This window comes from Canis lupus, chromosome 24 (assembly GCF_003254725.2).
Source record: "Canis lupus dingo isolate Sandy chromosome 24, ASM325472v2, whole genome shotgun sequence".
Classification (NCBI taxonomy): Eukaryota; Metazoa; Chordata; class Mammalia; order Carnivora; family Canidae; genus Canis; species Canis lupus.
In genome coordinates, this window is record NC_064266.1 from 47,312,837 (window position 1) to 47,375,635 (window position 62,799).

At 64.2% G+C, this 62,799-nt stretch overlaps 7 protein-coding genes across 24 annotated transcripts; 4 read left to right on the plus strand and 3 right to left on the minus strand.

Annotated features, from left to right (window-relative positions):
- Positions 1–220: 220 nt before the first annotated feature.
- Positions 221–9,001, minus strand: STMN3 (stathmin 3). 2 transcript variants are annotated; one of them, XM_025470724.3, is made up of 5 exons: positions 8,804–9,001; positions 2,643–2,738; positions 2,222–2,397; positions 1,125–1,316; positions 221–606 (listed from the first exon to the last, which is right to left on the minus strand). In XM_025470724.3, the coding sequence occupies exons 1-5, from the start codon at positions 8,904–8,906 to the stop codon at positions 547–549; spliced, it is 627 nt and encodes a 208-aa protein (XP_025326509.1). In that variant the 5' UTR covers positions 8,907–9,001; the 3' UTR covers positions 221–546. The 2 variants fall into 2 exon arrangements, with proteins under 2 accessions (XP_025326509.1, XP_025326510.1); XM_025470725.3 differs by lacking the exon at positions 8,804–9,001 and adding an exon at positions 8,032–8,183.
- Positions 8,977–10,601, minus strand: LOC112673340 (basic proline-rich protein-like). The gene is made up of 2 exons (XM_025469020.1): positions 9,778–10,601; positions 8,977–9,001 (listed from the first exon to the last, which is right to left on the minus strand). Exons 1-2 carry the CDS (start codon positions 10,599–10,601, stop codon positions 8,977–8,979), a joined length of 849 nt encoding a protein of 282 aa, XP_025324805.1.
- RTEL1 (regulator of telomere elongation helicase 1) lies at positions 10,307–39,101 on the plus strand. Of its 11 annotated transcripts, none has more exons than XM_049100644.1 (37): positions 10,307–10,583; positions 11,131–11,272; positions 12,208–12,400; positions 12,676–12,769; positions 13,249–13,450; positions 13,655–13,715; positions 16,935–17,010; positions 17,635–17,719; positions 19,351–19,416; positions 20,217–20,370; positions 27,369–27,407; positions 27,474–27,552; positions 28,260–28,357; positions 28,920–28,975; positions 30,429–30,503; positions 30,643–30,724; positions 31,173–31,256; positions 32,287–32,419; positions 32,517–32,630; positions 32,745–32,785; positions 32,896–32,981; positions 33,079–33,156; positions 33,375–33,452; positions 33,767–33,913; positions 34,078–34,193; positions 34,337–34,460; positions 34,553–34,700; positions 34,823–34,983; positions 35,411–35,509; positions 36,527–36,725; positions 36,847–36,981; positions 37,482–37,598; positions 37,776–38,009; positions 38,096–38,260; positions 38,334–38,468; positions 38,548–38,651; positions 38,732–39,101. In XM_049100644.1, exons 2-37 carry the CDS (start codon positions 11,171–11,173, stop codon positions 38,810–38,812), a joined length of 4,041 nt encoding a protein of 1,346 aa, XP_048956601.1. In that variant the 5' UTR covers positions 10,307–10,583; positions 11,131–11,170; the 3' UTR covers positions 38,813–39,101. The 11 variants fall into 11 exon arrangements, with proteins under 11 accessions (XP_048956601.1, XP_048956603.1, XP_048956604.1 ...); XM_049100646.1 differs by having other exon boundaries at positions 10,307–10,481; positions 32,745–32,773; XM_049100647.1 differs by having other exon boundaries at positions 10,307–10,481; positions 11,131–11,251.
- A 142-nt stretch (positions 39,102–39,243) lies between these two features.
- TNFRSF6B (TNF receptor superfamily member 6b) lies at positions 39,244–40,793 on the plus strand. The gene is made up of 3 exons (XM_049100652.1): positions 39,244–39,961; positions 40,052–40,255; positions 40,402–40,793. Exons 1-3 carry the CDS (start codon positions 39,532–39,534, stop codon positions 40,683–40,685), a joined length of 918 nt encoding a protein of 305 aa, XP_048956609.1. The 5' UTR covers positions 39,244–39,531; the 3' UTR covers positions 40,686–40,793.
- Positions 40,794–42,182: 1,389 nt separating this feature from the next.
- Positions 42,183–47,311, minus strand: ARFRP1 (ADP ribosylation factor related protein 1). Of its 6 annotated transcripts, none has more exons than XM_025470721.3 (8): positions 47,189–47,311; positions 46,780–46,873; positions 46,544–46,631; positions 46,318–46,400; positions 43,207–43,288; positions 42,946–43,016; positions 42,498–42,611; positions 42,183–42,430 (listed from the first exon to the last, which is right to left on the minus strand). In XM_025470721.3, the coding sequence occupies exons 2-8, from the start codon at positions 46,870–46,872 to the stop codon at positions 42,305–42,307; spliced, it is 657 nt and encodes a 218-aa protein (XP_025326506.1). In that variant the 5' UTR covers position 46,873; positions 47,189–47,311; the 3' UTR covers positions 42,183–42,304. The 6 variants fall into 6 exon arrangements, with proteins under 6 accessions (XP_025326506.1, XP_025326507.1, XP_025326505.1 ...); XM_025470722.3 differs by having other exon boundaries at positions 42,498–42,598; positions 46,780–46,877; XM_025470720.3 differs by having other exon boundaries at positions 46,780–46,877.
- Positions 47,312–47,338: 27 nt separating this feature from the next.
- On the plus strand, positions 47,339–60,013 carry ZGPAT (zinc finger CCCH-type and G-patch domain containing). Its single transcript, XM_025470715.3, has 7 exons — positions 47,339–47,430; positions 47,625–48,250; positions 57,157–57,290; positions 57,465–57,620; positions 58,753–58,872; positions 58,961–59,360; positions 59,613–60,013. Exons 2-7 carry the CDS (start codon positions 47,649–47,651, stop codon positions 59,749–59,751), a joined length of 1,551 nt encoding a protein of 516 aa, XP_025326500.1. The 5' UTR covers positions 47,339–47,430; positions 47,625–47,648; the 3' UTR covers positions 59,752–60,013.
- A 138-nt stretch (positions 60,014–60,151) lies between these two features.
- LIME1 (Lck interacting transmembrane adaptor 1) lies at positions 60,152–62,624 on the plus strand. Of its 2 annotated transcripts, none has more exons than XM_025470716.3 (6): positions 60,152–60,364; positions 61,197–61,314; positions 61,441–61,492; positions 61,563–61,650; positions 61,747–62,108; positions 62,197–62,624. In XM_025470716.3, exons 1-6 carry the CDS (start codon positions 60,193–60,195, stop codon positions 62,506–62,508), a joined length of 1,104 nt encoding a protein of 367 aa, XP_025326501.1. In that variant the 5' UTR covers positions 60,152–60,192; the 3' UTR covers positions 62,509–62,624. The 2 variants fall into 2 exon arrangements, with proteins under 2 accessions (XP_025326501.1, XP_025326502.1); XM_025470717.2 differs by having other exon boundaries at positions 60,221–60,647.
- The last annotated feature ends 175 nt before the right edge of the window (positions 62,625–62,799 follow it).

Below are 62,799 nucleotides of genomic sequence, written 5' to 3' on the forward strand. Positions count from 1 at the left end.
TTCCACTGCACAGGTGGCTCCCATGGCTGGCCATAGTGACAGGCTGACCTGGCCACACACCGCCCAGTCACCCTTCTTTCTCCACCCCCACCCGTGTGCTCAGCCCCTCCCCCAGAAGGACTTGCAGGTGGTGTGGGGGCTGTGGGCAGGGGGCTGGCTCAGGGGATGTGCCCTAAGTGACAAGGTGTTCGCAGGACAAGCCAGCATAAGGACCCACGTGTTCCTGCTACCACCACTGGATTTATTGAGGCTGTCACCACATCTGCTAAGAGGGCCACCAAGAGGGGGCCTGGCCAGTGCCTGGCCTGTGCCTGAACTGAGGGACCGTGCCACGCCCTGGTGGCTCCTGGAGGGCGCGCCTGTGGAGAGCGACATGCCACGAGGACTGGGCAGCTCAGAGCGGAAAGAGAAGCAGGAGCTGGGAGTGCAGGGGAGGAGGGAGCAGGAACAAGAGTTGCATCTAGACAAAGTGGGACAAGACGAAACCAGAGCCCGCGTGTGTGGACGTCTCCTCTCAGGATCCAGGCGCCTGCGGCCCGCAGCCCCTTAGCCGGACATCTCCTCCCGCTGCCCCTTGTTCCTGCGCACTTCGGCGGCGTGCAGCTCCTGCGGGCACGGGGGGGGGGGAGCCCCCACAGCAGGCCTCAGGGACCCTCCGAGGTGCAGGAGAAGCCACCGAGGAGGACACCTTGCCCAAGACGAGGCCCGCAGCACCCCCGTCCCAAGTGTGCCCTGAGTGGCGCTGGCCCTCGCTGCCACACGGGTTGCTCCCCAACCAGAGAGAGCTGGGACTCGGGACGTCCTGGGGTTTGCAGGCTCCAGGGTACCCCCCCGGGGGGCAGAAGCAGGGGCCACTCCTAGGGGGCTCCCGCCTCACTCTGGGCTGTCTCCGGGCAGGGCGGGGAGCAGCGGGGCTGCGGAGCGCTGGGAAGGGGCCGCGGGGGAGGAGGGGGCTCCTGGGGCTTCCCTGGCCCCGGCCCTAAGGCGGCTCCTCCCTCCTGTGGCTCGGACCCCATGCGCGTCCTTGGGGGCCGGGGCTGTGGGCGCCGAGTCCCCTGCGCGCCGCCCCCCCGCCCCCGGCTGCTGGGCTTCCCGGGGTCCCCCGCCCGGCCCGGCCCGCGCACCTTCTCCCGCAGCCGCTCGCGCAGCGCCGCCAGGTGCGCCTCGCGGATCTCCTTGCTGAGCTCCATCTTGTGGTTGAGCTTCTCCTCCGCCAGGCGGCTGAAGTTGTTGTTGTCCTCCAGCGCTTTGTGCAGCACCTCGCGCTCGTGCTCGCGCCGCTCCGCCAGCTGCTTCAGCACCTGCGCCTCCTGCGTCTGGGGGCGGGGGCAGGTGAGCGCCGCCCCCCGCCCGGCCCGAGCTGGGGGGCCGAGGGCTTGGGCCCGCCGAGACCCGGCGCGGGGAGCTCAGCCCCAGACAGGCCCGGAGCCGCGGGGGGCCCCAGCAACGCGGACCTTGGCTCCCGCCGCCTCCGGGCAGCTGCGCTGATTCAAAACCTCCGGGCTGTCGTGGAGCCCGCACCGTGCCCTCCGACGGCTGCGCCCCGAGCGCCAAGTAGGTGCTTGGTAGGCCCGGGCTCTGGGCCCCTAAGGGGCGGCGCCGTGCAAAGGCCCCCAGGGCTGCGGACACCCGGGCTGCTGGTCCCCACCGTCCAGCCCTTCTGGGGCGGGGACTGCCTGGTGGCCCGCAGAGAGCTGAGGGGCGCGGGCCGCGGAGCCCACCCACGTGAGGTCGCTGCTGGCCACCCCCCGCAGGCCCAGGTCCCCAGGTGTCACGGGGACATGCTCTAAGGGACTTGGAGCCAGACTGCACTCGTGTGTGTGTGTGTGTGTGTGTGTGTGTGTGTGTGTTTCCGGCTCCGTGGGGCTGGTGTGAGGGGAAGAGGCACTTCTCCCAGGGCCCAGAGCTCCCAGCAGGCCTGGGCTTTCGGTCCCCAACACATGGGGGAGTCCCCTTCTTCCCCCTTCCCTCCCCTGGAGAGGGATGCCAGCCCAGGCTCGAGTCCCAGGGCCCCCTGCTGGCCATGCCCATGGACACCCCGTTCACCTCCCTGTCCCATTCTCATCTTCCAAGAGGAGAGCAGGGAACCACGAGACCCTCTCCATCCCCCCACAGCCCCCCACCCCAGCCAACAGCCAAGAGGCGGCTTGGAACACTCTGTGCTTCAGGGACCCATGTGTCCACCCTCATCGGGACCTGGGGGCAGAGGTGGGCTCCTCACCTTCCTTCGCTCCTCAGCAGCCTCCAGCCGCTTCTGCAGCTCCTCCAGGGAGGTGTCCTTCCTCTTGGGGGGAGAGGAGAGCACTGGGCTCTCGGGGGACAGGTCAGAAGGGGACTTGAGGATGACCTCGAAGCTCTGGCCAGAGGCCCTCTTGTCCAGCTGCTTCACCTCCATGTCTGCAAGACCACACGGGGGCTCAGGCTCTGAGGGGACACCTTCCCAGCTCCTGCCCAAATCCAGGGCCGCGGGAGGGGGCGCGGCTGCTCACGTGGGACTCCTTGAGCTCCCAGGGCCACCTCCCACCCGAGGCCGGCTCTCCGGACGCCAGCTGAGCCGAGGTGCGGGGAGGTGGGCCGGAGAGGCCGCGGGAGCAGGGAGCAAGGGGAGGAGAAGGAGGGCGCCCACCAAGTGGGGCACTCACCCCCATACTGGTAGATGGTGTTGGGGTGCGGCTGTGAGTAGAAGCAGGAGCAGATGAGCGACAGCACCGACAGCTCCTTCATCTTCTCCTTGTAGGCTGTGGGCGTGAGGCCAGCAGTGAGGGCGCCGGGCGCCGCCGTCCTTCCTCCCCGGCACCCCCCACGCTGCGTCTCTCTGGAAGCCTATTCTCTTGCCCCCTACACCTCTCCTCTTCCCGCCTGAAGCTGACCAGAAGGGGGCCTGGTCTGTCCCTGGGCGCACCCCCCGTGGGCTGTCCTGCGTTCTGCGTTCTTCACTTAGTATCTGCCTTCTTCCTCCTTTTCTTTCTAGGCATTTCTGCCTCTTTCCTCTCTGTGGCTGTGTTTTATCCGTCTCCGTTCATCCTCCTTCCTGACTCCTTCTGTCTCTCTCTTTCCGTCTCCATGAGTCTTTGTCACTGTGTATTTCCGAGTAGCCCTCCTTCCTCCCCTTCCCCTCTCACAGGTATTAACCACCATACTCCTGCCTGGGCCAGCACAGACGTGGAGCTTCTGCAGGCAGCACCTTCTTGGCTTGTACATGTGGGTGGAGCCCTCAGACTTCCTCCTGTGTGCGCCCCCCTCCCCCGTTTACCCCATGACCCAGCTGAGACCCCGAGATCACCAGGCCGGGGCTCCCCGTCGGGCTCCAGCCAGATGCGGGGAGTTGTCTGCTCAGTACCAGAGCCGGCCCTCTGGCCTTGCAGAGCCCGTGCCCACCCAGAAGAGGAGCTGAGCTCGTCCGCTGAGGCCCTGCGCCCTGGCAGGTGAAGGTGAGGAGCCCACTGCCAGATGGAAATAATTGAGTTCTTTGTGACCTATTCGTGACAAGCTAGGCCCCACGGTAGACATGCTGGCCCGGTGTCTCACTAGTGCTTAACAATCTTCGAGCCCAAGACTGTCCCCCTGCTCCACTGAGATGATAGTGGGCCCTGGTGGCTAGGGTGACTTGCCCAGAGCTCCTCAAGTGCAATCCCAGGTGGTCCGTGTCCTTTCCACCACTCTAGCAGGTCCCAAAGACTAGGAGGCTCAGAGACCCATCCTCCCCCCTCCCTAGCTGGAGAAGCTGGTGCAGGTCTCCAGAGAGGGGGTCTGGCTTCCATGAAGTGATATTCCAAGGAGCACAGATGAATTTGGACAAAGGGTTTAGATGAACAAGAAACTTCCTGATCAAATTTCACACCGGACAGTGTCTTAAAATTGAGTTAATGTGAGGTCGGGAAAAGTGTTGGTATAGAAACAGGACACGGGACAGAAATTATCAGGCTCTTGTCTGAGGGAACAGCCTGTGGTGAGCAGGGTTTTCCCACAACCACCGCAGAGAACTTTGTCATTTGATCTAAATGTCCTGATGACCCGGGTCCTCCTAGAGAGAGCCCCAGAGACTCTACAGGGAGCACGAAGGAATCCCGGGCAGGCAGCAAGGAGAGACTTTAAGGGGTGTGGAGGGGAAGCAGGGCTAGGATGTGCATGTTGGTCATTGGCTTCAGGAGGCTGGGAGGCAGGGGGGCCATGGACACAGGCCTCAAAGGGGATTTTGGCTTGACTTGTCAGTTTTATTTTTCACAGGCATAATCTATTTGTGCATTACTTGTGCTGTTAAAAGTTAACTTTAAAAAGTAGGCAGAGGAGTACGTCACACTACATGGCTGGGGAGTTAGAGCGTATAAGACAAGGCAAGGCCAGCTCTTCAGAAGCAGCGGCCCGGGAGACATTTGGGCATTGGGAAGGCTGGGGAAATAGCCGGGCCCCTGCTCAGAGGGAGGCTCAGGAGGGGAACGTACTTGGATCCTGGGAGAGGCCACGAAGGAAGGGGCTGGTCTAACCCTGCCACCACCCGCCTCCTGGCAACAGGCACTGCCTCTCCCACCCTCCAGGTAGTCTTTCCTCACCACATGCGGGAACCCCCAAATGAGTTTAGCACATAGGCGGGGAGCTTGGGGCCTCACAGCTGCTCAAGCTCCTCTCGGCCTTGAGAGGAAGTGTTCCCAGGAAGACGAGAATTTATTACAGAGGAAGAACACGTTTACAGACAAATATTGGGGCAGCTCCCTTCTGAATAACTGTCACCCCTCAGCAGGAAGGGAGGCTGGGCAGCTGAGAGCACCGCACTGCTAGGATAGAGGGGAGAAGGATGGGGGGTGTGCTGGAGACTGAAGTCAGAGCTCTCGGAGCCCTGGGGGGCCAGTGTCCAACCAGGAAAGGGGAGGACTGTGTCCCGCGGCTGGTAATAGGGATGCAGCTTAGTGCCTGACGGTCACAGAGATTCTCCAGCTTTGTTTCTCCCAGGCTGATGGCCCACGAGGAGCTTCCTTCCCAGAAGACTCATCTGAAGGAGCCTTGTGGGAAGGGGCACCCCTAGAAGGGGGCTTGGGAGGGAGGTTTGCTCTGTGGTCTGGCTGCGAGTCGGAAGGGACTGGGCAGCAGGTGGGGAAATTGGCCAATTTGTAGAGCTGGGGCTGGAGAGCAGGGCTGGGCCCAGCAGCTCAGAACAGCAGTGACACCTGTGTCCTCAGAGCTGCAGGGGCTTGAAGGCCATGTCTCCCTGCAGAGGGGAGAGGTCGAGGCCCAGACCCTTCTAGGCACCTCACCACAGACAGCTGGGATGTGTTTCTCCACATCACCAGCCAGGACTCGTCTCTTCCTTCCCATCACTCACTTCAGGGAGTCACTAAAAACAAGTCTCTGCCATGAGCTGCATTGCTTTCATCTCCTTCCTTTTCATAGTAAATGTGAAGTATGCAAAAAAAAAAAATGCACGATGGCCTTTGGATGTTTAGGTCCTAGATGAGCAAGAGTTAGAAGGCACCAGGTCAGCCTACAGCGGCACAGAAACCATAATGGCAGCACTCATGAGGTGAGTCCCAAGTAACCCTTAAGACCAGCCGACAGAAACCCTTGTCGGATTCATTTCTACCGAGGGAAGAGAGAGAGGGGGAGGGAGAGTGAGTCCCAGACAGCAAGGAGCCCACCCAGAGTCACAGCACGACAGCATGGGAGCCTGGTCAGGACTCCCAGCCTCCGACTGCACCTTCCTGGTGGGAGCCTCACGGCGGTGAGGAGGGGGCGCCTATCCAGACCTGGGAGGGCAGAGTGCCCACAGATGCCCACACCCCTAAAAGGGTCCCGAAGGCTGCTAATTGCTTCCTGACAGATGGAGCGGATTGCTACTCGGGCCGCCCTCTCACTAGTCAAAGTCAGAAGCAGGACTCTCCAGCAGATTCACCTTCCTCTGGGCAGGAAACTCTGGGAAATGAGGCTGCAAGAGTCATACGGCCCGGCATGGACTGGGCTCCCGCCTCTTGCCAGGCACTAGGCCAAGCACCTTTCCTGAAGTACCCTGTTCATCCCCCAAAACAAGCCCAGGAGAGGCGCTGTCACTATCACCCCCATCCGGATGAGGCCCTGAGGGTTTAGGTCGTGTGTGCGAGCCCTCTCAGCTCCACAGAGTTGCAGAAGGAGAGAAACATGAGCACGAGTCTACAAAAGTGTGTGAAGAGCCGAGTGGGAAGGCTACCAGACCCGGCCACCTCCCCAGGAGTCCCACCAGCACAGCCGTCAGCAGGCGCTCAAGGGAAAGGTGGAGCCACGGCTCTTCAGCCAGCAGAGGAAGAGAACGCTGAGGTCCACCTTGTGCCGACGACAAGGTCATCAGACAAGACTCTTCAAGACGAGATGAAGCCCGCCAGCGAGCTGGGGCAGACAGGCCACGAGGCAGGGAAGGTCAGTGGCTGCTCCAACCAGGGAGGCCTTTTAACAGACAAGCCCCTGGGATTCACTCCAACTGATTTTGGCCACAACTGACGTGCCCACGCAGCCAGTTCCGGGCCAGGCCCCCCGCCTGTCAAACCTCGATGGAGGTGAGCACAGCCGTGTACACGTGTGGGCTGCACTGATGACGACACGGGAGGCCCAGCCCTGTGACTCTGGCCAGGGGCACTTCTCCAGCTGGCACATCGCACATCTATGAGGCGGTGGCCGTGCTGGACAAAACTGATGGCGCTTTGCTTTCCCTCTTCACGCCAGCAGCAACGTGGACATCCAGAAAAACCCTGGGACGAAGCGTGGGTCGGCAGTGCCCAAAGCCTGGCGATGGAGACTGGGCTGGCGCCAGGGGGCCGGGAGGTCAGAGCCTGCGCTCCCACCCCCGGGGGCCATCGCCAGGGCAGCTTTGGCTCTGTCCCTTCGCCACCTACCCTGTCTGCCTGTCTGTCAGGCAGGAATAAAGCCTACTGAGAAGGGTTTTTACGGAAGAGGTGAAGTAAGAGAAAAGGCTGAGAGCATCTCCCACCCATGCTCGTTGTCTCCCACTGGGGCACGATCCTGAGCCAGGGCCCCAAGCCCTGCCTTGATGGGGGCACTGGGGTGGCACTCTGGCCGTGAGAAGGACAGACCACCCTCCGACCCTGCCCAAAGCTGAGCTGAATATCTCCGAGGAGATCAACCAGAGAGCAGGGGGCAGGTGAAGGCCCGGGTGCAGGAGGGGTGTGCTCAGTGACACACGTGGTCAGGTGCCACCTGGGGCCTGAGAGGCTGGACACGGCACACGTGAGAGTGGAGCTCGCCAAAGCGTGTGTTCCCCCTGGAGGGGACCAGGCTGGCTGGGGAGAGGGGACCCCCAAGAGGGAGGGGAGGGGAGGGGGTGTTGGGAGTGGAGCTTCGGGTCCAGGGGGAGAAGGGGCGTTGCTGGGGGGAGCTGCTGCCCGGACGTCCCCGGAGGCCGAGGGCGCAGAGATGAAGTGGGTCCTGGGGCGGCCAGACAGGGCAGGGTGCGCCCGGGGAGCGAGCCCTCCCGGCCAGGGTGGCGGCAGCCCCGCAGGCGCCAGGAACTGCTGGGCCCCGCGGTGGCGGTGGCGGTGGCGGTGGCGGTGGCGCAGGCCGGGAGGGAGGGGGTCGCGGCCTCGGGCGGCGGATCCGCAGCCGGGGAGGCGGGGCGGCGCGCGGAGGAGGGGCGGCCCGGGGGGAGGCTTGGAAGCGGCCGCGGCCCCTCCTCCCCCAGCCCCGCTGCGCCAAGGGCGGCGGCTGGCTGGACCCCGGGCCGGGCGGCGGCGGAGGGGCGGCGGAGGGGCGGCGGCTGGGCTGGGCTGGGCTCTCCTCCCCCGCCTTCCCGCAGCGCCCTCCAGCCCCCGGAGCCGCGGAGGCCGGCAGCTCCCGCCGGGCCCCCCTGCCGCCCCCTCCCTCGGCCAGGGCCGCCAGGGGCCGCGCCCCCCCCCCCCGCCCACCCAGCCGCGCGCCTCCAAACCCGCCCTCACCCCGGGGGCTCTAAGGCGCGGCCCCCGCCCTGGGGCGCCCGGTGCTCGCAGCCCCGGCAGAGCGCGGGCCGGGGGCGGGGGGGAGCCGCCCGGGGAGTCGCGCCCCGCGCCCCGCGCCTACCGGACAGGGTGCTGGCCATGGTGCTGGCGGCGCGGGCTGCGGAGGCCGGGAGGCGCGGGCGGCGGCTGGAGCTGCAGTCGGCGAATGCTGCAGTGCCGGGGAGGGGAGGGGAGGGGAGGGAGCAGGGAGGGCGGGAGGCGGGCGCAGAGCGAGGAGAGCCAGCGCCTGGCTGGCTGTGGCAGGGGCTCGCAGCCGTCAGAGGGAGGGGACGGTGGGAGGGGAGCGCCCAGCTGGGCCCGGGGGTGGGGTGCTGCGGCCGGGGCCCATCCACCCACTGCTTACCCCTTAGACCCCCCTGCTGCCCCAACTGGGCTTTGTGCGGGCTTGGAGGCAGGGTGGGCGGGGCGGGAGAGGAGGGGGTCCCCACATCAGGGTGGGGCTGGGGAGCCCGCCTGGCCGGGAGGCGCCTTCCGTGTGCCCAGGCCCGTGCTGAGAGCGCGTCACAGACAGTGGGGGTCGGGATGGGTCGGGAAGGCCTCCGAGGAGCATCCCGGAGGGCGAGTCGGTTCTGAGGCAGAAAAGAGGGTCAACGGCAGGGGTGGCGAGGCCTAGAACAAAGCCCTGGGAGCCAGCTGGAGAGGAGAACAACCCCAGCTGACACCCCACTTGCCGTGCGGCTGGGACCCAGTTTCTGACTTCTTCATACGTCTGTTTCTCAAGTGTAAGAGGTGACAACAATGCCGGTGTCCAGATGATGGAGAAGAGGGGTGCACTTGGTCACGTGTGGGGCCACGCCTCCCCTCCTCTCTGGGCATAGGGTTCTGGTTGATACCTGCAAAGGGAGAGCCTGGCAGAGGCGGTGGGCCCCTTGCTGCAAGGGCCATCTCGTCTCCCTTTGGGCCCGGGAAGCCGTATGGATGGAGTGTCATTCCCATTTGAGGGGTGAAGCCACGGAGGTCAAGAGAAGCACTTGCTCCACAACCGAGTAGGTCCTAAGGCCAGGAATCAGACCGTGGAAAGCCTCGGGAGCCTGTGGAGAGGTGAGGCAGGCTCAGAAAGGGGACGGGCCGGGACAGACCGAAGGGTGGGGGGCAGCCCGCAGGCCCGGCAGACGTGAATACAGGCACACCTCCAGGTGCACACATGGCAAGTGGGACGGGTTAACGTGTCCTGTGGTCCACAGTGTACCCCACAGGGCCCACAAGAGCAGGCTCTCCATTCAGCTTTGTTGACTTGGCCAAGATCTCTGCGCCTGCTGGGCGGGGCTGGTCACCGCCAGCCTTGGGCCCGTTTCCTCTCATCTTTTGCGATTAGGTTCAGATGTGGCATCGCCAGTTATCATTTCTAGCGGGCTGGGCAGTCCCACAGAGGACGTGCGACCGGACAGCTTGTGCGCTGGCTGTGGTTTGGGCCCAGGGGCCCCGAGCCTGTGGGTCCTGCCTTGCTTTGCCTGGGCCTCCGGGAGCACCAAGGCCTCTGCTCTTAGAAGACGCGGGGGTGGAAATGAAGAGCAGGACTCAGGGCTCTGAGCCCCGGGGCTGCTGGCTTTAGGCGGTCTGCTCCCCACCGGCCCTGGACCCCATAAGGAGAGAATTTTTTTTATTTTATTAATTAATTAATTAATTATAGTCACAGAGAGAGAGAGAGGCAGAGACACAGAAGGAGGCAGAAGCAGGCTCCATGCACCGGGAGCCCCACGTGGGACTCGATCCCAGGACCCAGGATCACGCCCTGGGCCGAAGGCAGGGATCCCATAAGGGATCCCATAAGGAGGGATTTATCTGAGAGGCCGTTGGGAGGACAAACCTGTCCACGCCTGAGCTGGACTGGAGCGGGTGGGACAGTCCTCTCCCCGCCAGCGGCCCCCAGGCCCCCCAAGCACGAGGCCTCCGGGCAGGGACGTCACGGGGCCCCCCCGCAGCTTCGGGGGCGGCGTTGCCAGGCGGCTGCGGGCTGCGGGCCGCGGGCTGGCAGCTCCCCAGAGGCGGCTTCCTCCCGGCGCCCTTCGGACCATGCTGGGGCGTCCGAACAGCTACGCCCAAGGGGTGGGCAGGCCCCGGGCCCACGTGACCCCCCGCGGACGCGGGTGCGGACACCGCCGGGCAGGCGGGGAAGAGCCCCGAGGCGCCCCAGGATGGGGCGGGGCAGTCCCACGAGCCCGGGCAACGCAGGGGCGCGGCCGCGGAGGGCGCTGGAAGGCGGGCGCCGGCGGACGGCGGGGCGGGGGAGGCCGGAAGCACACCACCCCCGTGGACGCGCGGGGCCCCAGGCTCAGGGCGGGGCCGGAACCCAGCGCGCGGACCCTCCACCGCGGGACGGTTTCCGCCCGGAGCCACGCCCTGCGGACCGGAACTGGGAGCGGAAGTGCAGGGCGTCCGGAGGCGGCCGAGCGCCTTAGCCCGCGGGGTCCGGACCGGCCGACGGCGGCCGCGACGCGGTGGCGGGGCCTCGGCTGACCTGGGGCAGATCCTGGGGGCCCCCCGGCCGCGGAAGGCTGTCCGCGGAGACGAGTGAGTGGCCGGCCGCAGAGACCCCGGCACGGGCGCCCCGAGCCGCACGCGCCTCCGGGAACTGCAGCTCCCAGCAGGCCCCGCGCCGCCCGGCCCGCGCGGGTCTGTGCCGCGCTGCATTCTGGGGCCGGTGGTTTTCCTGCGCTCGGGGGCGGGGCCTCCGGGGCGGGGCGGGGCCTCGGGGGCGGGGCCTCCGGGGCGGCTGCGCGAGGGGCCGGCGCGCAGTGTTGGCGCCAACTGGCTCCGGTGCACGGGCGCCCGGCCGGGAGCGGGCCTCCGAGCTCCGCGCAGCTGCGGGATTGCAGGCGCGGCGTGTGCCGCCCTGCTCGGCCCTGGCTCTTGCCCGTCCTGTGGGCCCGGCCGCCCCTCCCCGAGCTCGAGGGACCGGTTTGGGACCGGAGCGCAAGGCAGGCCCAGGGGCTGCGCCTCCCCTCCCCGGTGTCCCAGGCCGGCCGTCCCACCGCGCGGGGCGGCTGCGTCATTGCCCAAGTGGCCTGGCGCCCCAGGAAGGCTGGCTGCAGGCTCCTGGTGCCCCTCTGTGCCGTCGGGCCTCCCGTGGAGCACAGCGTGGGGTCCCAGCCGCGGGCTGGCATCGCTCATCTGCAGTGGCTGAGACCCCATGTTCAGAGGGGTCGTGTCTCTCCCACAGCCTGGGTGTCAGCCAGCCTGTGTCCTGAGAACGGGCCAGCATGCCCAAGATAACCCTGAACGGCGTGGCCGTGGATTTCCCATTCGAGCCCTACAAATGCCAGGAGGAGTACATGAGCAAGGTGCTGGAGTGTCTGCAGAAGGTACAGCCGCGGGTGGGTCAGCACGGGCGGAGCTTCAGCCAAGTCCTGACGCAGCGTAGCTCCACTCCCGGGTCACTCGTGCTGAGCCCTGCTGGGTACCAGGCCTCCTCCCCGGTGCAGGGCTCAGTCCTAAATGGGGCTGGTGTTCTAGGAGACACGGGAGACACGAGGACAGAAAGGACGTTGTTGCTCGGAGGGAAGGTCATGAGGTCACAGGCTTGGGAGCACCTTGAGGGCCCTTCTGAGGAGGTGGCATTTGAGCCAAGGCCACTTATGGAGGAGCAGCCAGCAGTTTGAGGATCTGGGGGAAGGAAGTATTCCCACGGGGCTGGATACTCAGCGTCTCGTCCTCGCTTGGGAAGGGGTTTGAGCTCGGGGGGTGCTGGAAGGCAGAGGGGTGCAGGTCGCTGGCTGACTCTTGGCATGCTCTCGTGCATCCGGCTCGGGCCCCCGGCCCTGCAGCCCCCAGCCTTCTGCAGCCCAGCTCCTGGCCGCTGTTGTGGGCACGGACTCCCGTGCCCGGGCACAAGGAGCACGGCGGTGCCCATTTGCCTCCGTGTCTCCCCAGCCTGCTGCTCGGGCTCCCGTCTGAGGTGTATGTGGGTCATCAGGTTCTGTTCAGCACGAACTACCTGCGGCTAAAGTCACGGAGCGATGTTCTGTGTTGAGATTTGGCACCTGATTAGTCACCTTACTATTTATATCAAGTTGAAAAATACCGTCGAGGTTTGAGTAATGCTCTGCAAATTGTTTGCTAACGAGGGCCGAATTAGCTCATAGCTTTTGGCTGGTGGCCTGAGCGAAGCTCTGTCAAGTTATCACTGTCCCCAGGCCTTGTGCTACCTGCGGGGTGGCCTCCGCCTCCGCCTCAGGTGGGCTGTGGTCTGCAGTGCCTCTCCCCTGCTTCCCGTGACCTTGCTCCTGGCCCCATTCAGAGAGTAAATGGCATCCTGGAGAGCCCCACCGGCACGGGGAAGACGTTGTGCCTCCTCTGCAGCACGCTGGCCTGGCGGGAGCACCTCCGTGACGCCATCTCTGCCCACAAGATTGCTGAGAGGGTGCAAGGGGAGCTTTTCCTTGATCGCACCTTGTCATCCTGGGGAGATGCCGCTGCAGATGCCGGCGCAGGTCAGGCTCCTTTCAGCTCCTCTGGGGCCTCTGCAAAGAGGTGGCCACGGGGTAGAGCGGGCTGGTGAGTTCCCGGTGCAGCTGCTACGTCCTCTCTCGCCATAGGCCTGAGGTCATGACCGTGTGGCCAAACGAGAAGGCCACACATGTCCCCCTAGGTCATTCCTCGGACTAGGGGCGCAGGGCTGAGGTAGCCAAGTGCCCCTGGGTTAACAGCACACCAGAACTTTGTGTCATGGAGGTGTGTCCTGTTCTGCTTCCTTGTCCCCGGGCAGCTTGCTACGCGGACATCCCAAAGATCATTTATGCCTCCAGGACCCACTCACAGCTCACTCAGGTCATCCGCGAGCTGCGGAACACCTCCTACCGGTAGGTCGCGCGCTCACCCTGCCTCTGAGGTATGGGGGGGTGGAGGTGGCCTTGGCAAGGTGGCTCACGGTGCACTGTGCCTGGACCCCACTCTGAGGCTTTGCTGCGCTCCAGCATGTGCCGTGCACTGGGCTGCAGCCAGGGCCACGCTGTCCCTGCCGCCCACTGCTGACGAGGCAGCAGCTCCCAGAGTACGTCCCGCCTTGGGGTTAGCACCCTGCGCTCCCGGGGGGCGCTGCCGCCAGCTGTGGTGGGGGGCTGCGTGCCGGTCGTGTGGAGGGAAGGAGGCCGCCTCCACTGCAGGGCGGGGGCCGTCCCAGGGTCTCACACCAGCCTCGTGGGGCCGGGGGCCTGGTCGGCGGGTGTCCTCCCGTGTGTCCCCTGCCCTGCCTCCTTGCTCACTCTGGGCCGTGCGGCGGAGGAAGCGCCTCCCGAGCCCAGGGCACGTTCTGGCCACGGCCGCTCCCTTGGCTTCCCAGGTGCACACGCGGGTCACGTGTTGAGGTGCTCCGCGGTGGCCCCACAGCTCACGCTTGTGCTGCTGGATGGCACCAGGGCTGGTGCTCTGGTTCCTGGGCCCACGCTCTCCCTCCCGCCAGGCCGAGGGTGTGTGTGCTGGGCTCTCGGGAGCAGCTGTGTATCCACCCCGAGGTGAAGAAGCAGGAGAGCAACCACATGCAGGTGGGTTTCTGGGGTGCGCGCTCGGCCTCTGTGGTTCCCTTGGAGCTCTCGGCTGCGCCCCCAGGGGACGGCCCAGGGAGGAGCCGGTGGGCCAGGGCTGGCACGGTGCCGGGCAGCACCGCCCGTAGCGAGTCCCCTGGCCGGCCGGCGCCCCGCCCTGTCTTCACCATCACGCTAGCCGGGCCTGCTGCCTTTTCCTCCCAGATCCACCTGTGCCGAAAGAAGGTAGCAAGTCGTTCGTGTCATTTCTACAACAACGTAGAAGGTAAGAGGATTCGTGGAAGCCACTCTTGCTGGTTGGCGGCACCCAGCCAGGTGGGCTTGGAGCATGTGCTGCTCAGGCCGCGTGGCCTGCTGGCTGTCCCGTTTGGGGCTCCAGAGCGGCCACGTCGGTGCTGCCGGATGAGGTGGTGCCGGGCACTGTGTCCCGACCATGCACCCATTGGATCGTGTGTAGAAGGGCTCGTACACCAGGGCAGGAAAGGCTGTCGTGTCAGAAGGGCGTCCTGGCAAGGCTGGCCTCTCGCGCCGGGGTCTGGGAGCTTGGATGTCCGGGGTCGCCACCCCCTGCGAGGAGGGGCTCTCGGGGCCTAGAGCGTCCTACGCAGAGCAGATGCTTCCTCCCGGGAGTCTGGGGCTGGGGCGCGCGGCAGCCGCGGCATCTACGTGAGCGGCCCCAGCAAGAGCCCCGGGCTTCTGGCCGGCTGCCCAGCCGACAGCGTTTCACACGTGGCCTCGGCTCGTTCGGGGCATTTGGCCTGCGGAGGGGGTTCTGGAAGCCGGGCCTGGTCCCCAGGACGCCTCTGCGGGCTTGTTTCCCGTCACTGATTCTGCTGTGTGTCCCTGGGCTGTGGTAGGGCCCCGTGTGGGTGTGGCTTCCCCGGGGCCCCCCGAGTGCTCGCGGCTCCCAGAGGTGGCTGAGGTGACGGCACAGGGGCATGACAATAGCTGGCCCCGCTGTGGCTTCACGTGTGTGACCTTAGGTGCCCACAGCCCTTGGTGCCTGCTGCTACTTTCCTTAGGCCCTGGGTGGACGGCTGGCCCTGGTCTTTGCTTTTCCCCGGGCGGGTGTCCCTCACATCTGTCCAGGAGCAATGGCAGAGGCGCTTCTCTGGGGGTGGCCTCTGTAGTTTCCTGTCTGCAGTCAGGGCTCGGTGGCTTGGGGGGGTTTCATTGGAGTGGGGTTGGGGTCCCCTGTTTCCTGCTTCAAGGTGGGGACTCAGACCCGGGTTCAGAGGTGACAGGCCCTCGGGCACGCACAGGTGATAGCGCTGGGGTTTGGCGTGCCCAGCATCCAGGGCAGTGCTTGCTCCCGGAGGCCTGAGCTGGGGGGGGGGGTCCCTCACCCCCCAGGGAGAGGCATCCCTGCACCCTGTCCCGGGAACTCACTCCTCGCCACCGTGTTTGCTGTGGTGTCTGCTCTGGCGGCACCGGGGACCCTCGGAACAGCAGGGGAGGGTGCATGGGAGGTTGAGCTGTAGCCTGGCCGCAGGGGGCCTGGACGGGGGTGGGGTGGGGTGGGTAGGGGCAGCTGGCAGCCCGTGTGGCCTGGGGGCCTGGGTGGCTTTTCTCCTTGGCTGGGTCCGCCTTCTACTCACAGCCCTCCTGCCTCAGTGCAGCTTTCCCATGGGCCTTGGGGCCCCCTATGGCGCTCATGGAGTCCTCTTGTGCCCCGTTGTGGCCGCCTCCCTCGCCCACGTTCCTGGCAAAGGCGGGGTTGCAGGTGTTCAGCTTACCATGTACCAGAGCCTTTGGGCGGAACCCGGTGGGACCTGCTGCAGCCACCTTTCCACAGCGGTTTGTGGTTCAGCTCTCCACTCTGCAGCCCTTGCCTGCACCACCCCCCCTGCACTGTCCTCACCTGCACAGCCCCTCACCTGCTCCGCCCCTCACCTACGTAGCTCCTCACCTGCACTGTCCTCACCTGCACAGCCCCTCACCTGCATGTCCTTACCTACATAGCCCTTCACCTGCACTGTCCTCACCTGCACTGTCTTCACCTGCACAGCCTCCCACCTGCTCCGCCCCTCACCTACACAGCCTCCCACCTGCTCCGCCCCTCCCCTATGTAGCCGCTCACCTGCAGTGCCCCTCACCCGCACTGTCCTCACCTATGTAGCCCCTCACCCGCTCCGGCCCTCACCAGCACTGTCCTCACTCGCACTGTCCTCTACCTGCACTGCCCCTCACCTACATAGCCCCTCACCTGCTCCGCCCCTCACCTACGTAGCTCCTCACCTGCACTGTCCTCACCTGCACAGCCCCTCACCTGCACTGTCCTCATCTGCACAGCCCCTCACCTGCACTGTCCTCACCTACACAGCCCCTCACCTGCTCCGGCCCTCACTAGCACTGTCCTCACCTGCACTGCCCGTCACCTGCACAGCCCACCAGCTGCAGTGCGCTCACCTGCAGCATCCTTTACCTTACCTGGTGGGTGCCAGAACAGGAAGTGGCTGGGAGGTGAGTGGAGGGGTGGGAGCCGATGGAAGTGGAAGTGACCCCCCTGCCCCCACTGTCCCTGGCCCTATATGGCGACGTGAGGGTGCCTCAGCTGTTCTGCTGGCTCCAGGCTTCGTCGGCCTTCCCCTGGCCCCCAGCCTTCCTGCTTTGCCCTGGTTCTTGCCGCGTGTCCTGTCGGATGTTCACGGCGCATCCTTGCTGTGCCTCAGCCTCCGCTGCCCTCCTGGCACGGGGTGTGCGGGGGCGTCGCTGGCAGCCACCCAGCCCTTGGGGAGAGTGAGCGGAGCCTCCGGGAGGAGTCCAAGAGGAGGAGAGGCATGTGTGGGAGGAAGGCGAGAGGTGCTAGGGCCAGAGTCCTGCCTGCCTCTGTCTGGGGGAGCAGGCCCTGCTGACCACCTGCAGCATCCACACGCAGGCGGCCGCCGTGGGGCCCCTTCTTGAGCACCTCCCTGCCCTGGGCCACCTGGGCAGCTAGCAGGGAATGGTGCTTATCCTGGGCTGCCATCCTGGGCAGGGGCCCTGAGTGTCAGGCGTCAGATGGGTTCTGCCTCGGGGCGCCCCATCTGCCCTGCCTCAGATCCATACTCCTGCCCTGTTGACGTCGGGGGCGGGGCAGGGAGCAGAGAGAGGAAGTGACTTGCTGCCAGACTGAAGCCTGGTTGTCTGACGGATGCTTCCAGGGCACGGCCTGAGGGCCTCTGGGATGGCGGAGTTAGGCAGGGGGCTGTGCTCCCCCTCCGGTCCCCACGGGTCCCCTGCCCTGTTTACGCTCAATCTCAGGCCAGCAGCTAGCGTCTGAGGTATAGAGTAGGGCTTCCTGAGGATTATGCAGGTTTGGGGTCCCTCCAAGGTCGCTCTGAGACTCACAGTGGCCTCTCGTGAGTCCCCAGGTGGTTGGGTGCCTGGGCTGCCCTGAGGGAGAGTCCTAGGGTGGCCGCTGCCGCTGCCTGGGCGTCCCTCTGGGGTCTGTGGTGACTCACGGGGCCTAAGGACGTGTCTTCACTGTTGCCTGTGTCTCCAGAGAAGAGCCTGGAGCAGGAGCTGGCTACCCCCATCCTGGACATCGAGGACCTGGTCAAAAGCGGGAACAAGCACAAGTAAGAGCCCCGGCCAGGCAGCGGCGGCTGCGTCCCTTTAGGACAGGCTCTGCCGTGGTGAACGCGGGCACGCCACTTCCTGCCCTCTGCTGTCTTGACTGAGTGTAAAACTAACCGTTGTCAGGTGGGAAAAACATAAATGGTTTTGAGCATGATGGGGTCAGCAGGGAAGCTCCCCCTGCCTCCGGTGGCCCCTGTGCTGATGGGCAGCCCCGGCTCCCAGCCCGTGGGTTGAGCATTTACGCTTCTCTCCTTGGCTGGTTCCGCTGAACATGCTTGCCTTTCTGACGTTTGCTTTAGGGCTTCGAGTGGTGCTGAGACAGGACAGCATCTGCTTTCCGATTGCCTCGTTCCTCTACCCAGGGACGGGACTGGGGTTTCTTGTTTACGTAGATTTTTAGACGGCTGATCCGCTCACGTTAACAGCTGATGGTGTGAAGCGCGGTGCGGTGAGCCCTCCCAGGGTCCGCAGGCCCGGCTCCGGTCTGGGCCCCCCATGCAGCACGAGGCTCCTTCCTCCTGCTTGCCCATCAGAGGGCACCTCGGCCGGCGGGAGTGCTCCTTGGTCTGGGCCTCCCTCCCGGCTCCGGTGCGTGGTGCTCACAGCGTCTCCTCTTTCTCCAGGCTGTGCCCCTACTACCTTTCTCGGAACCTGAAGCAGCAGGCTGACATTATCTTTATGCCTTACAACTACTTGTTGGACACCAAGGTGAGGTCTCCGCCCACGTGGCGGGTGATTCCTGATGTCGGGGTGTCCCTGGGCTCGTGAGGGGCCCTCAGAGTCTTTGTTGGTTCCGTTTCTGAGATGAGACCGTCAGAGCGGCGGGCGTGTGGGAGGACGTGGCCCGCTGCCTGGTCTGGGCCCAGTGGTGCCCGGCAGGGGCTGTGGGTCTGTCGTTCTGGGCTCTCTGGGCGTGGGCAGGCTGGTGGACTGGGGAGAGCCATGGCTGCCCCCAGGGCCAGTCCCTGGTGGCTCAGCTTTTCTCTTTCCAGTTGGGCTCCGTGAGGCAGGCCGAGTGTGCTCTTGCACGCTCTTGCCCTCCCTCAGTCGCTCTCGGGATGCACGTGTCCTCCCATCTCTGCACACCCCTCTTGTGTTTTTTTTTTTTTTTTTTTTTCTACCCCTCTTGTTTTAATGCGGGGCTCACTCTCCATGTGTGCAGCGGCTTGTCCTCCCTGGAGTGGCCCAGGGCCCCTGTTCTTTCATCCCCTCAGCACCGCTGCAGGGGAGACCGTCAGAGGGCAGTTGTGGGTGCCGCAGGGCTGGGAGGTGTCAGGAGCGCAGCTTTGGGGACCACGGAGCCAGCAGCCGCAGGGGTGCTGGAGGGGGCGGGAGCAGGCCGCCGTGGCGCGGAGCTGGGGGTTTGTGCAGGGCTTGTGCATGGTCTCGAAGACCAGGCCTGCCCCAGAACAGCTATGTCACCCTTGAAAATGTGGTTCTTACTGATCCTCGGGAAGTGGAGAGAGGGGAGGAGCGGGGCGGTCTGACAGGAGGTCGGGGCTCCAGGCCGCGCTGCCGAGCGCAGACCAGGCCGCTGGCCGCTTGCACGGTGGCGCCGCCAGGGCACACCCATGTGTGGCCCTTGGTTTTCAGCAAGCTTGCGTAGGTATTTCAGCAGGAAAAGGTAGGTTGGCACTTTTTCCCCCTAAAAATTGGTGTTGCAGTAGTTGGATACCTGTTTGGAGAAGAGTGAACCTCAGCCGTTACCTCACACGGTACAGCCTCAAACATAAAAGCCAGAAACGTGACGCTCCTCTAGGACAGAGCAGGGAGGGCAGGCCGAGCTTTCTGAGCTCAGACGCACAGCGTCCTGGCCACAGACAAACCCGTACCTTCGACTTCACTGTAATTTAAAGCCTTGACTCTTAAAAAGAGTGGAAAATTCAGAAAATTACAGCAAGTCATAAAGGGAGAGGGTACGCCTGGTCTGTCTGGGTCTCGAAGGGCTGTGCTGCTTCCAGGACAGCGGGAAAGGCCGTGCACGCCTGCTGGCGCGGAGCGGGCCAGAGGTCGGGCGGGAGGGAGTGGGTCTCCTGGCCCGGCTCAGTGCTCACGTCGACACCCAGCTGCGTACTGAGAACAGGCACTTTATTTTATGAAAATTGAACATCGTGTGCAGTCGAAGCCCAGAAGTACTAGTGCTGGCCCCCAGCCCGCTCGCCTCGCCCCTGCTTTGGGCGTCCTCCACCCCGTGGCTGTGTGGCAGGCATGGTGTGGGTCGGGCCTGACGTCCAGCTGCGTGGTGGCGGGTAGAGCCAGGTGGCTGTGGCGCGAGGGCCTTCCCCTGCCTGCCTCGTGCCTCTTGGCTCCAGCCCTGCTTCCTTCCCCTCTTGCTGCAGAGTCGCCGGGCACACAGCATCGACCTGAAGGGGACGGTCGTGATTTTCGACGAAGCTCACAACGTGGTGAGTGTCCAGGTGGTCTCTCCGCCACACCTGCCCTCCCCCACTTCCCTGCAGGGAGCACGCAGACCTTTCTGCCCCAGCCCTGGGTAAGACATGCTGGCCAGCCTGTGGCCCTGTCCACGCAAAACCTCCACGGGCCTTCTTGGTGGCTGCCTGGCCTGCTGCTTGCCCCTTGACACCACCACCTCGGTTCAAAGAGGCCACCTCCCGGCCCCTCGCTGTCACCTCTAGCCTGCTCCACCCACTCCTGGGGCGTCTGCTCAGGGCCCTGTTTTTCCAGGAATGGCTGGCCTTGACCAGGGCACGGAAGGAAGGCCACTTGGGTGCTCCGGAGCCTAGTGTCCTAGGTCAGCAGCGGCCACCCTCAAGCTCCCACTTGGTTCCAGGCGCTTGTCCTGGACGACCATAGGCCCAGTAGGCCGGGTCTGGCTTTTGAGGAAAGCTGGAAATCTACATACACTTTTTTAAGTTTTTTTTTTTTTTTTTTTTTTGAAGTAACTTCTACACCCAGCTTGGGGCTCGAACTCATGACCCCGAGGTCGAGAGTTGCACGCTCTTAGACTGAGCCAGCCAGGCGCCCCAGAAATCTATATTCTAACGGGAAATTTTCCCATAACGAAATTTCAAACGGCGTGGTCGTATGGCTGACGTTGGACCAGTTTGTGACGTGGCCTTAGAGACCGGGGTGGGGCTTGGGGGCCCACTGCTTCCTGTAGCCCCGCACCCCTGCCCCACCCACCCTCCTGGATCCCCGAGTCCCCGCCCGCACCGGCCGTAGCATGGTGTGCTTGGGCCCTCAGGAGAAGATGTGCGAGGAGACGGCATCCTTCGACCTGACCCCGCATGACGTGGCGTCTGGGCTGGACGTCCTAGACCAGGTTTTGGAGGAGCAGACCAAGGCGGCACAGCAGGACGAGCTCCGCTCGGAGTTCAGTGCTGACTCTGTCAACTCAGGTGAGCTCACAGGTGGGAAATGAAAGAGCGGCTGCGAGGTGGTCTCGGGTCCGGAGGCCAGAGCCTTCCCAGGCCCTCCTTTCAGTCCAGTCCTCGTCCGGGCACAGTGCAAACTTCTGTAAGAGGTTTCTAAGGACCTCACAGGCCAGGAAGTAGGTACCACCCCACCATTCCAGCATTTTCTAAGGACCTCTCTGTACTTTCCCAGCCAGTACAGACTTTCCTGCACTGGATAAAATTGAAAACCAGGGCCACCTGGGTGGCTCGGTTGGTGGAGCGTCTGCTTGGGCAGGATCCCATGATGCCCTGGGACCGAGTCCCGCGGCGGGCTCCCTGCTCGGGGGTGGGGGGGTCTGCTTGTCCCTCTCCCTGTGCCCCCCACCCACACCCCCTGGCTCATGCTCTCTTTCTCTTCCTCTTTCTCTCTCAAATAAATAAAAATCTTTAAAAGAAAAGAAAACCAAACGTACTAACCGTGAAGTGTGCTGCTTTTGAGTGGCCTATGAGCATTGTTCGGGTATGACCTCCTCTTCTCACAGGTTCCCCTCTGGTGTCTTCCCTAATGCGAGGGTGAGCGGGGTGTGCGTGGACGTCTTTGCTGGACACGGTTTGCCCAGGTGTCCTCCACAGTCCGTGAGGGGCTGACGGGGACCCCGGATGGGTTTGAGCAGACCGCTCTGCAGTAGGCGTCTCCGCTACTTAGTTGCCAGAGGTCATGGGTTTGGGCGTTGTGCTGTGGGCGTCTCCAGACGCTTGCTGTGCCCTGCGCTTGGGCGTGGGCCCCGGCGTGAGCAGCTGGAGCTTCCTCCTTCCCTGTGTGACCACACACACACACACACACACACACACACACACACACGGACGGACCCCAGGGGGGCAGAGGCCCCGGGCACGCTCCGTCCGCACCCTTCTTGCCCTTCCGGCCTGGGTCTTTTCCAGGACTCGTCTGACTTGCTCGGTGCCTGTGCTGGTGCGGGGCTTGTAAGCGGCCTTTGTCTGGTCAACACAGTTCTCAAAAGTTTGGGTGTTGAGACCCTTTATGTTTTTTTTTTTTTTTTTTTTAGGAGTTTATGTATTTGGGAGGGAGGGAGAGAGAGAGAATGAGGTGGGGAGAGACAGGGAGATGCAGACTTCCCGCTGAGCAGGGAGCCTGATGCGAGACTTGATCCCAGGACACTGGGATCACGACCTGAGCTGCAGGCAGATGCGCACGCACTGATGCACCCAGGCACCCCTACCCTTTATGTTCTTAAAGCTCACTGAACTGGCTTCCTGTGAATTATGTCTCCTGGTAACTTCTATATCAGAAACAACTAAAAAAGTTACAAAGATTTGTTTATTCACTTGTCACAAGCTATCACATGTTACGTGAGGCTCCTGGGGCTGCTGTCACTCAGCACCGGAGCCGGAAGGCTTGGAACAACAGAGCAGTCCCCACTATGGCGCTGGTGGGCAGGACTGCGGTCCTCGCGTCGGCTCCACCCCACGCCCAGCTCCCTGCTCCCAGGCTCCTGCGGGCACGCTGCTCCGTCTGCACCTGGCTGACCCCCTGTGCGTCTGTGTCCAAATTTCCTCTCTCGTAAGGACACCAGTTACTGCAGTAGGGCCTGCCCCATCCGTAGCGATCCCGTCCTAACTTAGTCGTGTCTGTAGAGACTGTATCTCCAAGGTCATGGTCACAGGAACCAGGACCCGAATAGGTCCTTTTATTTATTTTATTATTTATTTATTTATTTAGAAAGATTTTATTTATTTATTCCTGAGAGACACAGAGAGTGAGGCAGAGACACGGGCAGAGGGAGAAGCAGGCTCCTCGCAGGGAGCCCCATGTGGGACTCGATCCCGGGACCCCAGGATCACGCCCTGAGCCGAAGACAGACCCCCAACCGCTGAGCCCCCGGGTGCCCCCATCTAACAGTTTAAAAGCATGCGTGGTAATCTGGCTCCGTCGGAGGTGGTTGGGCCTCACAGCTTTCTGCTCTCGGTCTAACGTGGTACCGCTCGCGCGTGCCGTACGCCTTTGCTGGGGCCGCTCTGAGCGTCGCCGCGGACTTGGTAGCCTGAAGCTACTCGGGTTTGTTGTCTCGAGGTCTCAGGGTGCGGTGGACGAGCCGCACTCCCCTTCCGGAGGCGCTGCCGGCCGTGGCTCCCGGGCCCGCCGCTCCGGCCTCCGCCGCCTCTGCCTTGGCCTCCTGCCTCCCCTCCGGTACGGGCCGCGGGTACCCAGGCTCCTCGCCCCGTCCCACGGCCTCTCCGTAGTCCAGTCTGCAGAGCTCCTTGGGCCGAGGAGAGTGATGTCGCCGCGTCCCGGGATCAGGACGCGGACGTGTTTGGGGGCTGTCGGCAGCCTCCGCCGTGTACCCCCTGGGGAACTGCAGCGCGTTCCTGAGAGCACCGGAGGGAAGAGGCGAACCGGGTGTGGTTTCCAGTGGTCGTACCGTGGGGGCCGCTCTGGCCTCGCTCCGCCCTGAACTGACGCGGGCCCCGGCCTCGAGCTCGCCCGTCGCCCGTGGGGCCCTGCCTGTGCCGCTGTCCCCCTGGGGCAGGGTCTCCGAGTGGGAGCCGCTCGGGTAAATCGCCGAGTGCCTGTGCGGTCATCCCGGAGCGGGTCATCTGGATGGGCGGTCGGACGCTTTCCTTAAACCCTGTATCTTGAAAAACTCCTTTTAGAAGCCATATGTTCTTTTAGGAATTTTCTTTTCTCTGAAGCCCTGTCACCAGTCATTGTGTAGAACGTTTCAGAGTTGACGTTTCCGGGCCGATGTCCAGCCTATGGCACGTTCTTTGACCATGTGGTCTCCAGGGTGCCTTCAGTCTGGGGGCGATCCAGGCCGCGGGCACAGCGCCGGCTCCAGGCTGCGGGGACCCTCGCGGGGCCGCACGCGCGGTCTCCGCCCCCGGCTGCAGAACTTGACCACTCCAAGTCCTTTTGCTACTCTTCCCCGACCTCTAACAGAGGTGCTCCTTCCCCTCCCGCTGCTCTGGCTTTTCTCTTCCCCCTAATTTGACCTTCGTTTGTAAAATAAGTTTTCATTTTTCTCCTAATTCTGTTTGAGTTGTCACTTCATTTCTGAGTGTTTGAAAATCTCATTTATATTGTTTCATGTCTTGTATCTTATTCTGAAATTTTTTTTTTTTATTATTATTCTGAAATATTTTTAAGACAACTTTTATTTTAAAACTACGATCTGGGTGGCTCAGTCGGTGAGGCATCCAGCTCTTGATTCCTGCTCGGGTCGTGACCTCTGGTTGTGGGATGGAGCCCACAGTGAGCTCTTGTGCGTGAGCATGTGCATCTGGCTTTTTCTCTGAGATACGTAAATAAGTAAATATTTTAAAAATAAGTAGAATAAAATAATTTCCAGCTTACAGCTAACTTGAAGGTGTGACTTGTCCACCCAGAGTCTCACTTGGTAGTCTCCTTTCTCCATGGACAGATAATCTCTTTTTCTGTACCCTTCCTTTGTTATTTATTTATTTATTTATTTATTTATTTATTTATTTATTCATTCATTCATTCATTCATTCATTCATTCATTCAGACAGAGAGAGAGAGAGAGAGGGAGAGAGAGAGGCAGAGACACAGGCAGAGGGAGAAGCAGGCTCCATGCAGGGAGCCCGACGTGGGACTCGATCCCGGGTCTCCAGGATCACACCCCGGGCTGCAGGCGGCGCTAAACCTCTGTGCCACCCGGGCTGCCCTGCACCCTTCCTTTGACTGTGTCCTGGCGTGTGTGTCCCAAGAGCAAGGACGTGCTGTGTGGCCACAGTGCCCTGGTCTGATGGGAAGCCCCTGCGTGACTGGCCGGGCACCTTAGAGTGTCTCTGGTTGTCCTCATCATAGCCAGAGGCACCCTCAGAGGACGTGCTCTGGGAGCCCCCCCATCGCCGTATCTCTGCGGCCTTGGAGCTGTGACCTGGACAGAGTCTCAGGTGTCCTCTTCCTTGGAATAGACGCTTTTGAGGATGAAGCTTAGTTACTGTGCTGCTGAGTGTCCTGCACTGTGGGCATGTGTGAGGTGTTGTAGATTCTGTTCAGGTTGTGCACCTTTGACAGGTGTCCCCGGAGGCACAGCCCATCTGCCGCATGGTTGGGGGTGCTGACTTGGATTATTCCCTTAGGTGACAACTGCCACCATTGTCCCCTGTGAGGTTACTGTTCCTCCATCAGTAAGTCCTGAGCAATCTGTGGCATCCGTGGGCGACCCCCTCCCCCCAGAATTAAGGACTGCTTGATGTTTATGAAGCGCTGAGTCTCACCCCCACGCCCCTTGCGTCTGGGCCTGTGGGAGCGGCCAGCTCTCCCGCGCAGCATGGGGTGCCCTGCACACCCTGCTGTCCCATCCAGCGCCGCGCTCGTTCCCCCGTGGTGGCGATTCCGTGCTTCCCCTGCTGGGAGAACCGTGGTCCCGCTTTCCTTGGCGTCTCTTGTGCTCCGTCCGCCCTGGGACATGCAGGCAGCTGTGTACAGCAGCTCCCCGGCCGTGACAAGGCAAGCTGCTCCCCAGAGCGCGTGCGTCCGAGTGCTGGTCGGGAGACCAGGCTCACGAGTCCCTGTTGCCCCCCCGCCCCGTGGCTGCGCTGTCCTTTTAGGGTCATTTCTTATTCAGTGTTTGTCCTCATTGATTCTGTTGCTTCGGTTTTCTTGGGCGCTGGAAACCTCTGTGTGGTTCTGGAGGCCGCGAAGTGTCTTCCTGGTTTCCGGCTTATTCTTGCTTGGCTGCGTTTGTCCCACGCAGGAGCAGACATGCGCATATTTTGTTCACGCTTGCTTCTGCGCTGCACACGGGCCTGCCCCCCGGAGAGCGCCCCCCAGGGCCGCCTGCCTCCCTCAAGGCGACGGCCCGCATCCGGGTCTGCTGCCGCAGCACTTGCCTGGTGATGCCGGCAGCTCGGCCCGGGGCCCGGGCGCCAGCCCCGTCGGCTGGTCCCGGCTGGGGGGGGGTGGGGGGGCGGGGGCGGGCTGCCGAAGCCTGGGCCCCGCGTGGCGCCTGCTGACTTGGACGCGCCAGGCCCGAGCGACACGGCCCCGGGATGCTTTCGACTTGCTCCTCTCCGAAGTGGGCGTGAGCACTGTCTTCACGCATTTTGTGTTGGAAATGGCCATCCCGGCGGGCGCACAGTGGCTGCCGGTGCTTGGTTTTCCAGTGACGTCCTTGTTCTGCGCCAGGAAAGCCCGCACCAGGCATGTCCCCTCGGCCTGCTCTGGTCCGTGAGCTCTTGCTAAAGCCCATAGTTGGAGGGTCGCCAGGGCCTTTGGTGGCATGTGCCTTCGTTGGGAGGCAACTGTTTCCTCGTGGGTTCCCCGGGCTCTGGGATTTGGGAGAAGCACGGGTCCAGCACGGTTCTTGTCGCGCCCTACGCTCCCCGTGTGTGGCTGAGGACTGTCGCTGTCGGCTGTTTGTGTCGGGTTCTTCCCCGGTCACGGTTCGCCTCCTTCCTACCCCGTCCCCCGGAAGGGGCTGCTCAGCATGGCCCCGGCGGCTTGCACTCGGCACCCCCTGCCTGGGGCTCGCTCACCCCGGTGTCGCTCCCCGGGCTGTGGCCTCAGAAGTGATGCCGTGGGGACGGCTGGCCGGCTCGGTCAGTGGAGCGTGTGACGTGTGCTCTCTGGGGTGACCTCCCGGGTGGGGGTGGAGGTGACGAATAAATATGGAAAAACCTTTAAGGAAGGAACAAGTGCTGCTGGCTGAGAAGCACAAAGGAAAGAGAGACGCCCGACGTCATCACAGTCCAACTGTTAGGCTTCGGAGATGCCACCGGGACAGCGGAAGGACCGGCCAGAGGACGGCAGGTCTTTTTTGTGGATCACGTATCTGATAAGGAATTTTCATCCAAAACACACAGGAAACTCTTACTACTCAAAGAAAAGACAGTCCCGTTAAAAATGGACAAAAAGTAGGAACAGGTGCTTCAGAGTAGACGCAAGGGGTCAGTGCGCACGTGGAGACACAGGTCTGAGCGCCGAGCGACGCCCTGTAGGCCCAGTGGCACGGCTGCTGCCAGGCTGATGGGCAGTGACCAGTGTCGGCAAGGGTGTGGCCACCGTCCCTTAGCTTCTGCGGGCGGCAGGCGGGTCCCAGGAAGGAGAGACCTGCCGTGGCCACGCGCCCTGCTTCGCTCCAGCCACCGACCTGGTGGAGCCGCAGATGGGGTGGCTTCAGTCACCGCACTTCGTCTCCGGAGGCGTCTCCGGGCGGCAGGTTCTCGCCGTGGCGACGGGAACACCGTTGCGCTCGGTGCTGAGACCCGGTGGTCACCAGGGCATTGACAGAGGGTCGTGTGCCCCCTGCACTGCTCGGTTTATTGGGGGGGTGACTTCGTCGAGGTGCTCTCACCTCGGCTGTTACTCGGTGACACCGTTCTCACAGGAAAAGGCGGATAGATGCTTGATATTTTGCCCGTTTTTGGATTTGGGAGTTTGAATTTATCCCTGACTTGTGTGATTGGTCCCTTGTCCCCTGAGGAGGAGAGCGTTTAATGTTGTTGGTGGTACTCGTGTCTAAACGCACACGACAGCCTCGGTCCCGTTGCTGAGCTCGGGCCCCTCTGCAGATGTTCCACGGCCCTGCCAGGCTGACGGGGAGTCGGGACATTGCTCACTCGCTTGCGTGTCCTGCCCCAGACCTGCCATCAGCCGCGTTTCCCAGGAGCCCTGGTTCCTTGTCGCGGGAGATGGTCTCTCAGGACCCGTGGGCGGGGGGGGGGGGGGCCCTGTGGCCGGGTCGGTCGTCCTGGGTCTCCAGTGAGCAGGGCTGGGGAGTGCGCCCACGTGCGTGAGCGTGCCACCGCGTGTCCCTCGCGCTGAGACAGCCCCTGAGCTCACCCTGCTGCCTCCGGCCCATGATCGGGCTGCAGGGATGTCGGATCCTCTTGTCCGTGGTTATCTCTGTGCCTCGCCTACTTGGGGACACAGGCGGGAATCCAGCCAGAGTCCTGGCTCGTGGGGACGCGGTTGGCAGAAGTGGGACGTGACCACGCATTTGCTGCTTTCCCAGGGCTGCACATGGAGCTGGAAGACCTCGCAAAGCTCAAGAGTGAGTGCTGGCCTCCCCCAACGCCCGTGGCTAGGCGGGCCGCCCCTCATGACCCCCTCCCCACAGTGATCCTGCTGCGCCTGGAGGCGGCCATCGATGCTGTCGAGCTGCCTGGGGACCACAGCGGCGTCACCAAGCCAGGGAGGTAAGGGGCAGGGCGTGCGCAGCGCTCCCTACGGTGGGCCCCCTGCCCCCGGCCCCGCCTGCACGCCTGTGAGGTCTGATTTGGTTTCAGTGGCCCATGAGAGGCTTTGTACTAGGGTGTTGGGGCCTAAGGCCAGTGCGCGTGCAGGCAGGGCCCCTGTCCCCGCCGCCCCCTCTGGGCCGGCCCTTTACGCTGAGACGCCTCTTCCTCCCAGCTGCCCCTTCCGGCCTCGGGAGCCCCGGTGGCTCTGACCAGGGCGCGGGGCTGCGGTCTCAGCAGCCCGGGGCAGCTGGGGTTCTTTCCCAAAGGTCATGGTCTGGGGCTGGTTGTGGCCCTCCTCCGGGTGCAGCTGGCAGCCGTGCTGGGATCCAGGCTCGGGTTCTGGGGGTCTGGGGAATTCTATAATGTGCTGGAGCACCGCTGCCTGCCTCCTCCCCGAGCCCGGCTGCTGTGCTCGGAGCCTCACAGGGCTCCACTTGCTTCCCAGAGGAGCCAGGCTGCTTGGCCCGCCCCACCCACCCCTCCACGGCCCAGACGGCAGGCTTCACTGCCTCCCACAACGCCGTGGGAGCCTGGCCTTCTCCTCAGTGCTCATGTCTCTCTCACCTCTGGGTTCGGCCAACTCTGGAGCCCTTGGCGCTCGTGTCCGACTGCGGGGAATATAGGGCCGCTGGCTGGCGCCCCGCATGAGGCCCATTCTCCCACAGCTACATCTTCGAGCTGTTCGCGGAGGCCCAGATAACGTTTCAGACCAAAGGCTGCATCCTCGACTCCCTGGACCAGATCATTCAGCACCTGGCAGGACGTGAGTCCCCAGCCTGCCCTGCAGCCTGCGGGGTGCTAGGCCTTGACTCAGGGCCAGAGCCTCCTGCATCCCCGAGAGGAGCGTCCCCCCCAGACCTCCCTCTCCGGCGGTGACACTGGGGCATCAGCGCTGTTGGACGGGCGTCTGTTTTGTAAAGCACAGCCCAGCTTTCCGTTTCTTGGTCGGGCCTTTAAAGGAAGAGTGCTGAGGGACCTGGTGGGTCAGTGAACCTTGGTGCTGAGCCCCCACATCCTGTTTGCACCCCGAGGCTGCCCTACGGGCCCACTTCTACTGGGTGGGGTCTCGTTCTCTTGGGTGACCGGCGTTCTGGGCTCCCGGGCCCTGGGGGTGGGCAGGCAGGCCCAGCCGTACTGGAGCACAGGGCCTCTTTTCTCCTCCCGCTGACTCCGGAGATGTTCTGGGGGCAGCGTGGGAGATGCTCCCCAGGGGCACGCCCCACAGCAATGCCGGGTTGAGGCTGAGCTTGCTCGTGGCTCCCGGGGGTGGGGGTCGGAGCCTCCCCTGGTGGGGCGTGGACGGCCAGCGGCTGCTGCTCCCACAGGCACGGGGCTGTTCAGCAACACAGCAGGCTTGCAGAAGCTGTCGGACATCATCCAGGTAGGGACGGGCCTGCGGCGAAGGTGCGGCGTCTCCCTTCCCGAGGGCCGTGGAGGGGGGCCTGGAGCTTCTACTGGCTCCAGACTTGGGGCAAGGCCAAGGTGCTTGGAGCCAGCAGCCCGTGGAGTGCACTTCCTCTTCCCCGGAGGCACCCTGCCCGGCCCGGGGGGTGGGGGCGGAGGCGGGGGCGTGTCCTGAGTGTGAGGTGTGGGCCGGCGTCATCCCAGCACTTCTGCGAGGGGACAGCAGGCGCCCAGCCTGCCACCGCGCTGCAGCCACGGCCCCCGCCGGGCCCTGCGTTTGTGCTCCCCGTTCCCAGTGCCTTTTCTCGGCCCCTGCAGGGGAGCCGGCCCTGTGCTCTGCTGCCCCCTCCTGCCATGCCCTGCTCCAGGCCAGCCCTGCGGCCCCGGCCCTCACCCCGTCCCGGGCAGCGCCCCCTCCTCCCCAGAGGGCCTGTCCATGCCACAGAATTCTCCCCCACAGCCTCACTGAGCCCAAGCACCCGTCACCCTGAGGGTTTGGGGTTTCCTGTGGCAGCTGCCCTAAGAGGGCCTAGCAGATGACTCCGTGTCCCCTCCTGCCCGGTGCTGCCTGCGGGCCTGCTGCTTGCTCTGCTGTGTCTGTTCCAGCTGGATGGAGTGGGACTGGGCGGCGGCTCATCCCTCATCCCACAGCTGGCTCCCGTGGGCAGGGGGGCGCACTGGGCCAGCCCTGGGACCTCAGCGGGGCAGCCTGTGGTGAATACCCGAAGGGCTGCCTGGGGGCCCCCCGCCGGTGGGAGAGCCTTGCACTTCCCCAAATCCAGATCCCCGCGAAGTCGTGTGAGCAGGGGGTCTGCTGCTGACCGAGCCCGGGGACCGCAGGAGGCGGGCCTTGGAGGGACGGGGGGCACCGAGGGGGCATGAGACGGGCTCAGCCACTGGGCTGGCCCCTGATCCCCGGGCACCGCAGGCCCAGGCACCAGGCAGCACAGGCGCCCCCTCTTCACTCGTTGATGCGTCTGCTTCGGTGCCGTCTCCTCCTCGGCCCTAACCGCCTGTCACCTGGCTTTGCTGGCTCCGGAGTCGGGCAGTCTGGTGTCTGGCGTCTCTGCCTTCGTGCTCCGTCCACGATTTACCCGCTTGCTGCTTCTCCTCGGCTGGTCGCCTTGGCTAGAGTGTAGTTCTCTGTACTTGGATCAGGGATGATTTTTATCCTTTTACTTGGGGGCTGAACCAGGTCCTTCTCGGGTCCCCACCTGCCGCGGACTTGCCCCTGGGGGGAGCGTGCGGACCAGGAGGGGCCTGCAGGATGGCGGCAGGGGGGACTGCCGGGAGGCCAGGCGGCGTGCGCCCCCACCCTCAGCAGGAGGTCCCCACCCGGGATGCCGACCGCTCAGCGCTGGGCAAGGGGATGGGCATGTGTCCTGGGGGGGCTGCGTCCTGCTCACCATGTTTTCACGTCTGCTCTCCAGATCGTGTTCAGTGCAGACCCTGCCGAGGGCACACCCGGCTCCTTGGGGGGGCCTGGGGCCTGTCAGTCCTACAAGGTGGGGGCTCTGGGTGGGGGCCTCCCGTCCTACGAGGTGGGGGTGTGGGTGGGGGCCTCCCGTCCTACGAGGTGGGGGCTCTCTCCAGGGCGAGGGACTCCTGGGCTGGGTCTGGACACTGTCCATTCTGTCCATCCAGGTTCACATCCACCCTGATGCTGGTCACCACAGGAAGGGTCCTCGGTCGGATGCCTGGAGCAGCACGGCTGCCAGAAAGCCAGGCATGCGGGGGGCCCGGGGGCCGGGGGGCCGGGGGCCGGGGCCTGGAACACAGCCCTGCTCGCCCCCGCACGGCGCCGTGTCCAGTGGTGGGTTTCTGAGCGCGGCCTGCTCGGGGAACCTCACAGCTCACCCCCCACGCGGCCGTTGGAGACAGACCTCCGAGCACCTGCTGGGCGTCCACTGAGCCCGGGTACAGCCCGGCCCCTCACGCCTCCGGGGACCGATCCATGAGGGGTCAGCCCACAGGAAGGCCGGGGCGCGTGCTTGTCGGCGCAGGGGTGCTGCTTTCCCGCCATCCCACCGGGTGGACGCGGGCGGGGCGGGCTCTGGCGAGGCCACTGTCCGGGCCCACCCGGTTCCTCAGGTGCTGGCTCTGTTGCCCCGACCCCCCTGTGGGGTCAGGCCTAGCCCTTCGTCCCTGGGCTCACCTGCTTCCCTGTGTCCTAGAGCTGAGGCTGCTCGTGACACGAGGATGGGTCTGTGCTGGGCCCCCTGTGGCTTTTGGTGTGAAGCTGGCCTGCCCTGGCCGAGGTGTGTGTCCGCGGCGTCCAGCCCCGGCGAGTGTCCTGGCCACCGCACGCAGGGTTGAGCACCCCTTGCAGCCTGGCCTTTAGAGTGGGGTTTGTAGGACGCCCCCGGGGCGCTGGGTCCGAGGTCAGGGGGCCACTCCTCAGCCGGCCCCGTGGCCTGCCCCCGCCTCCTGTGTTCCGGGCCCGGCCCTTCCACAGCTGCTGGCTGCAGGTCACTTGGGACCACACGCTTCCCCAGGAAAAGCAGGGCCGGGAACGGGGCTAGGGCAGGTCACCTGGCCTGTCAGCAGGAAGCAGCTTCCGGGGGAGGCGGGGAGACCCATGCACCCCTCCGTGGTGTTTGTGAGGTCACAGGAAGCAATTTGCGCCAGCGCCCGAGGCCTCACCTCACTGCGGTGCTGTCCCCGGGGGACACGGACACAGCCAGGGCGCCGGGGGCACGGCGTCCCGAGTTCTCACGCCCGCGAGCGTGAGTTCTCAGAAATCGCCGCTGCCGGGGTTGGGCGTTTGTAGGAAGTTGGTTCATGGCTGAGCTTACCGAGAAGCTAGGATGTGCGTGAGCGACGGGAGGGCCGGCCCTGGCCCCAGGCCTCTGCACGGAGGGGGGCAGCTCCCGGCCCCTACGCCCCCGCCTGTCACAGGGCCGATCCCGACCCGTGGGTGGAAAAGGCTTCTTTGGGCCCAGAAACTGGTTTGCTTTTTATGGGAAACACGTCTGACCCGTGACTCCTGTGCTGTGGGAGCGTCCTCAGCAGGAGGCCCCCCCTGCCTCCTTGCTTGTGACGCCGCCTCCGGTCCTGCCTGCCAGGGCGCGTGGGCTCCTGCTGGGTGGTTTGCGAGCGGGGGCCAGGGCCTGTGACGCAGCCGTGGTGCCCCGGGCCACGTGTCCGCCTCGGCCCAAGTCTGGGTTGGGGTCGGCGGTGCTCTCCGCCCCTGGCCCCCCCACTCTGGGTCTCCCTGCGCTCCCAGCACGCCCGAGGGAGGGAGGGAGCAGGGCCCCCCAGACCCCGAGCCTCCCCCTCCTCCCCTAGGGAAGGTGCTGAGCTACTGGTGCTTCAGCCCCGGCCACAGCATGCGGCAGCTGGTGCAGCAGGGCGTCCGCACCGTCATCCTCACCAGTGGCACGCTGGCCCCCGTGTCCTCCTTTGCCCTGGAGATGCAGATGTAAGGGCGGCCCCGGGCGGCTGCGGGTGCGGGGCCCAGGCCAGCCCTGGCTTGAGGGTGCTGGGCTCAGGACCTCACAGGGCCGCCCTGCCCCCAGCCCTTTCCCAGTCTGCCTGGAGAACCCACACGTCATCCACCAGCAGCAGATCTGGGTGGGCATCGTCTCCAGAGGCCCCGACGGAGCCCAGCTGAGCTCTGCTTTTGACAAGCGGTAGGGGCCTGGGGGGCGGGGGGCGGGCTGCGTGCCTCTGCCTCTGCCTCTGCCAGGACCCTGGTGGGGACCCTGGTGAGGACCCTGGTGACGCGGGGCTCTGGCTTTGCGCAGGTTTTCGGAGGCGTGCCTGTCCTCCCTGGGTAAGGCGCTAGGTGAGTGCGCAGGGGGCCCCGGCTCCTCCCAGCGGGCGCCCCATCCCCAGGGCGGGCCCCTGCCCGCAGCCCCCGTGAGGCCCTCTTGCTGACGAAGCCGTGGCCTGCAGGCAACATCGCCCGCGTGGTCCCCCACGGGCTCCTGGTCTTCTTCCCGTCCTACCCCGTCCTGGAGAGGAGCCTGCAGTTCTGGCGGGTGCGTCCTGGGCTGGGGCGCGCAGTAGGGCCGGCGGGGCCACACGCACCGTCTCTGACCGCGGGCCGGGCGCCCCCTTGCCTGTGTCTCGTCACAGACCCACGACTCGGCCGGGAAGCTGGAGGCGCTGAAGCCCGTGTTCGTGGAGCCGCGGAACAAAGGCGGCTTCTCCGAGGTGTGGCTCGGGGCTGGGGCCCGGGGAGGGTGCTGAGCCGTCCCTCGGGGGTGGGCGGGGCCCCGGAGCTTTCTGAGCAGGCCCTGGGTCGGCCTGGGCACCCGCGCCCTGCGGAGGCTCGGCCTGCTGGCTCCCCCAGCCGGACGGCCCCTCACCTCGGGACGAGACCCGGGGTGTCGCTCCCACAGACGGAGGGGCTGAGCGCCGTCTCCCGCCAGGTGGTGGACGCCTACTATGCACGAGTCGCCTGTCCCGGCTCCACTGGGGCCACTTTCCTGGCCGTGTGCCGGGGGAAGGTGAGGCTGCCCCGCGGGGGCCCACGCTCCCATCTTCCCCGGCTGGGCCTTTGTGGGAGGAAGCTCGCAGCTCTGACTTGGGGGCTGCGACGTGGTGGGAGGGGCGGTGCGGCCCCCAGGCCCCGGATCCACGGCCTTCCCCGGCAGCCCTCCCGGAGGCGCTGGGTCTAGGCCCTGGGAGTGGGCGCCGCTCTGGGCTCCTGGGAACGAGAGCTCCCGGGTGGGAGGCAGCCCTCCCCGCCCGCACATGGACACCTGTGCCCGGGAGGGTCTCGGCATGGGCGGACGGGGACAAGGGTGCCCACTGTCCCCAGGCCAGCGAGGGGCTGGACTTCGCAGACATGAATGGCCGAGGTGTGATCATCACGGGCCTCCCGTACCCCCCACGGATGGACCCCCGGGTTGTCCTCAAGATGCAGTTCCTAGACGAGATAAAGAACCACAGGGGCCCAGGGGGCCAGGTGAGGGCCAGAGTGGGCCTGGGGGTCGGGTGGGGGCCAGGGCGCCAGGTGGGGGGCCAGGAGGTCGGGTGAGGGCTGCGGTGGGTGGGGGGCCAGGTGGGGGCACAGGCTTGTGTGTGGAGGGTAGGAAGCGCTGGAGCCCCCCGTGACCGAGCCTCCCGTAGCTCCTCTCCGGGCACGAGTGGTACCGGCAGCAGGCGTCCAGAGCTGTGAACCAGGCCATCGGGCGGGTGATCCGTCATCGCCATGACTACGGGGCCATCTTCCTCTGTGACCACAGGTGTGGCTCCCCTCTGCTCACCGAGACCCTTGTGCTTAGCCTGGCGGGTGCCAGCCGGGTGCTGGTCCTTCGCTCAGCGAGTGGGAGCTGGGGCTGGGGGCTGGGGGGTGTTGGGCCCCGAGCTGACAGCCGGCGCCCTCCAGGTTCGCCCACGTGGACGCCAGGGCCCAGCTGCCCTCCTGGGTGCGCCCCCACGTCAGGGTGTACGACAGCTTCGGCCCTGTCATCCGCGACGTGGCCCAGTTCTTCCGCGTGGCTCAGAACACTGTGAGTCCTTCGAGCCCAGCTGGCTGCGCCCTGTGCCCGCCGCCCTGCGGGGAAGGGTCTGTGCAGGACCCAACCTCCTTGTGACTGTCCAGATGCCTGTGCCCGCCCCCCTGCTTGCTGCCCCAAGTTTGGGTGAGGGAGCCGCTGCTGCCGTGGTGGCCGCGTTGCCTGGGCCCCTCTCCACCAGGAAGGCCAAGAGTCTGGACGTGCACGTCCCCAGCCTGAGGCGGACACCCACGGGTACGTGTGCCCGGGTGACACGGCTGGGCGGGGCTGCGTGCCGCTGGGGGCCTGGCCCGCCCCTTCCCCTCCTGCCTCCCGCGCCCCCGTGGGCTCTGCGGGTGAGGTCTGTGCTCCCGCAGGGTCGCCGGCTGCCAGGGACACCGAGAGCAGCCTGTGTGTGGAGTATGAGCAGGAGCTGGGCCTCGCCCCGCGGAGGCCTGTGGGACTGCTGGCCGCCCTAGAACACAGCGAGCAGCTGGCCGGGGGGCCTGGGGACAAGGCCCCCCCCGGGGAGGAGCAGGTGCGGGGCCCAGACACACACCCCCAGACTCCAGCACGTGGCCTGGGACACATCTGTGCTCCCTCCTGGAAACCTCCGGGCGGCCGCTGTCCCCGTGCACCCCTGGGCGCCCTTCGGGAGCTGCCGCAGGGCCAGAGGCTAGACCTGTGGGAGCCCAAGCTGTGCGGCAGGAGGGCTCCCTGCGCCCCGGGGCCTGCACCCCGCACCCCATACCCTGCACAGCCCTGGGCACATGCCCACCCCTGCCTGTCCCACTCCCTGGGCCCTGGGGAGCCCCGCTGCCACAGCGACCCCCACCCTGGCCATGGATGCAGTATCCCTGAGCCTGCGAGCCACAAGGGAACTCCCCCCGCCTCTGGGCCCAGTGGTGCATCACGGGCTCTGGGGGCGCTGAGGGCCTGGCCGGACCACAGCCTGTCCCCCTCAGGCACTAGACCTCCCCACCTCGTCCGTCCCACGTGAGAAGAGGGCGGCCCAGGAGCAGAGAGCGGGGCGGAGGAAGATCAGGGTGCTGGGTGACCGTCAGGTACGTGAACCGCCCGCACGCACGCCCGGTGGGGGCAGGAGGTACAGGCGTGCGGCCCCCAGTGCGCGGGGTGTGTGGCAGGGCCTCCTCGCTGCCCTCCCAGGGGCACAGCGTGGCCCCACGCCCTGGGCTGTCCGACGCCTGCGCCCCCCCACCCGCGTGGGCCTCGAATGTTTAAAGGAGCGTCGTTTCAGGCTGTCGTGAGCTCCAGGCCCCTCCGACCGGGGCTCGGGCTGCTGCCAAGCGCCCACCGCACAGGGCCCGACGACCTGAAGGGCGTTTCAGCAGCTCAGCGCCCCTGCGGCGTGCGTGCCTGACCCCGGCCCCACGGCGCCTCCCACCTGCGTGCCCCGTGCTTGCAGTCCCGCACGCTTGGGCCCAGCCCTGGGCCTTCCACTTTGTCGTGCTTTAATGGGACCGCGCTTCGCGGACGGCACGACGGTCCAGCCAACTGAAGGCAGGGCCCGGCCGGAGGCTGCTTGGATGTGGGGCCTGCATCGGGCCAGCTTGTCCGGGCCGCGCTGGGCTCCTGGTGCCGCGTGGGACGTGCCAAGCGTGGGGAGGGTCTGCCTTCCCTGAGATGAAAGCGTTTAAGGGCACGGAGGGCCCGAGCCAGGAAAGCCCTGGAAAGCCCCGTGTACCACTTGCCTTCGTCCATCATCCTGGGCTTCTGGGAAGAAACGGGCGGTGCCCAGGGCAGGGCGGCTGGTGCCGTCTGGAGGTGGGCAGGGCGCCAGGGGCCTTGGCATCGGGCTGTGCTGGACGGGGACGCGGGAGGCTGCGGCCGTCCTGTGTGCTTCCCGGGCTTCCTGGCCGGTGGTCCGGGGCGAGGCCTGCGGGCTTGACGTCCCCCTCCACCCAGACGTCCCCCTTCCCCTGGGCTGGCTGTCCTCTGAGCCCGGGCTGCCTCTGCTGTTCCCGAGGGGCATGGCCGTCCCCAGCTGGAGCCACCCCCCGCCCCGGGCCCGCGGTAGCAGCAGCGGCCCCACCTGAACGGCCTGGCCCTGTGCCCGGCAGGAGGGGCCGGCAGCCGAGACGCAGGCGGGCAGGGCCAAGCTGTACATGGTGGCCGTGAAGCAGGCGCTGAGCCAGGCCAGCTTTGACACCTTCACCAGGGCCCTGCAGGACTACAAGGGCTCCGACGACTTCGAGGCGCTGCTGGCCTGCCTCGGCCCTCTCTTTGCCGAGGACCCCAAGAAGCACGGCCTGCTCCAAGGTGCGCTGGCTCGGGGGGTTGCCCGTCCCGGGGGGCACCAGGCTCCGCGCTTGTCCTGGCCCCTGGGGAGGTGGGGTGCTCGGCACGGGGCGCTCCTGCAGGCCAGACGCCCTCCCAACAGGCTTCTACCAGTTTGTGCGGCCACACCACAAGCAGCGGTTCGAGGAGGCCTGCGTGCAGCGGACAGGCCGCAGCTGCGGCTACCAGCCCGAGCACAGTCTTCCGCAGCGGCGGGCGGCGGCCCCGGCCCCCAGGGGTGAGCAGGCCAGCGCTGGGCCCTGGGTGCAGGGGTGCGGGGTCGGCCCTGCAGGGCAGCTGGGTGGAGCTCCGCTGGCGGGGGAGGCGCGTGCCCCCGGGGCCCCTGGGGTGGTCCACGTGCGGGGGTCCTGTCCTGGAGGCCCCTCCCACACCCACCCGGGGTGCGCCCTGCGCCTCCACCCTTGGGAGCCCCTGTCCCCGTGGTTAGCAGACAGCTGGCCCTGAGCACGGACTCTGCGGCCTGGTGTTGCGGGGGCCTGGCTTAGGAGGATGCTCGACCTCCCGGGCGGGGACCCTCCAGCCTGAGTCGCCCGTCTTCTCTGGGCTTGAGGTCCACTGGGGCCTCTCTGAGCCGGTCCCTGCGGGTCCGGGTGCCCCTGCTGTGGTCCCATAGGTCTTGTGGGTCTGTCTGTGTCCCCTGGACCTGCCTCCTCCCCGGGGAGCATGCCAGGCCTCGGGACCAGCTGGGTGGCTCCACATGTGTCCATGTCCTTCCAGGAAGCAGGGAGTGTGACTTAAAGCTGACCCTGTCCCAGGGGGTGGCCAGGCAGCTGGACCCCGGGCAGCACCTGAACCAGGGCGGACCACACCTGCTCTCCGGGCCGGCGCCTGCAGGTAGCAGCCCCTGGAGCTTCAGGCCAGGCCAGGAACAGCCCACGGCGGCTGGCGGGGAGGATCTCGCGGGTGGGGGCTGCTCCAGTTCTGCATCCCAGGGCGAGGGAGGCAGCCCATGTGACAGAGGCCCTGGGATGCCAGGGGGCCCCCCCGCCCCACGTGTCCCCTCCCCTCCAGGAGACCCCAGCAGCCGGCCCGGGGAGGAGCCGAGAGACGCCGCCGCACAGAGGCAAGGCCCGCCTGCCGCCAGCGCCTACTTGGCCGACGTCCGCACGGCCCTGGGGTCCGCGGGCTGCAGCCAGCTCCTGGCCGCCCTCACCGCCTACAAGCGGGACGATGACTTGGAGAAGGTGGTGGCTGTGGTGGCCGCGCTCACCACGTCGAGGCCTGAGGACTTTCCGCTGCTGCAGAGTGTGTGGCGCCGAGGAGGCCGCGGGGCGGGGGCCGCGGCGGGGGGGCGGGGGCAGGCAGGGCTGAGCCCCACCCGCTCCCCACAGGGTTCAGCATGTTCTTGAGACCTCACCACAAGCAGCGTTTCCGGCAGACGTGCGCAGACCTGATGGGCCCGGCTGCCCCAAGCACAGGGGCTGCCCCAAGCACAGGGCCCGGGTCAGGCCCCCAGGAGGGGGCCCCCACCACGCCGCTGGACCTCACCCCTCCAGGTAGGCTGGGGCCCCGCCCGCAGGGTGGACCGCAGAGCAGCCCCGCCCCGCGCTCACTGGCCGCTGTCTCCAGGCGCCCCCCAGCAAGAGAAGCCGGAGACCACCCAGAGCAAGATCTCTGCTTTCTTCCCACCGAGGCCCGTCGGGGACGTGGGGGCTCCCAGGCAGCCCCCCAGCGCCCCGCGCAGGCACGCACAGCCCGAGTGGGGTAGGTGTTGGGGGTGCAGGGCGTGCTGGCGGTGGGGGGACCAGCCGCCACGGTGCCCATTCACAGACGCCCCTTGCAGCAGGCTTGGCGTGCCAGGGCTGCGGGCTGGAGGACACGGTCCCTTTCCAGTGCCCTGCCTGCGACTTCCACCGCTGCTGGGCCTGCTGGCGCCGGCTCCTCCAGGTTGGCAGCGGGGGCCCTGCGGCACCCGGTGGGCTGGGGGGTGGCCGGCGGCGCTGGGCAGCACTGTCCTGTGTCCACAGGCCTCTAGGACCTGCCCGGCCTGCCACGCCCCCGCCAGGAAGCAGAGCATCGCGCAGGTGTTCTGGCCAGAGCCCCGGTGAGCACGCAGACCCCGGGGCAGGTGGACGATTCCAGGACACACAGCCCGGACATGCGCTCTTCACGGGGTGTGGGCCTGCCCGGAAGGCCCCAAGCCGCCTCGGGGTCGGGGTGGCTGTCCGCGGAGAGGTGCAGGTTGGGAAGCCCCCTTGGCTGCTGACTGTGGGTGGAGCCCCGAGACCAGGACTGGAAGGTGGGGCACCCCGGTGCCCTGCCCTCTGGACCCCGTGGGGGCCCTGGACCTGCTTTTAATCAGGTGACCGGCCGCGTAATAAAGTTGCTGACACTGTCGCGGCTTGCGGAGGGCTGTGAGGTGCTGGGAGGGGGGCCCTCCTGCCAGGTGCACACACGTCCTGCGCAGCTCAGCCTGCGTCCTCAGGGTCGGCCAGGGAGGGACAGGGACAGCCCCGTGTTCACCCGTCCACCCCGGCTGCCCAGGCTGGTGGTGGGCGTGCTCACCCCTGGGGCCCTGGTCTCCACCCCCAGGCAGCCTGGCGCCAGGCGGGGGCAAGGGGCTTCCTGGTGGGGGAGGGGCCGTGGTGACGCTGCCGACAACCCGCCAGCAGGGCCTGGACATCGCGAGCCCTCCCCCGGGGGTGTGGCCTGGCCACCCCATAAAGGCCACCAGCAAAGCGCTTGTGGGAGCAGGCGGCCCGGGGAGGGGCTGCCGGGGCGGCTGGGGCCGGTGCGTGTCCTAGTGTCCCCGCCGCCAGTCACGGCCATGTGTGCACGGGAGAGGCGGGCCCCGCCGCCCCTGACCCCGCCGTGGACGCTGTCCGCCCTGCTGCTGGCTCTGGCGGTGCCCTGGGCGGCGGGCACGGGCGCGCTCACCTACCCGTGGCGGGACGTGGAGACGCGGGAGTGGCTGGTGTGCAGCCAGTGTCCCCCCGGCACCTTCGTGCAGCAGCCGTGCCGTCGGGACAGCCCCACGACCTGCGGCGCGTGCCCCCCGCGCCACTACACGCAGTTCTGGAACTACCTGGAGCGCTGCCGCTACTGCAACGTCATCTGCGGGGAGCGCGAGGAGGAGGCGCGGCCCTGCGAGCCCACCCACAACCGCGCCTGCCGCTGCCGGCCCGGCTTCTTCGCGCACGCCGGCTTCTGCCTGGAGCACGAGCCCTGCCCGCCCGGCAGCGGCGTCACCGTCCCCGGTGGGTGGGTGGGCGGGCCGGGCCCTGGGGGGCGGCAGCGGCTGCAGCGAGGGCGCGGTCCCCCTGACCCCGGCCCACATCTCGCCCCAGGCACCCCGAGCCAGAACACGCAGTGCCAGCCGTGCGGCCCCGGCACCTTCTCGGCCCGCAGCTCCAGCTCGGAGCGCTGCCAGCCGCACCGCAACTGCTCGGCCCTGGGCCTCGCCCTCAACGTGCCCGGCTCCCCTTCCCACGACGCCCTGTGTACCAGCTGCGTGGGCTTCCCGCTCAGCACCGCAGAGCCCGGGGCGCCAGGTGAGCAGCCGGGGGGAGGGGGATAGGCTGGTGAACGCCCCACGCCCCATCAGGGAGCCCACTGCTCCCCAGAGGCCACGCACTGGCCAAGTGGGCCCCAGCCCTGCCCCCTGGGGCCCCTCCTACTGGGTCCTGACCTCCCGCAGGGGCCGAGGAGTGCGAGCGCGCCCTCATCGACTTCGTGGCGTTCCAGGACTTGTCCTTCAAGAGGTTCCTGCGGCTGTGGCACGCGCTGGCGGGCCCTGAGGCCCCAGGGCCGGTGCCACCGAGGGAGGGCCGCGTGGAGCTGCAGCTGAAGCTGCGGCAGCAGCTCCTGGAGCTCCGCGAGGCCCGGGCCGGGGTGCTGGCGGGGCGGCTGCTGCGGGCGCTGCGGGAGGCCAGGCTGCCGGGGCTGGAGCGCAGCGTCCGCGCACGCTTCTGGGCGCACTGAGCACCCCGCCCCACGCGGGCCTCACCCCGGCACCGAAGGAACCTTGGCTGACCCACCGGGCTCCTGTTGCGCTAACAAAGTTTATTTTTATAAAGCTGTTTTGCGAAAGGGGTCGTGTGAAACCGTGTCTGCGGGGGGCGCGGCGGGCACGTCGGGTGGGCGGGCTCGGGGGGGCGCGGCGGGCACGTCGGGTGGGCGGGCTCAAGCTCCCTACACCCGCCCCACGCGGACAGACCCTCCACGGGAGGGGCAGCTGGAGAGGCCCAGTGGGCAGCAGGTGTGTCCCTTCCAGCTGTGGCCAGGACGGTGGAGGGCGGTGGCGCCAAGCGCAGGGGCTCTTGGGGGAGTGGGCAGGCTGGACGGCGCCAGCGCCCGCCGGGGATTTCCCAGGAGGGGCGCGGCCAAGCACCTCCCCCGGTGCTTCCTGGGCACTTTCTGGGAAACATGGCTTTTCCCCTCAAGACGGTCTCAGAAGAGGGCTGGACAGTTCCAGAGCAGCTGGGGGACTCCCAGCACCGATCCCAGGAGGAGCCCTGGGAGGGGGGGAACCACCCTGTGGCCCATGACTCCCCCTGAGTCACCTCACCTGCAGCTGCCTCCCCAGCCCCAGTCCTGACTCCTCTTTCCCAGTAACTCTCCCATGTTCCCTTGGGGGGTCGGGGGGGGGGGGGCTGCCAGGCTAGCGGGTCGGACCTCAGCCCCAAACCTGGGTCGCTGGCTCTGGCTCAGCCACGCCCACAGAAGCGGGAAGGCGGTGCCCAGGTAGGCCCCAGCTCCAGCCCAGGGGCCCCTGTGCTGCGGTCACCATGCCGACGGCCGGGACCCACAAGCCAGGGTGGGGTTAGGAGGGCGATGGAGCGTAGCCCAGACCGCTGTGGCTCTGGACACACTCCAGCCAGTGCTGGCCCATTGGACTCATGACTGCAGCCAGGACCCCAGGCCACTGCAGGTCCCGGGGGGGGCGGTGTCTGGAACTGCCCAGGTTCCAAGGGGGGGATGCGTCCCGGGAACCAGCCTCACCTGGGGGCCTGTTAGCAGGCACAGGCCCAGGCGTGGGTCTCGAGACAGCTTGTTCCCAGACAGGACAGGGACGCCCCCCCATCCCCCCACTGGGAACAAAGGCCAAGCAGCCACCTGGCCCCACAGGAACGCAGCCTGCCCCTGCCTCACACTGGTCCCAGGTCAGCAGCAGACACAAAGGGGACACTCCTCCTTCCCCTCCTGCTGGGGAGCAAAAGGTGACATCAGGCCAGGGTGGGGAGGACACAGCCTCCCAGGCCGACTCCTGGGGCCTCAGAACCCCCAGGGGCCTACAGCCGCGACGGCAGTCCCCCTGCCTGAGGACACCGCCTCCTCCAGGCCCAGCAGGGACGGAGATGGGACAGTCAGGAGCCCAGCAGCCTCCCCTGCTGCCCGGAGGACCCCTGCCCCGGGGAAGCTCGGCAGGGGTCGTGTCGGGGCCCCGACTCCCCTCGGCAGAAGCCCCGATACCTACACTTTTATGGACACAGAAAAATTTGTCTTAAAGAAAAAACAAAGCAAATGAAAAAAACCCAGAGCAAAGCAAGCCCGCGCCCCAGGACCGAGGCACGGAGCCGGCAGGAGCGCTCCTCTGGCGCTCAGGACGAGCTGTGGGCACCCGCGGCACCAGCCACGCCTACGTGATGTCCCTCTGCCGCGGCGGCCGGTGCACGTTCCGCACGACGCACTTGACCATCCACTCGATGCCCTCGCGCACCCCTTTGCTGTGGAGACAGCGGGCGTGAGGTGGGGCAGGCTGGGCCCCCGCCCGGGGAGGAGGGCCCCACTCACCCCGTGAGGGCCGAGCAGGCCTGGGTCAGGCAGTCTCGCCTGCCAATCTTGGAGGTGCAGTCGCTGAAGGCCGTCTTGATGTCGGGGATCGACAGGCAGGTCTGGGGGGGAAGCCTTGAGGGCAGGACGCCGTCCTGCTGGCAGGGGCTGGGCTCCGGAGGGGAGGAGCGGGCGTGCGGGCCGCAGGACGCCAGGGGCAGACGCAGCCGGGCCAGCGGGGGCACTCCCCGGGGCAGCAGGGCAAGGCCAGAGCAGACCCCCACCCCAGGACCCCCCTGCGCACAGGGTCTCCCCGCCACGCCTCCAGCCGCCCCTGCCCTCCTGTGCGGAGAAGGCGCCCGCACCTGGGGAAGGTCATGTACACCCGGGACAAACGTGGCTACGGGGGTGTCTGGGGCAGGCCCCCTGTTGCCCTGGTGGCGGGGGACCGCCCCGCGGGGAGGCTCACCTCCACGTCCTGCTTGTTGGCCAGCACGAGGATGGGGACACCATCCAGCGCCTCACTCGTCACCATCTTCTCTGGAGCGGGTACAGACGTGGGCAGTGAGGGCTTCTGCGCAGGTGCGATCACGTGCGCGGCCGCGGCGGCCACAGTCCCATCTGCCTGGTGCGGCCCCACCTCCAGCCAAGGGCAGCCCCAGGGGCACAGGCAGGTGCACTGGACCTGACAAGTCCCCAGCCCCCTCCCAGCCCTAACCCCCGTACCCACCGAATGCCCGCTTGGACTCCGACAGCCTCTCCTCATCCGTGGAATCAATGACGTAGATGACACCATGGCACTCCGCATAGTACTGGGGAGGGCAGAAAGCGGGGTGCTGGGCCACAGGCACCTGGCCACCCCAAGGCCAGCCCCCAACTGGAAGACCCTCCTGGGGCGCCTTTAGGGAGTGGGAAGGTGGGGCAAAAGGACGATGCAGCCCTCGATTCCTTTAGAGAGGGCTTGCTGACCTTGGGCAGGGGGTGGCCACCACCCTCTGTCCACTTCCTGGGTGCTACACCCCCAAATCTCACTTTAGCACCTGTTCCTGGGAACTGCCCATGACTGCTGGCCTGACGGCAGCTGGAGGAGCCCGAGCTAAGCGGGTCCCCGTGCAGTTAGGGCAGTGGAGGGAGGGGCACCAGCCAGGTCATGTGCCCGCACGGATGGCAGGCCTGATGGCCGTACTACTGACGAGCCGCAGAAAGGCCACCAAGTGGACAGGTGGGGCTGAGGACAGAGCGGTCAGCCCCGGGCACACATACGGCAGTAGCGTCAGGGCCCAGGGCCCGGGAAGAGTTCTGTTGCAGACAATGACGGAAAGACAGATGCGTGAAGTAGGGCACGCGAGGAGTGGGCCCTTGGAATGTGGGGCACGAGGGGCACAGCCACAGACTGGGGGAGCCCCCTTCCTACCCCAATCAGAAGAGAGACCGGAAGTCTCCGCATCCGGCAAGCAGCAGCATCTTTGCCGCTTTGCCACACCTGCCACAAGAGCCCAGAAACCTGGGACATCTACACACAACACGACACCGGTGGGATGCGTGAGTGGCCAATGAGCCGAGACCCTGACAACCGGGAAACCCTCAGGGTGTAGCCAGGGCTCGTGGAGGGGCGGGCCCAACGCAGGCAGCCCCCTGGGCTCCGCAGGCCGCGAGTCAGTCACGTGCGCACAAGCACTCCTGCAGCCCACGCCCTGGGTGCGCAGAGGGCCGCAGGGGCTCTAAGCAGCACGACGTCTCGCTGCTGACAACTGGGAGCCGGCCGGCCCAACAGCAGGTGTCTGCGGCAGGAAGGGGCACCGCGGGGGGCGGGCAGCAAGCCCAGGGAGAGGCTCACCCCACAGCCCCCGCAATGTGTGGCCTGGCCCTGGCAGGTGATGGCCCAGAAGGGGGTGACAGATGGGAGCTGGACATCTGGGGCTGAGCATGACCAGGGCCGGGGACATGGCAGGCTGCCTCGACCCCATGGCACCGCTGATTCCCCACGGCCACACGATGGTCTTGCTGGTGTGGCCTGGAAGGGCAGAGGCCAGAAGTGCCCCCAGGGCAGGCGCAGGGAGTCCACGTCTCATCTGCTGGGAAGTTGTGGCCTAGGCTGGTACGTGGACAGACCACAGGCAGCAGCACTCAGCCTGGATGAAGGCAGGGGCCGTGGGGAAGGGCTACTGGTCACCTGCCAGGAACAAAAGGACAGCAAGCCCAACCACGTCCCAGCGCCAGACAGAGGACGCGGGGGCCAGGCTGCAGGGCGCGGCACGTGGAGCTCTACTCCCTCCGTCCTGGGGACCCACAGGGCCTCTGCTGCCCTCCTCACAGCTCTGGCCAGGGGGTGGCTGGTGTGGTCACCACCCGGGCAGCCCTTTACCAAAGGCTCAGCAAGAGACCTGCTGAGTCACAGCCCCCGACGGCCTGCTCGGCACGTGCACCAGGTGGGTTCAGAGGCCAGCAGAGACCCCGGCCCAGCAGGGATACCTGCCCCCTCGGCGGGAGCTCATGAGGGACCCAGAGGTCAACTGCAGAAGCGGGGCTGAGGGACCTAGGCTCCGACCCTCGTGACGACCCACACCGCTGACAGGAGTGGTGGCTGGGGGGGGAGGGGACGCTGCCAGCTTCGAAGCCCCCCCAGCTCTGCCTGAGAGCCAGCCCTGGAGAAGCCGTGCCCCACTCAGACGTGCGATGGGCTGCCGCGACCGGTGCAGAACCCCATGGCAGGCAGTGCACCGGGGGGATGAACCCGTTGGTCCTGCAGCACCTATTTTAAGCCAAATGCACCCTCCCCGAATCACAGCCGCCCCAGGCAGCCCACGGTGGTGACCCAGCCGGCAGCTGAGTCCTGGTCAGCTCGGCCTAGTGTGGGGCCGGTCTGAGGAACGAGCGCCCCCGTGGCCCCCTGCCCGCCGGGACCTGGGCTGACCCTTCTCACCGCCCAGCCCCACATCCCCCCAGGTCCCCGCCCGGTGCTAGTCGTCTAACACATCCTGCCCCGACCTCCGCCTCACAGTCTGCTCCTCAGACCCTGGCCTGTGATGGGACGTGAGGACCCGTTTCACACCCCCGGGGGTCTTGGTTTAGAAGAGCAGGCCCTGGCCTCCTGCGCCTCGGTCCAACTTAACTGGCCGGAGAATCTGCTAGTGACCTTCTGGCTACAGGACAGAAGCTGGCCTCGTCAATACAAGTCAGGACAAAAAAAACACTTTAGAGGACGACCAAGGTCCCTGCTGCCGCAGTCAGACCAGAAACCCCGACCTGGACACCCGGTTCTAAACACGGGGACGACTGGTAAGGGTCAGGGCGCACGCCTGCGCTCCCAGAAGCGGGGCTGCACCGGAGCCACACCGATCCTCCCGAGGGGCAGCGGAGGGCAGGGCTAGGTGTGTTCTGCTTGCACGCGCCCAACGCAAGGCAGCCAGTGCTGGGGGCATGTGGGAGGAAGAACAGTGCACGGGTGTCCCGGGCACGCCCCGGACGTCAGGGAGGCAGCTGCTCTAGGCCTCCAGGGGCACCGTCGCCAGGCGGGGAGGAGGATGCCGCAGAGCACAGGTCCTGAGGGAGAACCCGGGAGGAGGCCCCGGCGCTGAAGCCCAGCACCCACAGGCCTCCTGCCTGCCCGCACCTGCTTCCTGGACACCTCTCGTCTCGGCCTGTACTCATCGGAAGCAAATCTCTGAGTTAAAAGGGAACTGGCAGGTCCTCGCTCTCGAGGGTGGGGGCAACGGGGGAGCTGGGACAGGGCTGGGGGGAGCCTCAGGGACACAGTGGGGGACGGAGCTGAGGGGAGGCTGGGCCGGGGGTGTCCCTGGAGGAAGCGGTGCGAGGGGCGGCCTGGGCACGGCCGGCTTACCTTGTCCCACAGCGACTGCAGCTCTTCCTGGCCCCCCAGGTCCCAAAACATGAGGCGAGCCTTTCCCACGTCCACAGTGCCGACTGCGGGGAGAGGACAGAGGACAGCGCAGGCTGGGGACCCGCTGCCCCGCGCCGCCTCCCGGCCAGGCCATGGACGGACGGCTCTGGGCTCCCCGACGCGGCCCGGGCGGCCCCCCAAGCCCTCCGCCCCGGGGGGGCCTTACTGTTGAGGCCCACGGTGGTCGTGATCTTGGAGAGGCTCATTCCCTTGTAGTTCTTGTTAAAGCGGGTTTTCGACTGTTCCAGGAACGTCTGCGAAGAGACGCGCGCGGGAGGTGAGGGCGGCTTCCCCGGTGTCCGGTGTCCGTCCCGGGCGGCTGGGGGTGGCTCGGGGCGGGCGGGGGGCGCGTGGGGGCGGGCGGGGCCGCCCGGAGGGGGAGGGCCGGGGGCGGGCACCCACCGTCTTGCCCGCATTGTCCAGCCCCAGGATCAGGACGCAGTACTCGTCCTTCTGGAACATGTACTTGTAGAGGCCGGACAGCAGCGTGTACATCCTGCCTGCGCAGCGGAGGCGGCGGTCGCGGCGGGCTGGGAGCCGGGGCGCTCCCCTCCCCCTCCCCGCCCCCGCCCCCCGCGCCGCCCGCCCCCGAAGGCCCGCCGTGACGTCAGGCTCCCCGGGCTGACGACGCCCCCGCCCCAGCAGGTGCCCGGCGGCCGCGCAGCGGGAGCCCCTGGCGGCGTCCGACCCCCCCCCGGAAGCCGGGCTGCGAGGCGGCGGCCGGCGGGCGTCGCGGCCCGACGGCGGGTGCGGCCCCCGAGGCCCCGCCCCGCCCCCCGCCCCCCGCCCCGGGGCGACCGGCCCGCGCTACCTGGCGCCCGTCGGGGCCGCGGAGCCGCCCGCGCCTGACCTCGCCGACCCGCGCCGACCCCGCGCTGACCTCGCGCGGCGCCCGACGGGACGCAGGCCGCGGGGGGGCGGGGCCGTCCCGACGCTCCCCGCGCGCCGCGTCCCGGCGTCCCCCGCGCGAGGCACTTCCGGCGGCGGCGGCGCCCGGGAGGAAGTGCCGGTGGGCTGCGAGGGCGGAGGCGGGGGCGCCGGCCGCTCTAGCCGGTGAGGCCGGCGGGGCTCTATGGCGGCGGCCCGGAGCCCGCGCGGAGGCGGGGCCCGGCCCGGGCGAGGGGGCGCGGTCTGGGGCGACGGGGCCGGGGCCCGAGGCGACGGGGCGGGCGGAGCGGGCCGGGCCGCGGCGGGGGCGGGGCGGGGCGGGGGGCGGCGCGGCGCTCAGCGGCTCCCCGTCGTTGCAGCCGCGCCGCCCGCCGGGCCGCAGGATGGACGAGGAGAGCCTGCAGGCCGCGCTGCACACCTATGACGCGCAGCTGCAGCAGGTGGAGCTGGCGCTGGGCGCCGGCCTGGAGCCCTCGGAGCTGGCCGACCTGCGGCAGCTGCGCGGCGACCTCCAGGAGCTCATCGAGCTCACCGAGGCCAGCCTGGTGTCCGTCCGGAAGAGCAAGCTGCTGGCCGCGCTGGACGGGGAGCGCGCGGCCCCGGGCGACGCCGACAGCCGGGGCTCCCAGCAGGCGGGGCCCGCGGCGCCCGCAGCGCCCGCAGCCCCCGGGGCCGCGCCGGACACGGCTCCCGAGCGCGAGCGCCAGCCCGAGCCGGCACCCAGCGGGCCCGGGCAGGGGGAGCAGGAGCGGGCCGGCGACGAGGACGGCGACGAGGAGGAGGCGCTGAGCGGCCGCAAGGTGAACGCGCCGTACTATAGCTCCTGGGGCACGCTGGAGTACCACAACGCCATGATCGTGGGCACCGAGGCGGCGCGCGACGGCTCTGCGGGCGTGCGGGTGCTCTACCTCTACCCCACGCACAAGTCCCTGAAGCCCTGCCCCTTCTTCCTGGAGGGCAAGTGCCGCTTCCAGGACAGCTGCAGGTGAGTCCGGGGCAGGGGCGCAGGTAGGCCGCGCCGTCCTGGGAGGCACGGTGCCCCACCCTTCGCTGCTCTGGTTCTTTCGGGGGAAGCTTGCAAAATGCAGTGTCGCAGCCCCGCAGGGCCCGGCGTGGGGCCGCCCGCTGCCCCCTTCGCCGCTGATCAGCCCTTCCTTGCCAGGCTCGTGTTTGCTCTCTCCTTTGTCTTCCTCTTGTTTGCCTGCACCGTGTAAAGGAAACCGTAGAAGTCACTGGTTTCTTTTTTTTTTTTTTCTTTCATCAATCGATGCTCAGGGTCGCATCCCTGACAAATCCGTAAGTTGGATCTTGTTCATGATGAGATTCACACGACTGTGGCAACGGTGTCACTCTTTCCTTAAAATGCCCGACTCGGCTTTTGCTCCTTATCGCTTCTATCTGTGGAAGGAATGTTTACCAAGTCTTGCAGATGATTTTCTTTTTGAGTCAATAACCCAGGGAAACTCTCTCTAGTCCTTTGGTCTTTGTCTTTGCTTACAGACCGTTGCTGGGTCCAGAGCGTCCTTTAACACGATTTTCCACAATCCTTTCTTTCCTTGTAAGTCTGATTACAGTGTGGCACCCGTACGGGAAGGTGCGTAAATCATGAAACGTACTGGAGTTTTCACAAAGCAGACCCATCCGTGTGCTGCTGAACAAACAGGTCAGAGAACAGAGCAGCAAGCCCTCTCGTCCTCTCTGCCGTTACCCTCTGGGTGCCTCCACGGGCCCGGGTGATGCCCCTTGTGACGATGAGAGCTGACGTGTCCGTGTGCTGTTCGTCTAGGCCAGGCTCCGGGCCAGGAGTTTCACGTGTGTTGACCCCTCCGTGCAGCAAGCCCCAGGGGTGGGCCCCACCACGGCTAAGGTTGCCTGGCACAGACGGCGGCACGAGCGAGCCTGCAGCGGGCACAGGCTAGCTTTGCCTCGGCCCCCAACTGCTGTGCCTTGCTCTGTTGTGTTAGCTATAGGCCCGACTGGCACAGCCTACGACAGCCACTTGCCACTGCCAGACAGATCAACGCTTTTCTTGCATTGCTTTGCATTTTTATTTTATTTATTTTTTAAAGATTTATTTGTGAGAGAGAGAGGGAGGGAGTATGCACCCTCCGTGTAGGGAGAGCCAGAAGGAGAGAGGGAGAGAATGTCAAGCAAACTCCCTGCTCAGCTCGGAGCCGACCCTGAGATCAGGACCTGAGCAGGACCTGAGCAGACGCTCTTAGCTCAGTAACCCACTGAGCTACCCAGGCGCCCCTGCTTTGTATTTTTAAAAATAAAAACAAAGTAGCTGACGCCCTTGAGTCCCGCTGTGTCACAGCCCCTTCTCCTCCCAGGCTGTGATCACAACTCCCTTGTGTTTACCTCTAGCAGATGTTAGCTCTCCGCAGACAGGAGCCTATATGAGAAGAGTAACTTTTTGTGCTACTTTTGAAACAAATGGTGTCACACAGGATGGTTTATTTTGCAACTTGCTTTTTTCACTAAGCAGGGATGTGAGAGGGCATCTGTGCTGGTATCTCCAGAGCTGTTTAATTGGTTTTAACTGCTATGTTCTTTTCTCTCACAAATGTGCCACATTTTATTATGTTCCTTTCTGATGTTTTCCAGTTTTTGTCTGTTACAAACAGCTTGCTGTGAACATCTTAGTAGTGTCTTCTTCTGTACCTGCCTGAGAATTTCCCTAGTATGGGACCGGTGTGTCGAGAGTGTGCAGAGTTCCCGCTTCCGTATGAAGGCCGGTGCCTCGTCCCTCATCCTCTCTATCACTGCCGATTCCTGCCTGCTGAGCGCTGGGAAAATGGGATCATGGTTGAATTTGTGTTTCCTTGGTTCCTAGTGAGATACAGTATTTTTTCGTTCATTTTTTATAGCTTAAGGTCTGTATTTCAATTTCTTTATCTGTAAAACAAACGAGAGTTGTCTTTCATAGTTGTTGGGACAATGGAATGCGTTACCACGTGCAGAGAATTTAGAGTAGTACCTCACAGGTTGTAAGCTCACAGTCAATGTGAACTTTTACGTTGTTGTAAAGTAAAATCAGGCGTGGGAAGTAAGTACACAGTGTGGGGATTCCTGTAACCCCGAGCAGTCACCACTCAGCTCACAACTGCAAATCTGCCAACCACCCCCAAGCCCCTCCGTGCACCTCAAACCAAATGCAGCCTGCTCCCTCCTCCAAAACGACCGCTATTCTGGACTTTTATTATGGTCACACTCAAGTGTGGTGGTGGTGCAAACACTGCAGTGCCATCTTGCTCACTCAGCTGCTGTCTCTGGCTGTCCACACCCTCTTCCCAGCCTTTCCTGGCCTCACAGCTTTTTGGAGGACTGGGCCCCGGGCCCCATCATCGAACACCCCTGGTGCGGTCCAACACAGTCCTCTGCAAGCTGGCAGCTGGATTGAGGGAGCTGACCACATGCAGGTCCACGCTCTTTGACAAGACTCTAGGTGCTGTTCCTTCATCGGGACGTACTTGGTGTCTAGCTTTTCTGTTGTGATGTTAGCAGCCTTGGACGCCATTGGTGATCGGTACCTGATGGCAGATTCAGCAGGGACTGCAAAGTAGAGGTCTTTCTCTCTGTTCATTTCCATTTGTTAGCCGTAAAGAGATGCTCTCCCGCACCTCTGACTTGGCTCCCAGTGGTACATAGAGAAAATACAGGATAAATGCTGGGCTTTCCTGTTCTGTTTACTTCATTTCTAAGCTAATAAATGGTTATCTTTCATCCTGAGAAAGTAGTGAATTAGCTTTAAAAAAATATTTCTAGGGGCACCTGGGCTCAGTGGTTGAGCATCTGCCTTGGGCTCAGGGCGTGACCCTGGGGTCCTGGGATCGAGTCCCGCATCGGGCTCCCTGCGAGGAGCCTGCTTCTCCCTCTGCCTGTGTCTCTGCCTCTCTCTCTGTGTCTCTCATGAGTAATTAGATAAAATCTTAGGGAAAAAAAATGTATCTAATATTTTTACGGACTCAGGATTTCCATATATTTGACAAATTTCAATCTAATGAGATTCTAATTTTTTTTTTATTGGAGTTCAATTTGTCAACATATAGCAGAACACCCAGTGCTCATCCCGCCAAATGCCCCCCTCAGTGCCTGTCACCCAGTCACCCCAACCCCCTGCCCACCTCCCTTGTTTGTTTCCCAGAGTTCGGTGTCTCTCATGTTTTAAGATTCTGATTTTCTATACAGGTATCACCCACTTTTCAAAAGTTCGTGTTTTAACACTTTCATGAAAGGCCTGCATTAGAAACTTGTCGGCCTTTTGCTGTTTTTGGACCCCAAAATGAGTCTCATGGGTAGCATAGAATTTGATCATTCTTTTCATCCATCCTTCCAGTTCTGTCTTTTAATTGGAGTTTGCATACTTTGCTTGCAACTAAAATAGTTATTGATAAGGACACACCCCAGTTGTCTTATTATTTTCTCTTTTTTTTAAGGTTTCATTTTTTTTTAAAGATTTTATTTATTTATTCATGATCTACACACAGAGAGAGAGGCAGAGACACAGGCAGAGGGAGAAGCAGGCTCCATGCAGGGAGCCTGATGTGGGACTCGATCCCGGGTCTCCAGGATCATGCCCTGGGCTGCAGGCGGTGCCAAACCGCTGCACCACCAGGGCTGCCCTAAGGTTTCATTTTTAACAAATCTCTACACCCAGTGTAGGGCTTGAACTCACCACCCCGAGATCAAGAGTCCCATGCTCCACCCGACTGAGCCAGCCGGGTGTCCCTTTGTTTTCTATAGGCCTTTAGGTTATTTGTTTCTCATTCCCTTCATTATCACTTTCTTTGGTGTTTGTTTTTTTCTACTCTATCATTTTGATTCTCTTTGATTTTTTTGGGTACACTTTTTTTAAAAGAGTTTATTTATTTGAGAGAGAGCGAGCGAACAGTGGGGAGGGGCAGAGAGAGAGGGAGAAGCCGACTCCGTTGAGCAGGGAGCCCAACATGGGGCTTGATCCCAGGACTCCAGGATCATGACCTGAGCTGAAGGCAGATGCTCAACCACTGGGCCCCCCAGGCACCCCCCATGTTATTTTCTTAATGACACTCCCTGGATTATGATTAACATAGCAATCTAGTGTGAATAATGCCAGTTTAGCTTTAATAGTGTAGGGAAACTACCTACAGTCCATCCCCCCATACTTGTGTGCCTGGAATAGAGATTCAGGAGTGTTACTTCATGCATTTGTCTTTCTTTCTTTTAAAGATTTTTATTTATGTATTCATGAGAGACACACACACAGAGAGAGAGAGAGACACACACAGGCAGAGGGAGAAGCAGGCTCCATGCAGGGAGCCCCATGTGGGACTCCATCCCCGGTCTCCAGGATCAGGCCGTGGACTGAAGGTGGCGCTAAACCGCTGTGCCACCCGGGCTGCCCTGCATTTGTCTTAAATCATATAGAGGAAAAACAGATGAGTTGCAAACCAAAAAAAAAAAAAAAAGAAAAGAAAAAGAAAAAGAAAGGTAGTAGCAGTTTTATATTTACTTGTGTAGTTGCCTTTATCAGTGTCAGTATGACTTAGGGTCTAATGTCCTTTGGCCCTTTCGCATTGCTTGTAGGGCAGGTCTACTAGAAATGAACTCCCTTCGCTTTTATTTATATGAGAATGTCTTCATTTGTCATTCGAAGGATAGTTTTGCCAGATACAGAATTCTCAGTTGGCAGGGTTTTGTTTTCTCTTTAAGCCTTTAAATATGTCATCCGCCTGCCTCCTGGCCTCCATAGCTTCCAGCGAGAAACTGGCGGGTAACCTTACTGAGGATCCTTGTACATGATTCAGAATTTTCTCTTTGCCTTTTTTTTTTTTTTAATTTTTATTTATTTATGATAGTCACACAGAGAGAGAGAGGGGGGCAGAGACACAGGCAGAGGGAGAAGCAGGCTCCATGCACCGGGAGCCCGACGTGGGATTCGATCCCGGGTCTCCAGGATCGTGCCCTGGGCCAAAGGCAGGCGCTAAACCGCTGCGCCACCCAGGGATCCCTCTCTTTGTCTTTGATTAAGGAAGTGTCCCCGTAACGAGCCTTCAGTGGTGTGGTGGTAAGAAGTGAGAGAGGGAGGCACTCTAGTCCTCCGACGGAGTCCCCCAGGCGCCCCTCTGGTGCTTCCTTTCCCCTCCCTCTGCCAGGGCATGAGCAGATCTTTCTCCAGTACTCACTGTGGAAAGCTGGTAGAGCTGGAGTACAACTCACAAAAGCGTGAGAGCCCAAGGGTGCTTGGAGCCACTGCCTTCGGCTCAGATCATGGCCCCGGGGTCCTGGGATCGAGTCCCTTGTGGGGCTTCCAGCTCGCGGGGAGCCTGCTTCTCCCTCTGCCGCTCTCCCCGCCCCCACCTGTGCTCTCACTCTCTCTCAAATAAATAAATGAAACTTAAAAAAAAAAGTGTGGGAGCCCCAGGGGTTTGAACTCTCAGACTTGTCCACGCGGAGCCTTTCTAGCACAGGCTCCTACGGTGGTTCCTGCCAGGCGGTGGGGGGGTTACCGTGGTGGTAGGTTGTGATTCTCGGTATCTGCCTATTGGTGTCTCCAAATTTGGCATAGCAGTTTGCCCTGTGACCTTTCTTCTCTCACGGATCTAAGAAGAGTTAGTGATTTTTTCATTTTGTTCCGTTTTTTACCTTTGGTTACAGCAAAGGGGTAACTTCCCAGCTTCCTACACACCAGGCTGGAGACCAGCAGTGTCCCAGCTAGTGAGTTTCTCATTTCAGTTATTGACTTTTCACGTCTGTTGTCTTGTTTTTACGTATTTTCTTTTTTTTCTTTTTATATATTTTCTATTTATGTTTTAAGATTTATTATTTCTTGAATCATTGTCACATTTTCATTTAGTTCTTTGAACTTACCACAATCTGCTTTGAGGTCATGGCAGATTTTGGCACTTGGACCCACTGAGTCAGATTCCATTCACTGCTTTTTTCTCCTAAATATGGGTCCCACTTTACTGTTTGTGTGCCTGGTGAGTTTTTATTGAAAATGGTACATTTCAGGTAATGTCTTGTAGCAGCTCTGGGATTTGAATCGTTTTCTTTAGTATTTTGTTTTCTTTTAATATATTTTCTGGACCTGGATTACGAAGTCTGTCCCCCCTCATAGTGCGCAGCTTCTGATATATCTGCTTAGATCCTTAAATTTATATTTACTTTTTGACCTGGCTTTTTAGGGGTCCCTTCTGTGTCCGTGTGGCTTCGTGGCCAGGCAGTGATGTAGGCAGAGGTTATTTGCAGCCACTCTTGCCCTCAAGGCTTCTCCCCATCAGTCAGTGTGTGTGGGCCGGGGGACACATTCCATGTTCAGCAGCCCCCATCTCCGTTCACGTGACGCTGGCCGGAGTCCTGACTGGTGCACCTTGTTTCCTGGAGAACCAGGGTGTTTGGGGGGGTGGAGCCCTTCTATGGTCGTTCCATTTTCTGGGTATCCCTGTGAATCGTAAGTGACCACTGAGCTGGGCTCACGGCCTCAGGGCTGATGGTTTTCCCAGGTCTCATCCCTGGTCTCACCCCTGCCATACTGCTCCTCGCGGGCACGCGGGGCATGTCCCCCACTGTGAAGCCACAGACATTCCCACCTCCCATTCTGTCCCAAAGTTGGGCAGTTTTTTTTTTTTTTTTAATTTTATTTATTCATGAGAGACAGAGAGACCAAGGCAGAGACACAGGCAGAGGGAGAAGCAGGCTCTATGCAAGGAGCTCAACGTGGGACTTGATCCAGGGTCTCCAGGATCACGCCCTGGGCTGCAGGTGGCGCTAAACCGCTGGGCCACTGGGGCTGAAGTTGGACAGTTTTTCACAAATAATGACTAACCAGTGTGTTGTCTGTTTCATTCCATTTCCAGAGTTCTGATGCTGTGAGTTTGGACCATTTTGCTTAGTTTCCCTGTTTTTCTCTACTTGGCCACAGCTGGAACTCAGAATATAGTTCTAAGTGCTTGTTTTCACATTCTAGTTTTATTCTAGAGTGTATTATTTCCATCCATGACTGTTGTGAGGTAGGTGACTGAGTTGGTTTGTCCTTTTTTTTTTTTTTTTTTGAAGATTTTATTTATTTATTCATGAGAGACACAGAGACATAGGCAGAGGGAGAAGCAGGCTCCTGCAGGGAGCCTGATGTGGGACTCGATCCTGGGACCCTGGGGTCATGACCTGAGCTGAAGGCAGACACTCAACCCCTGGGCCACCCAGGCATCCAGTGAGTTGGTTTTTCTTTTTTTTTTTTTTTAAAGATTTTATTTATTCATGAAAGATACGCAGAGAGAGAGAGGCAGAGGGAGAAACAGGCTCCATGCAGGAAGCCCACTGTGGGACTCGATCCCGGGACTCCAGGATCACGCCCCCGGCTGAAGGCAGATGCTCAACCGCTGAGCCACCCAGGCGTCCCTGAGTTGGTTTTTCAATACGGGAAACCAGTTTCTAATCTTTTCCTTATGGAACCAGCAGTCCATCCTTTCCTGACCGGTGTGTAGAATTTCCTCCATCACATGTGAGGTTTTTCATGTGTGTGTTACTCTTCCCAGGTGCTCTTGCTCATTCTATTGATCGCTTTGCCTGTTCGTTTTAGTTTTAAGTTCATTTTATGGATATGCCTTTAACTATTCCCCGTGGTTGGAAACTTAGGTTATTTCCAAGTCTTTTGAATTTAGTTACCATCCTTTGGGGCAAATTTTTGCATACTTTCATTATTATTTTTCTAGAATCAGTTCTTAGGTGTGTTTTCCTGGGTTCAGAAGGATACCAGATTTTCAGGCTTCTATTATCACTGGATATTCCTGCAGAGAAATGTTAATTGGTGGTTCTGGAGGCATGTGTCTGGGGGCGTGTGCTGAAGTGGGTATTTGGTTGAACTCAGTCCTGGGTGTAGCCCCCCCCCCCCTTTTGGACCCATTGTCTTCCTCCTTGGCTGAACGAGGATTTTCAACCAGAGTCACCACCGCATTTGGAGCCCAGTCTTGGAGTTGCTGATGCAACTACTTGGGCTCCTACTTGGTCGTTGGCAGTGTCCTGAGGGCCTGAGGACCATCAGGTGTGAGAACAAACTGCCCAGAATCTTGCCAGGGGAGGTGTCTGAGGCCATCTTTGTCCACCCATAGGAGAGGACCGAAGCCCTTCCTTGGCGTTCCCATTATCACCACCACGTCCCGCCTGGAAGGGCTTGCCAGGGCCAGCGTCAGCTCTACGTCACCCAGGAAATGCCAGACCCTCGTTGCTCTCGTAGGGTTAAAACGGTTTCCTCTTTGAAAGGCTGGCACGGTAGAGGGGATATGTGGTTAGTCTTTTATGCCTTTATTTGGCAGAGTTGAGCTTGTCATTCTTTGTCCCCACATTTCTTCCTCTTTCTTTGCCTCCTCTTCTCCCCTCCCGTCCTCTCTCGGTTTTGGTTTTAATCTCACTGGTTCACTGACATCTAAAGATCAAGGCATCACTGTTACAGCTGTGTTCTCCTACTTGATTTGGGAAGGACTCGGTCCCATAAGCGCACACGCACAAACACACCCGCCTCGACGATCTGTTTGTGCCGGGGGGCTCCCTTCTGGTGGAGAGGCGATGGGGAGCTTTCGTCACATGGTTGTCTGCCCACCACATTGTTACTCTAGCCCGGAGAGCTGGAGGGTAATGCGAGGCATCTCATCCCCAGGGTAGCCAGGCCCATCCCAAGAATGAGAGAGTGTGCACACGTGGACATACGTGCCTGTTTGTGTGCAGGGGTATACGTGTGCATGCCCCCATGTATGTGTATACGTGGGTGGGTGTGTATGCGCGTGTGTCCGTTTGTCCGCCGTGTCTCCCTCCCTTTGGGCTGATGCCCAGGCAGGTGGACTGGGTTCTCCTGGGTTCACTTGCCCCAGTGCGCTGTGTCTGAGCCCCTGCTCCCTGTGGCTGTCTTGGCAGGTTCTCCCATGGGCAGGTGGTCTCTGTGGATGAGCTGCGCCCCTTCCAGGACCCGGACCTGAGCTCCCTACAGGCTGGCTCTGCATGTCTGGCCAAGCAGCAGGATGGCCTCTGGTACCCCGCTCGGATAACTGGTGAGGCTGCCCACGGGCCTCTCAGCCGGGGCCCCTCCTGGAGAGCCCTGTTCCATGCCCAAGAGGAGCGAGACCACCCTTGACCTGGGCCCTACCTTCCTTCTAACTCCCAATGTGGTTCCTACCACCTGTTGAGGCCACTGAGCTGGCCTGTCTTTTGTTCCCTGCCTCTAGATGTAGATAATGGCTACTACACCGTCAAGTTTGACTCACTGCTGCTGAAGGAGGCCGTGGTAGAGGGGGACAGCATCCTGCCCCCGCTGCGCACAGACCCCACGGGATCCTCAGACTCAGACAGTGGCGACCCAGATGACCCCAGCTATGCCAGAGGTATGGCGGCAGTTCAGGATCCCAGAAGCCAGGAAAGTGGGGCAAGGGGAAGTGTCGGTAGCAGTCACCCCGAGAGGCTTCCGGCTGGCAGGGCCTGTGACCCTCTCACCACATCCTTGGAGAGTATGGGGGCAGTGAGGCAGACTGTGTTCAGAAGGGGCACGTGTGACTGAGGACACGTGGAAGCCCGCCACAGGCATTGGGGGCAAATGAGAGCGAGCGTGTGGAGTCTGGGGCGGGCCCTGAGGCCTGCAGATGGAATGACCCGGCCCTAGTCTTCAGGGAGCACACGGGATGATCGCAGCTCCACACCCCGCAGGCCGAAGCTGTGTCCACTGAAGCAGGGCTGGCCGGTCGGCGTGCGAGGGACCGGCGGGGCATGGGGGCAGGAAGGAGCGGCTCCTTCCAGTGGTCTCCACGTGGGGACACCTAGTAGCTAGAGGGGAGGCTGTGTCGAGAGAGCCGGGGCAGGAGCTGTTCAGGAAGGGTAACTGGGGGGGATCCCTGGGTGGCCCAGTGGTTTGGCACCTGCCTTTGGCCCAGGGCGCGATCCTGGAGACCCGGGATCGAGTCCCACGTCGGGCTCCCGGTGCATGGAGCCTGCTTCTCCCTCTGCCTGTGTCTCTGCCTCTCTCTGTCTCTCTCTCTCTGTGACTATCATAAATAAATAAAAATTAAAAAAAAAAAAAAAGAAGGGTAACTGGCTGAGGGCGTCCAGCCCTCCCAAGGGGTCAGGTAGGATGGAGAGGGGAGGCGTTCCTGTGGAATCTGTCCGGTGAGGTGGTAGTTCCTGAACCCCCATGTCCACGGTGGTGGAGGGGAGGACTGAGCCGCGAAGTCGTGGACTTTCTACGGGGGGAAGAGGGGAGCTCACCGCCTGAGAAGGTGGGTCAGGGGAGGGCTCGGGTGGGGAGGTTGGCCCTGCGGTGGGGGGGCTGGAGCAGACTGCGCCAGACTCTGCCGTGAGTCCTGCCTTAGTCACGTGCCGGTGACAGGTCTGGGCAATCACCGGAGAGTCTGAGGCTCAGGGCACCACGACCCTGGCCCGGAGCTGAGCTCTTGGGCTGACACTGGCTGGAGCCCAGGGTGCTCCCCGTCCAGCGGGGCCGAGCCACTGCCCTGTTTCCTACAGTGGTGGAACCCAGTGCTGCCGAGCCCGGGACCTGCAGCTCCGCTTTCGCTGGCTGGGAGGTGCACACACGGGGCATCGGCTCCAGACTCCTTGCCAAGATGGGCTACGAGTTTGGCAAGGGTGAGTGTGTGCCGCCCTGGGGAGGGGAGGGGGCCGCACAGCGGGGCTCGGGTCCAGCAGCGGTAGCGCCAGCCCCGTGTGCCCCCAGGTCTGGGCCGGCATGCCGAGGGCCGGGTGGAGCCCATCCACGCTGTGGTGCTGCCTCGAGGGAAGTCGCTGGACCAGTGCGCAGAGATCTTGCAGAAGAGGACCAAGGGTGGCAAGGCTGGCGCCCGGAGGCCCCCGAAAGGCCAGGGCAGTGGGGGTGGACGCCCTCCCCCTCGTAGCGTGTTTGACTTTCTGAACGAAAAGCTGCAGTGCCGGACCCCGGCGGCGCTGGAGGCTGCGGCGGCCCCCGCAGGGAGGAGGAGCGGGAAGGAGATGTACCATGCCAGCAGGAGTGCCAAGCGGGCCCTGGGCCTGCGACTCTTCCAGACGGAGAAGAAGATCGAGCAGACCCAGCGGGACATCCGGGGCATCCAGAAGGCTCTCGCCCGAAACACCGGCCGGTACGTGTGGGGCGAGACTTGGGGCAGGGGGCGGCCCCCTGGGTGTCGATGCCTCAGCCCTGCCGTGGGCCTCCTGCCCACTTTCCATGCTGTGCCTTCTCGCCTGCACGTGAGCTGGAGCGCGCGCTGACCCCAGGGTGGTGGCTGTCCGAGGAGGGTCTGGTGCTTGGAGGAGGAGGGCCGTGGCCACGGGTGTGGGGGCCTCGTGCCAGTGGCCCAGCAGCTCGTGCTGAACGGCAGGCTCCTCCTCAGGCACAGTGTGACGGCGGCCCAGCTGCAGGAGAGGCTGGCGGGAGCCCAGCGGGAGCTGGGGCAGCTCCAGGCCCAGGAGGCGGGTCTGCAGCGGGAACAGAGGAAAGCAGACACCCACAAGAAGATGACCGAGTTCTAGAGCCCTGTGTGCCGTGGACGGGGCTCAGGGACCCCAGCTCCCGGGTGCCCTCGGGGAGACCAGCTGTCACCCGACTAGATGCTCCTGGAAGAGGGGCTGGCCTGCTCCCAGGCTACACCCCACGGCCAGCGGACACTGCTGAGAGGACATGGGGCTGCAGGGCTCCCTTCTGGACACTTCCTTGCCACTGAGCCCACCCGCCAGTGTTTCGGGGGGTCTCCTCAGCGAGGACATTAAAGTGATTGTGTTGTGGTGTCTTTCATTGGAGGCTCGGCTGGCTTGTGGGACCTCGGGGGAGAGGGGTCCCTGCGCAGGCCCGTGGGCGCCGGCGGGAGGGCCCTGCGAGAGCCCGCTGGCCCCTGTCCGGAGGCAGGCGTCCTCTGCTGTCTTGATGGGGCTCCGCCAGCAGCTCCGAGCTGGGTCGCAGCTTGGGGGCCGCCCATGTTGCCCAGCACCCGCAAATGTGTGGGACTGAAGGGGTCGTGGTCGGTGAAGAGCCCTTGGGAAGCCCTGCTGCTGAGGCCGGAGGAAGCCCCAGGTTCTGGAGGCCTCGAGGCCGCCCCAGCCCGTGACCCACGCCGGCCCAGCTCATGGTGGGTGGAGACGCCCGGAGGTAGGCTCGGAGCAGCGCTGGCCCGCCGCACACCCCAACCAGGCAGCGTCTGCACCCCGCGCGGGCTGCAGCCAGTGGGTGAGGCTGTGATGGCGACGGCTGAGTGGCTGAGGGAGATGCAGGAGATAGATGCACAGCAGGAAGTGAGGTGGGGAGCTCGGCTGAGGGCTGCACGCAGGCACCTCTCGGGGGCCCGAGCCGCGGGGCCTGCCCCACACGGGGCTGAGGAGGGGCCGGGTCCGCAGGCCCCCAGGGAGCTGCCGAGCGCTGGGCCCCCTTCCAGGTGAGCCCACCCCCTGGGGCTGGGTGGACTAGCATCTCCCAGGTCGGGAGGTCGGGAGGTCGGGTGATGCCCCGGGAAGACTGCCGATGGCAGGGGCGGTGGGAGGGGAGCGGCGTGAGAGCCTGGGGGAAGGGGTGGGGGTGCTCGCCCGGGGCCAAGGCGACCTCCCCCCCTGCTGACCCCTCCCTTGCTTTCCCAGCCCCTCAGGGGGCGGCCGGGGGCATCACCTGAGAGCGGCCTGGGCCTCAGAGGGCCAAGGCGGGGACTCGGGGCGTCCTTAGTTCCCAGGTTTAGGCTCCGGTGGGCACGGCGCCCCTGGGCCTGGTCGCAGCTGCCCCCCCCACCTCCCGCCGGCTGAGCACAGCCACCCTCCGGGTCCTGCTCCAAGCAGAGCTTCCCTCCGGAGGCAGCGGCGGGAAGGGAGTGCCAGGGCTCCGGCCTCCGTGCTTCTGGAGGAAGGAGGGGCCTGAGCCTTGGGGTTTCCTGTGTGGGAGTCAGCCCGCCCAGGGGAGGGGGCCGCCCCCAGCACCCCTGTCTTCTTGCCCCCAGGCCTACCTTGGCTTCGCAGGATGGGGCCACAGGTGCCCCCAGCCCCGCCTGTCCTCTGGGCCCTAGGGGGCCTTGCCCTGCTCCTCTGGCTGTGGGCACTGTGCACGGCCTGCCACAGGTATGTCTGGCCCGGGGCGGGGAGGGTGGGTGGGGGGTTCGGTGGGGGGCGGGGCTCCGAGGGGTTGCTGGGCCGCGGGTCAGAGGCTGGCACCTCGGCCCCCATAAACACCCCCCTTGACCCCAGGAAGCGCGCGCAGAGGCAGCAGCCCCCGGGCCGGGTGATGCAGGCGGAAGCGGTGAGTGCCAGGCTGTCCCCGGGGCCAGGGCGGGGCCGGCACAGGACCCACCAGCCTTCCTTGCCCCCAGTTGCTGCTGAGACGACACCCGCTCTGCACCCTCAGCAAGTCCGACACCAGACTGCATGAGCTGCACCGGGGCCCCGGCGGCTGCAGGGGTGAGCCCAGGTGGGAGAGGCGGGGCAGGGGGCGGGGCTTGCACCCCCAGCGAGCGCACTGCCCCCCAGTGACCTCTGTCTTGACCCCACCCCTAGTCCCGAGGCCTGTCAGCATGGATGTCCAGCGCCCGCAGTGGCTGGAGGTGTCCAGAGGTACCAGCCGACCTCTGGTGGCCTTCTCGCCCCGAGAACCGCCCTTCTCACCGGCTGCTGCCTCACCTTCCATCGGCCCCGAGGCCACCTATTCCAATGTGGGGCTGGCCGCAGTCCCCAGGGCCAGCCTGGCAGCCAGCCCCGCGGTGTGGGCAGGGGCACGGCTCACCAGCAGCCGTGCCAGCCCTGGGCCTGAGCCCAGACCCGAAGTGGCTGAGTATGCTTGTATCCGGAGGCTCAAGGGAGCAGCTCAGGGCCCCCAGGGCCTGGGGCAGGGAACGGCCGCGCCGACCCCAGCTGTTGAGGTAAACTGAGGCTGGGCCGGGGTAGGGCTGTGCGCGCCCTTGAAGGAGCAGGATGGTGCCGACCGCGCCCTGGGCTTTCTCTCTCCAGGTGGACATCCTGTACTCCAAGGTCAGGAAGCCTAAAAAGAGGGACCCAGGGACTGCTGCAGACCAGCTGGACCCCAAGGGCAGCGACGCGGTTCTGGCTGTGGGAAGTGACCAGTCCCACGAGACCCTCCCGCTCGGGGGCCTGGGCAAGGATGACGGCCTCCTGGAAAATGTGTACGAGAGCATCCAGGACATGGGGGCCCAGGGCGCCTGGAACCCGCTGCTCCGGCCCGAGGGCACCTGCGCCGGGCTTGGGGGCTCCCGGCTTCCCCAGCCTCAGCCTCGGAGGAGTCTCCACGGCCCCACCTGTTGAACAGCCACGTGTAGGCTCCCGTTCCCCGGCTCCCCGCCTGCGAGGCCCCTGGGGCCCTGGCTGCCGCCCTCTCCCGAGGCCTTAATAAATCCCTTGCGGGCGCCCCGCAGCCCTGCCCCGCAGCCTGCTTTCCTTGCCGCCGGGAGGCCCGGCCGGGACCGGCCGGAGGGGCCCGTCCGCCGCTCAGGCCTCGCGGGACCCTGCGCAGGGGGGCAGCTCCGGGGCGGCGCCCGCGAGCTGACCGCCCCGGGGTGGGGGGTGGGGCCTGGGCCCTGGCCCGGAGGGAGCGCG

Excerpts from the sequence above, each read along its gene's own strand:
- STMN3 (XM_025470724.3), bottom strand. The coding sequence starts at position 8,906 with ATGGGAATGACACTCCATCCATACGGCTTCCCGGGCCCAAAGGGAGAC. Across the intron at positions 2,739-8,803 it reads GCCAGGCTCTCCCTTTGCAG|CCTACAAGGAGAAGATGAAG; the intron begins GTATCAACCAGA and ends TCACGCCCACAG. Across the intron at positions 2,398-2,642 it reads CACCATCTACCAGTATGGGG|ACATGGAGGTGAAGCAGCTG; the intron begins GTGAGTGCCCCA and ends GTGGTCTTGCAG.
- LOC112673340 (XM_025469020.1), bottom strand. The coding sequence starts at position 10,601 with ATGCAGCGCGGCACAGACCCGCGCGGGCCGGGCGGCGCGGGGCCTGCT. Across the intron at positions 9,002-9,777 it reads TCCAGCTCAGGCGTGGACAG|GCTCCCGAGGCTTTCCACGG; the intron begins GTTTGTCCTCCC and ends ACCTCTCCACAG.
- RTEL1 (XM_049100644.1), top strand. The coding sequence starts at position 11,171 with ATGCCCAAGATAACCCTGAACGGCGTGGCCGTGGATTTCCCATTCGAG. Across the intron at positions 11,273-12,207 it reads TGCTGGAGTGTCTGCAGAAG|AGAGTAAATGGCATCCTGGA; the intron begins GTACAGCCGCGG and ends GGCCCCATTCAG. Across the intron at positions 13,716-16,934 it reads TTTCTACAACAACGTAGAAG|AGAAGAGCCTGGAGCAGGAG; the intron begins GTAAGAGGATTC and ends CTGTGTCTCCAG.
- TNFRSF6B (XM_049100652.1), top strand. The coding sequence starts at position 39,532 with ATGTGTGCACGGGAGAGGCGGGCCCCGCCGCCCCTGACCCCGCCGTGG. Across the intron at positions 39,962-40,051 it reads CAGCGGCGTCACCGTCCCCG|GCACCCCGAGCCAGAACACG; the intron begins GTGGGTGGGTGG and ends ATCTCGCCCCAG. Across the intron at positions 40,256-40,401 it reads CGCAGAGCCCGGGGCGCCAG|GGGCCGAGGAGTGCGAGCGC; the intron begins GTGAGCAGCCGG and ends GACCTCCCGCAG.
- ARFRP1 (XM_025470721.3), bottom strand. The coding sequence starts at position 46,872 with ATGTACACGCTGCTGTCCGGCCTCTACAAGTACATGTTCCAGAAGGAC. Across the intron at positions 43,289-46,317 it reads TGCAGTCGCTGTGGGACAAG|TACTATGCGGAGTGCCATGG; the intron begins GTAAGCCGGCCG and ends TGCCCTCCCCAG. Across the intron at positions 42,431-42,497 it reads GCCTGCTCGGCCCTCACGGG|CAAAGGGGTGCGCGAGGGCA; the intron begins GTGAGTGGGGCC and ends CTGTCTCCACAG.
- ZGPAT (XM_025470715.3), top strand. The coding sequence starts at position 47,649 with ATGGACGAGGAGAGCCTGCAGGCCGCGCTGCACACCTATGACGCGCAG. Across the intron at positions 48,251-57,156 it reads CGCTTCCAGGACAGCTGCAG|GTTCTCCCATGGGCAGGTGG; the intron begins GTGAGTCCGGGG and ends CTGTCTTGGCAG. Across the intron at positions 57,621-58,752 it reads TGACCCCAGCTATGCCAGAG|TGGTGGAACCCAGTGCTGCC; the intron begins GTATGGCGGCAG and ends TGTTTCCTACAG.
- LIME1 (XM_025470716.3), top strand. The coding sequence starts at position 60,193 with ATGTTGCCCAGCACCCGCAAATGTGTGGGACTGAAGGGGTCGTGGTCG. Across the intron at positions 61,493-61,562 it reads GGGTGATGCAGGCGGAAGCG|TTGCTGCTGAGACGACACCC; the intron begins GTGAGTGCCAGG and ends CCTTGCCCCCAG. Across the intron at positions 62,109-62,196 it reads CGCCGACCCCAGCTGTTGAG|GTGGACATCCTGTACTCCAA; the intron begins GTAAACTGAGGC and ends TTCTCTCTCCAG.